We start from the raw sequence: 72,089 nt of genomic DNA on the forward strand, positions 1-72,089 counted from the left end.
TCTTCCTCTTTCCAACGATATGCTGATCTCTATGATCGGTTCAGAAATGTTGGAGTTAAGACAGTTTTGGTGAGTCAAGAATTGACAAAAATCGAGGGGTCCATTAAAATGATTTCGTGTATAACTAACGAGGGGCTCATCTTTCTGAAGAATTGAACTCGGATTCTTAATATACTCGCCGAAAGTTTTCGAAAGAATATAAATTTAGGCATTTTTAAGAACCTCGTGCAAATAGTGGCCCGGTTTCAGCGAGAATTACTCATTTGTGTGTGCACAACTTAAAACACCTAGTTACCGGATGAAGAAATAAAGAGATCGAGGCGCAAATTATGTATATTCTGATGTTGTCACTGGCGGAGCCAGCTATTGTTTTTTGGTGGGTGTGATTGCATCGCGTGCTGCCCCACCTCTGTCTCCGCCAGTGGATGTTGTACAGAATTTCACAAGAGTCTTAAGAGAAAAGTGTTGAAATTTGAAAGAAATAAACATGGTAAATCACAGGAAGGGTTATTATGTCATATCATTATGTCATCATCCGCAAAATTCGATTCGTTCAGCGTAACGTGAATCAGTCATATAAGTTTTGCTGGAAAACCATGTTATAGCATGATTTGCCATAATTCATTTCGTTCCACTGAATCTTACGCTGCTTTGGAACAAATGATTTGTCTACAAGTTATTCTCCCGGAATTTATCAAGGATTTGTCTCAGGGAAAACATTTTATCCGTCGTTGATCGGCCCACGCGAAAATCTGTCTGGTATTCATCGACGAAGGACTTTTCAAGAGATCTCAATCTGTTGAACAGAATACGGGGCATAACTTTGTACGCCGAATTAAGGAGCGTTTTTCCTCGGTATTTGTCGCACTCCAGTATTGCCCTTTCTTAAAGAGTTTGTATCACAACTGGCTAAATAGGCTTATCTGCGATAACCATAGCCTATTTATTCAATGATTGAATAACTCATCAAAAATACTATTTCCAATGTGAATCCCACTTAGCCATAGTGCTAAGTAAGTGGCCTAAACGAGGTGCTATTTATTCAAATCCTTCTAATTTAAGAATTATTGAACCAATTTACGAATGATACCTTCTTTAACATCGACACAAGACATTGAAGAAGAAAGAGAAATTATTGATTATTGTCCAACAATGGCCATAGCTAGTTGTATGGCTATAACCAGTACACCAACCCTACTCTTCAATCAAAAGAAGTCTTAAAGCTTTCAGATGCACTTTAAAAGGATTTTTATAATTTTTAACTCCTTTGACGATTGTAAGAACAATAAATGTTATGTCTTGTCTCGCGTCGCGTCTGTAAGTGACTTTCAGATGCAAAGGTACTGAAAGTATGCTTTTCAGTACATGTAATATAGACGATATTGTTGAGACTTGCTTGGTTTTTCAACTATTGGATTAACGAACCGACTTCTTTCAACCTTCAATTGTATGCTTGAATTGGATAATTACACTCTACGGTACTCTTCGTAGATCGTAAGACGGTCAATACAAATCTTTTATAATCCCAGCATATCCACATGTTCTAGCTATTGCTAGCCAACTACCAGTTTAATTATCAAACGCCTAATCTGTTATGACTTTTTCCAAATCTTAGTTTGCAATTAACGAATAGAAGCAATAAAACGCGTAACGAACTGTAGGGATTTTGTTGGTACACAACTGTAGAAATTTCGTTCAGATGAGATAAAACTCTGTTTTCAAAAATCAAACGCTGTTTTTATTTTCCATACTTAATATCCATGCTTCTTGTATCCATGTTGACCCTGGAAAAGCGTATTCTATCAATCTATAATTTCATAGATAATAACATCAACTTACATGTCCACCTTGTCCGAAACCACCCCCATGACCACCTCCTTGTCCACCGCCGAATCCACCTTGACCATGGCTGCCGCCCCCACCGAATCCTTGCTGTCCATGACCGCCACTTCCGAAGCCACCTCCATGACCACCTCCCTGACCACCTCCGAAGCCACCTCCTTGGCTGCCGCCTCCGCCAAATCCTTGCTGTCCGTGGCCTCCTTGTCCGAAGCCACCTCCTTGATCGAAGCCACCTCCGTGTCCACCGCCTCCTCCTGGTCCGAAGCCACCACCGCCTCCTTGATTAAAGCCACCTCCGTGACCTCCTCCTGAAGTGAAACATTTTTTTGTTTTTATTATCAAAGAAAATATTTTATCATAGTCAATTGTTGACAATTCCTATTGCCAATTCATCAACCTTTATGGTCGCAGTCCAATTATACCCATGGTACGCTCACTTGGTTTGGTTAACAGGTTTCTTTTTTGATGGAATAAATTTGTAATAAGCATATTTGTTATTCACAAACAGAGACAAAACAAATAAAAAAAAACCTTGACTACCAACCTTCACCATGTTTTGTGTAAGTATTTTTACCAGAACTACCTTGACCTCCGGATCCGTATCCTCCGGCGTGCGCCAGAGAAACCGTTAATACTGCGAAGACCGCCAAAACCTGAAATAGAATCAGAATAAGAGATAATGTAGATTAGGAATTACGTAAAACAATGTAGGGTGCTGTTGCGGTTTTGGCCACGCTGAAAGAAAATCTATTTTATCTAACATTATTGACTATTAAATGGTGGAAAATGGAAAAAAATAGTAGGGGAAGGGGAGGCAACACGCTCTAGCTAAACAAAGAATGCTTCAATGTCGTTGAACAACGCAATACGCGTCGGCTAATCAGCATTCTGTTGTGGACAGTGGAAACGCGGATACTTAGTAGGGTAAGACGGTATAATATGCCCCCCCTAAGGCAACTCCTTGATAACTTTTTACTTTTCAACGCATTTTATGCAAACTTTGTATTATTTGGTAGTCCAGGAAGTCGCAAATGCATTACACATGAGTAGTCATATTTATATTACAGCTAACACGTAATAAAGCTTTTTTGAAATAACGTTTAACCAAAGACGATTCATAGCCCTTCATTAGTATTTTATCAATCTCATACTAAAAAAGTTACAAATCCTTATGTGCTTGACATTAAAAAAAAAACAATATAAGTCCGCTTAAGCAGGTTTGAATTACATTTCAATAGTTTTCATATAATTTGGAAGCAACTGCTGTAAGCTTGCCGAGCTTGTGTGGAGTTGGTAAGGGCATATTGTCCTGCCTACACTTGGGCGTTTTGACCAGTGAAACATATTTTTAAAAAACGTTACATTTTTGAAGATGGAAGCAATATCATATCGTATTAACCACTGAGAAAAGTTATTTTGTTGCCCAACTGAGTGTTCCAGTGCAAATTTTGCGGACAGCATGCTAGCGTCACTTCAGAATGTTGAGCAAACAATCATTGAAAGTTACATCAAAACTGTATCTTTTTGTATTTTGCAAATATTTTCATCATGTAATAAAAAAATACTTCCACATTCACATAATATGATAGTTTTACAAATATTTATAGGAACCAACTGATTTTGACCATTAATTAGTTATAGTTTTCTAGAAATCAAAGGGGGGCGTTTTGGCCAGGTGGGACGCATTATACCGTCTTACCCTACATTGTAGTACATCTGGGCCCTTCTTATGGGCCAAACACAATTGATACGTTTGCGTGCGTTTTGACTGTTTCTCCATGGGAAAACTGTCAAAACGCACGCAAACGTATCCATTGTGTTTGGCCCATTAGCCTATGCTGAGGGTGGCTGGGTTCGATTCATGATATACGAATGCAAAAATTGTAACTTGGCCTCGTGCACCCAAAAAACAAATCTGTCAATTATCAGAGAAATCTGGGCATATACAATTCAGTAAGTTTTTATTCAAATATTGTATTAAAATAATGCAAATCTGTATTATTTAAATACAACAATTGAATTAAAATCTTCTGAAATTGTATATGCCCAATTATTATACAGTTTCTGTTAGGTTCTTATGTAGAACTGTATTAAAATCTGCCATCTACTGGTTGCGTGTGGTTAATAACTGTGGAAGCGCTGAATGAACACTAAGCAGCAAGGCGGCAATGTCCCAGTGGGGGATGTAATCCCAACAACAAGAAGAAGTAGTTCACTGTAGGTTAGTTCCGCTAGGGCGTTCTACCTCGCTAAAATGTTAGATGTTTCATCCAAATGTTGAATATTTTCCCCGAGATGAACTGCCCCCCCGCGAAATTTTCGGTAATATTTCATCGAAATGTTTCACCAAGCTTGATCGAAAGAACTCATGACTTCAGCTTATTTTAGTGTAGTTGCATCATAATAATGCAAGCTAATTTAATGCAACGAAGTAATTAAAAGTTAATCTGAGCTATCCAGTTAGATTTATTTGTAATTATTCTTCTCGGTACTGCATAATCAGATGTCCGAAATTTGAATCATGGTGCTCGAAATATGAATCCAATGCTAGCGCCGTCCCAAGTTTGAATTAACATGGACCCGAACAAAAATCTCATCATTCGAGTAACGAAAACTTGTGTCATATTTGAACGTGTCGATGCTGTTTTTAAAAATATTAGATATTAAACCGTAACCAAAACTAATTATTAAAATATGTCTTCAATAGAATATTCAAATGTAATTCGTAAATATAAACGGTATTTCATAAATCCGAAGAATTCATGGTTTAGGTTTCCGGTACTAGGGGTTCTTTCCCTAATTTTTATGAGCCAGGTGTTTCGTTCTATAAGCTGGTCTATAAATAACGCTGCGAGAGTCGTGTAGTTCAAACTTTCTCGAAGATTATCTTTGTTTACAATGTTTCAAACTTTGAAACCTACTGACTGCTTTTTATCAGAAAAAAAAACATTTAGATAGTAAATGCATGAGTAATACGAAGAAAGATTAGAATCAGTACAAAAACAATTTCTATTATTTGCTCTTCGTAAATTAGGTTGGACAACATTCCTCCATCATTTGAGGCACGCTGCAAGCTTATAAACATTCAATCTTTGAAAGAGCATCGTGAAACTGCAATGGTTTCATTTATTAACGATATAGTTTCGCAGCGTATTGATTCAACAAACATTTTATCGAAATTAAATTTCTACATACCATCTCGACAACTGCGTCATCGACATACATTTTTAATTAATCACTGCCGTACAAATTATGCAAAATTCGGACCTCTCAATCAGATGATGGCTATCTATAATCAACACTGCGAAACTATTGACTTTACAATGTCTCAGCAGAACCTAAAAAATATTTTGTCACAATTCAGAAACCTACACATCTAAATTTACATTAAATCGTAAAATTAAACACTACTTAACCAAACTATTTTTATTTTTATACACTATAATACCGTATTTATAGCATTAAGAAAATAAAGAAAAACATGTATATTGTATATGTACTAGTCTACGTCGGTTGACGAAATAAATAAATAAATAAATAAATAAATAAATAAATAAATAAATTAGATTGCTAATGGCGCTACAAATCATGTGATCATCAAGTTTTGTTCAAGACGGTACCGTGCAAATTCAAACTTCGGACGCTTAAGCACTTTTCGCTGTGAAATCAGTCTGTTAACAAACATTTTAAGTCTCACCGTTCTAATTACCATCACAATCATAGAGCATATCGCTTATATTTGTAACACGGGATTAACATGTACGAACTATTGTGTAGAATCCTTCCGTTTAATAGAAATATTCGGCTTCTGTTTCACTCAAACTTCGGACAGCAGCAACATTGGATTCATATTTCGGACACAATGTTTCAAACTTCGGACAACAAGTTACACAATATTGAAAAGAAATATTGCAAATGATTATCAGTACATAGCTCAGACTGACATTCAATTATTTCATCACATTGAATTAACATGGATTACTAGAATAAAACTATCCTAAATAAAGCTAAAACTATGAGCCCTTTCAATTCAGCTGGATGAAACATTTCAATGACATATTTCTGAAAAACTCCCATACAAATTGGAGTGTCCGAAGTTTGAGTATGTCCGAATTATGATTATCCATGGTACTCTTCATGCTGGCATTGTCGGTTTGTAACATCCTAGATTGTACAGTCAGTCGACTCTACATCTCGATGTTCTATATTTCGATATCTCTCCCTATGTCGATGGTTTCCTTGGTCCATTCAATCTACATACGAAATGTTCTTTACATACGAAATGTTCTAATCCGATTGATGACTCTGTTATGACTGATAACCAGCTGGTGGAAGATGTAAGCAGCAGTGACACTCTGGATTCTGATGGAAGTTATGTTTCAGAGCAGCACAGGAAAAACGAAAGAGCACAAAGCAAGAACAACGTAGAGCTGGAGCAGCAAAAAAGCGCAGAGTTTCTCGTCCATCGAAACTCGTACTAAAGGGTGTACGGAATCAAATTGCATCACTTTCAAAAGTCGATAACAGTTCGCCTTCTGGGCCGATTTTAACGAAATTTTGTGGAAGACGGCTTCAGCATATGTTATTCACACTGCGTGGGGCCCTCCTTAGCCGTGTGGTAAGACGCACGGCTACAAAGCAAGACCATGCTGAGGGTGGCTGGGTTCGATTCCCGGTGCCGGCCTAGGCAATTTTCGGATTGGAAATTGTCTCGACTTCCCTGGGCATAAAAGTATCATCGTGTTAGCCTCATGATATACGAATGCAAAAATGGTAACCTGGCTTAGAAACCTCGCAGGTAATAACTGTGGAAGTGCTTAATGAACACTAAGCTGCGAGGCGGCTCTGTCCCAGTGTGGGGACGTAATGCCAATAAGAAGAAGAAGAAGAAGAGTTTCATTACGAAATTTCCAATAGTTTATAAAATACAGCCAAAGGAACAGGGCGTGTGCAAATAAATCTTGCGCATTCACCTCCTTATAAAAAGATGTTAGTAATCCAATTTTGTGCCTATGATCCCAAAATCACCAGAATTGCGGCCGATCGAAAGATACTGATCGAGAATGAAAACACGAGCTTCGGAAGCCTTCAAAATTGATCATTACGGAACATAAAATGTTGATTTGGCCTTTATCATCAACATTTCGTATTGGTTTATAACTCCAACGTCAACATTTTCGATTATCCGACTAATACAGGTAAACTTTCCAACAAACTTTCTATTTAGTCGCCTCTATAGTAAAAAACTCAAAGGTGCAGCCCGATCGGGTTGTACGCAAAGGTGACGTTGAACTATGTACGTAGGTGTATGTAATATATAGGTTTTCGACTTTTCTGTTCGATGAGATCAAAGCAAGCGTTTTTCGAGCCCAGGGTGAATCTGTTTACGTTGTTTATCCTGTGCTCCTGATATTGAGTGAGCATTACGAACCCTGGTGATTTATATAATTTTTAGACCAACATTTGAAAATAAAATTTACAAATAATCGAGGATGGATAACACTCTCAAGCAATAACATATCAAAATTATCAAATTATAAAAAACTCGCTAGAGAGTTAGAATCGTTTGATAATTGTATCTCGATTCGAAGCGTTGGTAAATGCTACTTTTGAACTTATTTTCCTACATGGCATCAAAACATAATGCCAAACATCCGATTGAACTTCATTGTTGACATTATATTAAACTGATAATTTTGTGTTTATTATCAATCGATTCTAAAATTTGAAACTCGTCTACTTTTCACACCTGAGAAATTATCAAAGAGTTATCGTATGAGAATGATTCAGCACAACCCTGGCTGATTTGTGTCTACTCCGGCAGACACCTAGGAATCAGAAAAAACGAGCCGAAGAAAGTTTCCCTGAACGCATCGCATCCACTACAGCAGCGAAGAAGATTCCGAGCCTTTCTACTGGCATCAATAGAGTAAGCGGCTGAGATATTAACGATCAAAGTCTATCATATTTTCGTGACGTTTTTCAATTTTTCGCAATCGTAAAGTGTACCCCAATATAGAAAAGACAGACGTAGTTCTACGTCAAAATCAAAATCAGAAAAAATAGAAAAGCACTGAAATCCAATTTTGGACTGATATTTGCACATTTTGGGAGAGCATCAATCTTATTATTCAGGCCGGTTCACACTGCAGCACTTTTTTTGATTTTTTGTTTTCGATTTTTATAATAGTTAGAGCCGTCAAAAAATAAGTTTTTTTGGAAAAGTTGACTTTAATTAAGTTAAATAACCGACTGAGAGAATAAAATTAGTTATTTTTTTTGTTGGGATAGATTGCAGGATGGGAAATGTTAGTTAAAGACATGTACAAAATCTTATGAGTTCATTTAAGAAAAAAGATTCAGCATTTGGATGTATTTGAGAATTACAGTGAAACAATTATACGTAGTCAAAGCTTACATATTGTATTTCAGTCCCTGAAAATTTCATGACAATCGGTTGATAGACTAATTTTTGGCGAGTACACAGCAAAAATAATTGTAAAATGCATCGACGTAATTCACATGATGTAACGAAAAAACGATGTAAACATTGAAAAAAGATGTAATATAGCGTTTATTTTTATGTATTATTACATCGCTTATAAATTACACAAAAGAAAAATCGCCAGTCGAATTCACGTTGCATTTGTGTAATAATAACATATTTAGGCCGAGCATATTATGGAACGTACACACGGTCAAGCAGTTGGACCAACATTAACTCCACCTCTCATTTATTCAAACATCCATCAAGTTTTACCAACACTGGCACGAACAATCAATTTATTCGACCAACAATATTACACACGAACAACCGAAGCGCCAACTTGAGCACCAACCATCAAAAAATATATGGGGGTTTGTGCAACTTCACTACAAATGCTCAAACATCTTCGACGAACCTTGACTCCACCCCCGACAACTCAAACCAAAATCAAACCATTTGAATTTTTTCCAACCGAGCCGCCAACTGTCAAATGGTTGTTCGAACAACTTCATACACGTTCAAACAAAACAGCAACCGAAGCGTTTTCTTAGGGGCGGAGTTAATGTTCGTCAAACTGCTTGACTGGTGAGTACGTTGCATTACATACAAACAGATGCAACCAAGGAATTCTAATGAGATTGTAGTGCTGTCCAATGAGCAGCTCGAAGTAGCTCGAAGTTGTTCCCGTCCTGCTCGTTCTTTTTTGTCAACAAATGGGCATGAGCAGGACAGGGAGAAATTTCGAGCTACTTCAAGCTCTCATTGGACAGCACTTGTGTAGTATTACACAAGTTTGATGTATAATCACATTCGAAGATAAGGCAATTGAATATAGCAACACTGACTCAGACTTTGTTTTGTTCGGTCAGGTTGGCCGTTCGGTGTCATTTTTATCGTCTCAGATTTTTTTCAAAATGGTAGCAGTATATGTATTATTTTGTCTTTAATTTAAATTATTTACATAGCTTATGGTACGGCAAATTGTTTTTTTGTATACTTAACGCAATGTAACGAAAATCTTTTTCTTTTACAGCTGGAAATCTTTCCGACAACGCATCAGGAATCCTTTCGGAATCACGATTGGAATTCGTGGGGTCGCAACGAGAATCCTTTTGGGATCGCTACGAGAATTCTTCTGGGATCGCAGCGAGGAATCTTTCAGGATCGCAGCGAGAAATCTTCCAGGATCGCGACGAGAATTTTCTGGAATCACGACGGGAGTCCTTTCGGGCTCGCAACGGGACTCATCTCGGAATCGCGACTGGCATCCTTTTAAAATCGCGACGGGCATTGTCCCGAAATCGTCAAGCGATTTCTTCTGGAACGTGACACGATCGCGAACGCGACAGGAATCTGTTCGGGATCGCAACGGGAATCCGTTCGGATCGCGGCGAGAATTCTTTAGTGATCGTGACGGGAATCATTTCGGGAGCGCGTCGGAAACACTTAATATCGCGACGAAGTTCATTTTGAGATCGCAGCGGAAATCCTTTCGTGACGGAAATCTTATCGGAATCACGACGGGAATCTTTTCGGGAACACTACGAGAATCCTCTCGGGACTTTAATGGGAATCCTTTTAGGACCACGACAGGAATCTTTTCGGGATTACGTCTTGAATCCTTTCTGAATTACGACGGACGTTTTTCCGAAATCGCCGAGCGAATAGTTTCTGGAGCGCGACGGGAATCTGTTCGGGATGACGACGGGTACCATTTCGGGAGTGCGATGGAAATACTTTCAACATCGCTTTCGGATACGCTATACTAGAATCCTTTCGAAGTCGCGAAGGAAATCCTTCCGAGATCACAACGAGATTTTGATGGGAATCCTTTCAGGATCGCGACGGGAATCTTTTCGGGATTGCGACGGGATTATACTTTCTGTGCCGCGTCTGAAATCGTTTCGGAATCGCGACGGGCATTTTCCGGGATCGCTAAGCAAATTATTTCTGGAGCGCGACGGGAATCCTTTCGAGATCGCGACAGGAATTCTTTCGCGATCACGACGGGAATCCTTATGGGAGCGTGACGGGAACACTTCTAAGATCGCGGCAAAACTTTTTTTGAGATCGCGACGGAAATGCTTTCAGAATCGCGAATGGAATTCTTCCGGAGTCGAGACGGAAATCCTTTTGAGATTTTGATGGGAATACTTTCAAGATCACGACGGGAATCCTTTCGAGATCGCGACGGGCCTTTTTGCGGGATCGTGGCGAGAATCCTTTAGTGATTGCGACGGGAATCATTTCGGGAACGCGACGGAAAAACTTTCATTACCGCGACGAAGCTCCTTTTGAGATCGCAACGAAAATCCTTACGGAATCACAGCAGGATTCCCTTTGAAATCACGATTGGAATATTTTGGGAGTTGTGCAGGATTTTTTTTTCGGAATTGTGACGGGAATCCTTTCGGATACGCGATGGGAATCCTTTTGGGATTGCAACGGAAATCCTTTCGAAACCGTTAGAGGCTTTGTTTTCGGAATCGCGACAGGAATTCTCCCGGGTCGATATGGAAAGCTTTTCGGGATCGCTAAGTGAATCTTTTCTGGATCTCGACGGGAATGCTTTTAGGATCGCGACGGGATTTTATTCGGTATGGCGTTTTGAATTCTTCCGGGATCGCAACAAAACTCTTCCAGGATTGCTACAGGAATCCTTTCGGCAGCGGAAACACTTTCAATGTAGTGACGAAGCTCCTTTGGAATCACGACTGGAATAGTGACGGAAATCTTTTCGGAATCGCGACGGGAATTATTTCGGGATCGCGTCTGGAATCCTTTCTGAATCTTGACAGCATTTTTCCGGGATCAGCAAGCGAATTCTTCCTGGAGCGCAATGGGGATCTGTTCGGGAGCGCGACGAAAATACTTCCAAGATCGCGACGGAAATCCTTTCGGAATCGTTATTGGAATCCTGTCGGAGTTGCGACAGGAATCCTTTCAGGATCACAACGCTGAACCTTTCAAGATCGCAACACCGGGACGGAGATCGTTTCGGGATTATACTTTCTGGGCCGCGTCTGGAATCGTCTCGGAATCCCGACGAGCATTTTCCCGGGATCTCCAAACGAATTATTTGTGCAGCGCGATCGAATTCGCGAAGGAAATTCTTTCAAGATCGTGACGGGAGTCCTTTTGGGAGCGCGACAGAATTCTTTTGGAATCGCATCTGGAATCCTTTCCGGATTTTAATGGGATTCCTTTCATGATCGCTACGGGAATCTTTTCGAGATTGCGACGGGATTACTTTCTGAATCGCATCTGAAATCCTCTCGGAATAGGAATGGGCGTTGTTCCGGGATCACCAAGCGAATTATTTCTATAGCGCGACGGGAATCCTTTCGGGATTGCGATGGGAATTGTTTCTCGATCTCGATGGAAATCTTTTCTGAAGCTTGACGGAAACACTTTCAAGATGAAATTCCTTTTGAGATAGTGACGGAAATCCTTTCGGAAACGTGGAACCCTTTCGGAGTGGCGACTGGAATCCTTTCAGGATCACTACGGGAATCCTTTCAGAATCGCGACGGAAATCGTTTCGGGATTGCGACGAGATTACTTTCTGGAATCTTTTTTGAATCGCGACGGGCATTTTTTGGAATCGCCAAGCGAATTATTTCTGGAGTGCTACCGGAATCCTTTCGAGATCGCGATGGGATTTTTTTTTTGCGATCGTGGCGGAAATGTGTTTGGGTTCGTGACCGGAATCCTTCTGGGAGTGCGACGGAAATTTTCCAAGAACGCGACGAAACTCCATTTGAGATCGCGACGGAAATCCTTCCGGAATCGCAATTGGAATCCTTTCAGGATCGCGACGGGAATCTTTTCGGGATTGCGACGGGATTACTTTTTGGATCGCGTCTGGAATGCTTTCTGAATCGCGACGGGCATTATTCCGGGATCGTCAAGCCAATTATTTCTGTACCGCGACAGAAATCTTTTCGGGATTGCGATGGGATTTTTTTCGCGATCGAAACGGGAATCTTTTCGGGATCGCGACGTGAATCCTTTCGACGGAAACACTTTAAAGATCGCGACGAAAGTCCTTTTGAAATCACGACGGAAATCCTTTCGGAATCGCAACTGGAATCCTTTCGGGATTTTGATAGGAATCCTTTCAGGATCGCGACGGGAACCTTTTCGAGATCACATTCCTTTCGCGCTTCCGAAAGGGTTCCCTCCGCGACTGCAAAAGATTTTCCGTCGGGATCCCGAAAGGATTCCTGTCGTGAACCCAAAAGGATACCCGTTGAGATTTCAGAAGGATTCAAAAGATTTCCCGTCGAGATCCCAAAAGGATTCCCGTCGCGATCCCGAAAGGAATGCTGTCGTGATCCCAAAAGGATACCCGTCGATATTCCAAAAGGCTTCCTATTGCGATCCCGGAAGAGTTCCCGCCGCGACCTCGAAAGAATTTTCGTCGAGATCCCGAAAGAATTACCGTCGCGACCCCAAGAGGAAACCCGAGAGATTCCGAACCGATTCTCGTCGTTCTCCCGAAAAGATTGTCGTCGCGATCTCGAAAGGATTCCCATCGCGATCCCGAAAGGATTCCTGTCGTGATCCCAAAAGAATACCCGTTGAAATTCCGAAAAGAGTTCCCGTCGCGTTCTCGATCCTGGAAGTATTCCAATTGCGATAGCGAAAGGATTCCAGTCGCGATCCCGAAAGGATTCCTGTCGTGATTTCAAAAAGATTCCCGCCCAGATCCCGAAAGGATTCCAGTCGAAAGGATTCCAGTCGCGCTCCAAAAGGATTCCGAGAAGATTACCTTTGAGATCTTGAAAAGATGCCCGTAATGATCCCGAGAGGATTTCCGTTGCGGTTCCGAAAGAATTACCGTCACAATCCTGGAAGGATGCCAGTCACGACCCCGAAAGGATTCCCTTCGCGATTTAAAAAGGATTCCCGTAAAGAACCCGAAAGGAATACCGTTGCGATTCGAAAAGAATTTCAGTCGCGCTGCAAAAGAATTCCCATCACGATTTCGAAAGCATTCCTGCTGCGGTCTCGAAAGTATTCTCGCCGCTATCCCGAATGGATTCCCGAAAGTATCCCTGTCGCGATTTGTACAGAATTCTCGTAGCGATTCCTGAAGGAATTCCGTCGAGATTCCGTTAGGTATTCGGTAAGTGTTTCCTTTCGAATCCAGGAACTCTTTATTCGGAATCCGGTAATGATTTAAAGAGGATTTAAACCCCCATTTCGTACTAACGACATATTTGGTCAATCATTTTTTTCTGTAGGCTTGCGGTGTCAACATTCCGAGGCTGGCTACAATTGGTGCGCATGATACTCTACACGGCCAAATACAGTTCCTCCACCCGAACACTTAAACCACCAGTACAACGACCGGAGTTCGACCTGCTGATGAGCGATATGGTACACAATCTGCGTTGGTACAAGATGGCCACTGGTACTGAGGTACACATTTGCCCTGGAGAATATAAATATTTAAATACTCCCAAATACACTCTGCGGAACATTGTTTGTCCCTCGGTTTATTCAATAAAAACATATTTGCATATTCAATAAATAAAATATGATGTTCTAATCTGTTTTGTTTATTATTGAAAGAGCAAAATTTGAGGATTGTTTACATCTTAATTTTATTACATCGCTTTGTTTACGTTGCATTTTACTACATCGCAAATATTACATCGATTTTCTGGATTACACAGGAAGCTCGCGGGTACATCGTAGAATGTAATTTTACACAATCGATGCATTCAACGGGTTGCATCGATTTTGATGTAATATTCAACAACTTTTTTTGCTGTGTAGTTCAAAGTGATGCAATTTGATTCCGTACACCCTTTAAGCGATTGGAGAAAAGGTTGCCCGAATAATGTGTCGATGGAAAATCGCTTCGATCAAGCGTCCTGGAAGTCAGACACCGCGGGACAAGCAGCGTTTTTTCGCGAGAGAGTGAACCAAATCTAAAAGCGCCGATCGTCATGATATCAAGGAATCTCGCTATGTCTATCGACAAGCTCGGCCAGGAGTAATACGAAACGTGTGTTACTGCTGAAGAACATCAAAATTTAATGGGACACATGGAAAACATGTATGTTGTAATTTGGCGTATACGTCACTTTTTCAGAGTACGTCAGTACAGGCGAATCCTGACCCTGAATACATTCCACAATATCCAACACCGTGGTGCTTTTGAGGGTGTCGCTGAGTCGGGGCCTCTCTTTAAGTAAGCACTACATCAACACATTCCTTCCCCTTCCAAGTAAAGGTGAAGATGGGTGTGGCCAGGAATAGTAATTCTCACGCTTTTTGTGATTTTTGTCCTAGATTGAAATCAAGGATCACACACATCTTGATTTTTTATAACAATCTGGATAGAGATTTCAAACGATAAACATGAGTATCGCCACTGTCCAATCTATGAAGTACACCGTAACTATGCTATGATATGCTATTGAACGTATCGGATGACTCGAGAATGGTCGATTCCGACAATTTCGACGAGAGACGAGCTCGTATTTCAAATGGCGAAGAGTATCAAGAATTTTCAATTCGTGCGAAACGACGCACCTTAGATTAGACGTATAATAAGCAAAATTATGTCCCTAGTCATAACAAAAATACTCTATCACATACACACACTCTCAATAATTTAAAATATGTGAACACATTACATCTTCGATGTCAATAAGATGCGATGAAATCGCATTAGAAAAAAACATTTCCTACAAGTGCGATGTATGGGCTTATTGGGAACATAATAACCTATCTTGAGGCAAACCTTCATAACAATAAAAATTACAAGACTGGCTACATATCATATTGATCTTCTACTCAAAATAACTATCCCTGAAATCCTGTATTCCAAGTAGAGTTTGAGTATAAAGCTCTAATCGACTGAACCGAGACTGCTGCAACTGCAACAGGTGATAAATATCAACATTCCGATTAGCAACACATTATCTCAATTTACCATCTTTGTAAAATATCGGTTTTGGGAAATATCAGGTGAAATTATGCTAAGGGTCTGTTCACAAATTATGTAACGCTTTTGGGGGGAGGTCCAACTTGCGTTATACTTTGTTACACTAAAAGGTGGGGGAGGGGGTGGGTACTACCAAATGTTACCCATAACGTGAATAAAAATGTATTTGATTGTTTTTTTAAATCCCTGATTGGAGTATGACTGAAACTTGTATTTTTTTAAATTCTGAAAGACAGCCAGTTTTGTTTGAAAAATTGTTGCTAGATTTCGAGGCATTTTTGTCTCACGTAATTTATGGTTAGATGTAACAAACCATATCGTTTCGTTATCGTATATTAGTCATTATCAAAATCAAGCATATAGCGGGACTGATATGCGTTGAAACACCAAGCAAATATTGTATTTCTCGACAGTACAGTTCCGCTGAACTATTTAAATGGCCATGGTCGCAAATTCTATTTTCGTTTCTACAAGCTGCATTCTTGATATTCTTGGTTTTTTATAATGTGCCGTCCCTATTCTAACAGTGTTAAAAAATACCAAAACCCACATGCTTCATATGCTTCAGAGAAGAAAAAAAAATCTGCCTTTAAAATTTTCACAGTTACGCGTTATATGGGGGGGGAGGAAATTGCAAAAATGTTACTTTTTGTTACGAGGGGGAGGGAGGGGGTCAAAAACTCGGATATTTGCGTTACGTAATTTGTGAACAGACCCTAACCAGAAATCAAGCTGGTAATACTTTTCACGATTTAAAAGCTGGTTTACAGTTCGGAAAATTTGTCACGGGACGAGAAAAAAACTCAATACATTCAAATTACCCTATGTTCCGGGTATTAAGCCACCTGGAGTGGAAATTAATTACTATGTCTGAAATTCGATTACGAAATTCCTCGTAGCTTAGTAGGGAAAGCACCTTTCTAGCGTACTGGTTTCGTGGGATCAAACCCCACCGAAGGGAGCGGTTACCATCCAATACCTTTTCCGAACTAAATCTATCACATGTTGTGCAAACGCATAATCGAGTTTCAGACATAGTGAGAAAAAACTACCAATATTAACGAATATTAACGAATATTCACGACGGTGCAACACTGCCACAGACAAACAAACAACAACTTATTTTTTCGTAAATTCCATCGTGTAATACACAATCTAAAAGAAAATGTTATGACAAACTGCTTTGGTATAAAATAAAAAATATTTTACGTGAGATATTAAATATTTTATATTCTGATCAGTACATAAGGCAACTCTTATAGCTTATTCAGATTACGATCATTTACGAGGTATTTGATATGATAAAGAGTATTTTGATGTCGAAATTCGCTCATCTTTCCGAGCAGCACACATGTTGTACATAGATTACAGAAACTTATATGCAACCGGATTTAGCCACAATTAGGTTGCTGCAACCAGTTTCATTTGGCTTGGGCTGCTTGGGTTATTTTCATTTCATTTCTTATTGTCATTTATTACGTCAAACACCGCTCGTAATCTGAATAGGCTATTATGCTCGTAATTTCGTAATGGTTTGTGCATAGTTAGTTGTTCTAGTTCATAAATTGCGGCATAGCAGTCCTACGCTATTTTTTGCCACAAATAACACGTATTTTTTAAACCATCGACAGATCGTGGCTATTAATGTGTTATACATGTGGATCATTCATTTTAAAATAAATTGTACCTACACGCGAAACATTATTGTACTAAACGAAAACAACCAAATTTTTTAAATGCATTTTTCTCGATTCAGCATTTTAACGAATAGGACAAGTATGCCGCAAGCGGCAGTACAGCAGCACAGGCCGATTTCCATACAAAATAGCCAACTTTGCCAAGCTGTAGTGTTGTTCCCCGATGACCGATTGAGGTGCAATTTTAGCAGTGAACTACAAATATGTACAATTTACATACACGCAATATCAATTTTTTCGAATCATTATACTATCTAATGATTTTTTCGAGCATTTGTAGCATCAAGCACATCGGTCACCGTAAATTGTAATCACGGGAACCTGCTTCAAAACCTTCACTGATTTGGTACCATAACGATTATGATATTTTAAAATCATATGGCTGCTTCTTTATAAAGAAGCATTTTCAAGCTCCCTAAGACTTTTAATGGGAATTGTCAACTTTTTGAAGCACATCGAATTGATACTAAGCCATCCACTTTAACGATAACGATTGATACTTAGTCATTCACTTAACGTTCACTTCAACTGTTTCGATTAATTCAACTGTAATCCGTACCAGAAACTTATTCATCTTGTTGTCCGTTGCCTATCCTTGATTCCTGAATTGAGAAGAATATTCCTGCACAGATGAGGTATAACGTTCGATCACTACCCAAGACGGGTTCCAATTCTGCACTGAACTGATTGCCATGGATCGATAATCGCTTTTATAGGGATTTGCAATCCTGTTCATTCTGTTCTGATCATACCGGGCAAATTGAGTTCTGACCGGGGAGTTCCTCCACCAACACATTCGGATCTATTATACTTCTTCGTAGATTGGATCCCGTTGCCGGATCCAAACGAAGATGGAACGAATGTAATCGGCGGCAGGCAGTTGGAATTACAAGGCAAAAAATGGTACAAGCGTTTAATTATGTACACGTAATCTCCGGGCTGCACTGAGTGCATAAGAAGAATCAACTAAGAAAAGAACCGGCTGTAGAGCGTCTTCTACATCATCGCCTTTATTTGTGTCTTTGTAACTAATTTATTTGAACGAAAATAGATTCTAACTGGTGATTTTTAATCACCTGAACAGTTGAAGCCTATCATCCTCACTAATTAACGACAATAGCTAATTTGCTACATTATTAATAACATGAAATTGATGCTTTTGACAAACTCACGATTCCGGATCAAATTTTCCTTTTTACGTTCCTTTTGGTTTTATGTGCGAGAAAATATGTATCAAAAAAATAAAGAACAAAACAATTTGCACTTCAATTTTATGTTTGCGAGTATAATTAATATTCAATAGCTGAATTCAATCTCAGTAGCAAAGTTATAGCGCAGTCTTTCAGTGTCATAGGCGACGGTCTTACTAAGCTCCTGAAAACTTGTTTGGATGGCAGGAATTCATGCTGAATTTTGTGTTGATTCTTGACTGTCCGCATGCAATAAGCCATTGGCAGTTCTGGATCTTCGTATGGAATCTCTAAAGTATATTTTTCGAATAAAAAACCCAAATCAATCCACTTTGCATTATCATCTTTCTCGGTCAATGTAAAATGTATGAGTTTTTGAAATGCCACTTTAAGGGGATATGGTCAATTATTTCCATTCGATCACATTTATTTGCATACATTTAGAGTATTTGTTTCATAATTATTTTCCTATACCAATAACATTCGCAAAAATGAAGATTACGGCTTAATCTGTGAGGTTTTTCAATGTTATCTTGCGTCCTCACTACTGAAAAAATCACAAAAATGAGAACAGAAAAATTTGCTCTCCATTTCTGTTTTTTATATTGTTTTTGATATGGGTACATATTATGAGTTAAGGAGCAATAACCCCATGCATTACCGACTGGGATCGAAGCCAGGCTTGCTGTGAGAATCGAAGAAATTTTTGTTAAAATGTTATAAAAGCAGTAAAGATTTTATAAAATGGTTAATTTTGTAGGGTATTTCACTATTAAACCTTAATAAACCCTGGAAATGATGAAAATCAAGATCCTTTGATAGAAAAACTCACATCTGCAGCCCAATGGAGTTGTACGCAAAGGTGACGTAGGACTACGCGGCTGTATGTATCGCATTCTACTAGGGTAGTTCAAAAAATCGATTTTGCTCCACAGCGCTTATCTGATTCTGTATCATGTTCTGAGTGTTCTCTGAAAATTTGAGCTCATTTGGATTAAAACTGATTTAGCACAAGCCGTTTCAAGTTTGCATGCAAATTAGTATGGGGAAATTGAATTTTTCATTATACTGATTATAGCGCTGTCCTATCAAACGCAGGCTAAAAGAAATCCTACATAGCTTGAAGGAATACTCAAGAGCTTTCACTCAGCGAAAACCGCATCTTAATTGATTGTTCCAATAATTAGTAATCGAATTTAATCTATTCCGTGGTTTTCTGGAGCTAATTTTTTTTTGTCTTTATTAAGGAGACTTTCAGCCCTAGGCTGGCTCGTCTCCAACTTCTGGAGCTAATTGTGTAACTCATCAACAGGCAACATTGCTGCTCGTAGCGCAAAAGATAGCACACACAAATTCAGGCTACTATGTTGCACTGCACATTTCAGTGATGCCCTCAAAGAAGTTTGACTCATGACTTGAAGTCATGACTAAAGATTCGCATCCTGTCTTAAAATCGATTACTAATTATTGGGGCGATTAATCAACATGCGGTTTTCGTTGGGTGAAAGCTGCTGAGCATTTCTTCAAGCTATGTAAGTTTTCTTTTATCCTGCGCTTAATTGGGAAGCGTCATTAACAGTAAAATGAAAAAATAAATTTCCCCATACTAATTTGCATGCAAACTTGAAACGGCTTGTGCTAAATCAGTCTTAATCCAAATGAGCTCAAATTCTCAGGGGACACTCAGAAGATGATAAAGCGCTGTGGAGCAAAATCGATTTATTGAACCACCCTAGCATTCTATATTGCATTAAGTTCAATTGTTTTGAATTTCTACACAACCATATTTAATTTTCGGAATACGTATTTGTACCTTGAATTTCTTCAAAGAATCACAATTATGGAACATCACCTCGGATCATTACATTTTCTTTTATTTAATTACATTTTCGTTTATGAAATTATAGTGTTACTTTAGACGGTTGTAGTTTTTTTCTATAGAGCTTTTCATGTAGGAGACTGATGAGAGATTCAAGACAGCGGATTCTAGGATTACTATGCATTTTGCTTGGATGTTCTACATATTTTTCTTTTTTTTTATCATTGTATATATTCTATGTATAATCTATTGATGAAAAATTAAAATATCATTTCATTACTTGTTTTTCAATAGCAAAGCAAAAGTACTCGCATACTAGTTCTATTATTCACTTACTTTGATTTTCCAGCATGGTGACACATTATATTTTGAAAGCACAAGGATGGTATTGGGCTTTGTAACATCCTAGATTGTAATTCTTGCTGTTGACAGAAGGTGGATCTTTCTTTCAATAACTTGAAGCCAAAAAAAGACTCAAAGATTTTTGCGCCAGTTGGGAACTGTGTCAAATCCAACCCAGCAATAGCTTGCCTATGGAATACATCTGTTGCAGGCAGGTCAGTAAGTGACATTAATAGCTGCTTGCATCGTGTTATAGAACACCTTTGGAATACCGCAAACTAACGTTCCAGAATGCTATCAGATATCAAGGCGAGTAAAAATCCTTGATTTCAATCTTTATTCTTTATTCTTTATTGTTGTCTTTTATTATTAATTTAAAATGGCAGGAAAAACCGGCATATGGCCAGTAAAAAAAACCCGCATCTTTTAGGTAAACAATACAACAATTAACATTCAACGAACACTTAAGTCTAATTGAACGTATACTAAATATTCCTAATTCTATTTCTAAACATTGAGCTAGTATCTGCTAGGTTGAAGAACATTGAATAACTATTAAATCTCTCACAGATTCTGCGTATAGGATCACTTAACCCATAATTAGTTCTTCTATAAGGTAAATTAAAAAAAGACATCGAACGGAAATTGCGCGGAGGAACACGAAAATTCATACAATTCAGGATATTGGGTGAGTCTATTTCACCAAGTATAATTTTTGCAGCGAACGTTGCATCTACTTTTTGTCGACGAGATAATAAAGTTTCAAGATTTAGTAAGAGACAGCGATTCTCATATGGCGGAAGGCTCATAGGGTTGTTCCACGGTAGATGGGACAAAGCTCGGCGAATGAAACGGCGTTGTACGGATTCAATTCGAGAAATCCAGGTAGAATAGAACGGGAACCAAACAACAGACGAAAATTCAAGAATCGAACGGACTAAGGAACAATACAAAGAACGCAGACAGTAAGGGTTCCGAAAAGATTGACAAACTCTGGAAATGAATCCCAATTGTCGATTTGCCTTGCTGATAATAGAAGTCATATGTTCATTGAAGTTCAATTTAGGATCTAATATAACTCCGAGATCATTAACTCTATCTGCACGAGTGATAGATTGGCCAGATAACGAGTAGTCATGTAAGGGTCTGTTCAAATATTACGTAACGCGAAAAACGTTATTTTTGAGAACCCCCCACCCCCTGTAACATTCTGTAACATAACTTAGAACTACCCCCACCCCTATGCGTAACGCGTAACAAATACATTTTTTAAAAAACATCTTGTTTTTGGTGGAATTTGAAACACGATACAATAAATTATTATTCATTGTAGATTTTATGCTATTTTGAAGATAACAAATATTTTTTTTTAATTTTGAATATTTTTTCTCTATGCAATTAATTTGTTACGCGTAACAATATCTTGAAGGACCCCCACCCCCTATATTTTGTGTAACAAATCGTAACAAAAGTCAGACAACCCCCCACCCCCTACTGCGTTACGTAATATTTGAACAGACCCTAAGACGGTTAATTTTTTACGAGAAAATGAAATCACTATACAGGGTGGGTGTACCAATTGTCGCCATACATAAGAACAACTATTTTTAAAAAAATATGTAAAAGGCACGTGGGTAGACTTTATATATCAAGCGAAAGGTTTTGCTTACTGCTCCTTAGAACAGCTGTGAAAACCACAATAAAATTTGTTATTATCATCAAAATTGATTAATCCATAATAGGAACGCATGCACCAGTTGTGGCACTTTTCTTAATTTTGGTTCCTTATTTGGCAAATCCCATTGTTTTCTTATGGGACTGGCCAAATTGGGACCACTAGTGCGACAACTGGTGCAAAGGACGTCAAAAATTAAGCAAAATCAATTTTTATAATTACGCTTTGCTTGTTTGGGAGGAAATCAAATGTGTTATTGTTTAATATGAATATGCTTTATCGATATGAACTTGGTTTGCGGTGATTTGATTAGCCATTTGGCATATAAAGCACTAGTGCGACAACTGGTGCTATAGCCACAACTGGTACATCTAGCCCATTTGTTTAAGCTTAAACGCATCCTGTTTCTGTCACACTAGTTATGAAAACAATCAATTAAACATTGGAATTTTGCAGCATCTTGAGGTTTATTTACTGGAAAAAATATCTTCAAATCGTCTGCGTACAAAAGCCTACATCGATGAGGTAATCCCTTGACTGCATCATTGAAAAATATCAACAAAAAAAAAAGTAGAGGCCCAAGATTACTGCCTTGAGGAACACCGGAGGTACTACCAAAAGAGGAGGATGTAGAAGATCCTATCTTGACTTTTAGTGTCCTTCCACGTAAATAAGAATTAAACCAGCTTAAGAGATGACCGTGAATTCCAAGCTTTTCTAGTTTTGCCATAATAATGTCATGGTTTAGGCAATCAAAAGCGGCTTTTAGATCAGTGTACACAGTATCGATTTGAATACCTTTTTCCATATTCCGTAGGACATATGGGGTAAAATCTAAGAGGTTAGTGGAAACGGATCTGCCAGGGAAAAAACCATGCTGATCAGTGCTAATGTAGGATTTGAAGTTTTGCAGGATAAATTTACTTACAATCAGTTCAAGCAATTTTGAAGTAGAACACAGCGACGTTATTCCTCGATAATTGGAAACCTCAACTTTTTTTGCCTTTTTGTATGAACCGGAAACATGAGGGAGCCTTTCCATTGGTCTGGGAATTTACCGGGAATTTACAATGATAGATTGAAAATGTGTTGCAAGGGAACAATCAATTGGTTAATGCATCTTTTGAGAATACATGTTGGAATGCCGTCAGGGCCAGGAGAAGTGCTAGTTTTCATTTTTTTCGATGCCATCAGTATATCTTCAGAGGAGATTGATAGTGAATTTAAGCAGGAAATATCAATGGGAACATCACGAGTTGCTTCATTGATTTCCGATGGAGTGAGCTGATCATCGTTAAAGACACTTGCAAATCGAATAGCGAAGAGATTACAAGCCTCAAGTGAATTGCTAGATGATTGTTCTTCAAGAAACATTTGGGACGGAAGACCACTCTCCTTGCGTTTACTGTTCACGTAATTCCAAAAGCCTTTGGGGTTCCGTCGCAGATTTTCTTCAGAACGCAGTACATAGGCTTTGAAAAGACGATTGTTTTCTTGTCTATATTTATCACTTGCAACAAAGAAGCGTTTGCGAGTGACACAACTATTGACTTTGCGGTATGAACGAAAAGCACGATTTCTACGAGACTTTAAAGATTTCAATTTAGGGGTTGACCAGGGAGGAGACCTCTGGGGTTTGCATTTAGGAACTAATTCACGAATTATGGCCTTCAACTTATCCTCGAACATGGCTACTGATTCAGTAATATTATTCGATTCAATTGTGTTACTCCAATTTATTTCGGAAAGACGTTGCGCGAAAACTTTATAATTGACTTTATTAAAATTATAAGCAGAAGCGTCGAAAGGATCACATTGGTTAGAGGTAAAGTCAGTATCTATGAAGAGATCCAAAGATGCGTGATATTTATCCTCGGGAAGAGGAGGGTGAACCGCACGTTCCAGAGGCATTTCGATGTTAGTAAACACTAAATCAAGGGTTTTATTAATATCATTCAAGACGTTATTCATCTGAGAGAGCCCCATAGAGTCAAAATTATCTACAAGGTGAGTGATATAAGAAGGTAAGGTTTGATCAGAACTTAGAGGTCCAGCAGTCAACCCAGTGCTAGGGTCCAGCGTGTTAGAGTGCCAATTGATACATGATAAGTTGAAATCGCCACAAATGATTACAGCATCACGTTCACCGAGTTTAGATGAAACATTCTTTAGTATGTGTAAATTTGTTTTTTTTTATCAGGGGGGCAGATAGAAGGAACAAACAAAGATCTTGAAGCTTCGAACAGTAATTTGGACCCATATTTGTTCAAGTTCAAGCGAATCTTGGAGAATAATAAAGGCATTCAATCTTCGGTGGGTGGCTATCAAATACACCCCCACCGCGACGTTTGGAACTGTTGAATCGCGACCTATCGCAACGAAATACCGAATAATCTAATCCGAAAATCTGTTGATTGGTTATTGCATCATCAAGCCATGTTTCTGTAAACACAATAACATTATAGTTTGTGGAGGTAACGGCAACAGGTAATTTGTTTGTCTAATACTAAAGACACACTGGTGGTACAAGTACCACGGTTATATACCCTAGTACATATTGCACCATGGTTATCCACGTTGTACCAGCATGGTACAAGGTGACACACTAGTGGTACAACTTGTACCATGGTACGAATACCACCAGTGTCTTCTTCTTCTTCTTCTTATTGGCATTACATCCCCACACTGGGGGACAGAGCCGCCTCGCAGCTTAGTGTTCATTAAGCACTTCCACAGTTATTAACTGCAAGGTTTCTAAGCCAGGTTACCATTTTTGCATTCGTATATCATGAGGCTAACACGATGATACTTTTATGCCCAGGGAAGTCGAGACAATTTCCAATCCGAAAATTGCCTAAACCGGCACCGGGAATCGAACCCAGCCACCCTCAGCATGGTCTTGCTTTGTAGCCGCGCGTCTTACCGCACGGCTAAGGAGGGCCCCACCAGTGTGTCATTAGTATAAGACAAGAATGACAAAAGCATATTATTATACCTCGTTACCACGATAAATTCCCATAACATAACGACCTCACAATTTCTAATTTCCGAACTGTTACTTTTAAGTTTAATTCGAATTCAATTCAGAAATCTAGACGGGTCTAAAGAGCATGATTTGCAGATCATGGAATTGAAAAAATTGTTATGTCTAGCACGTGAGATAACAGCAAGAATGTTATGTCTAGCACGTGAAATAACACACAATTGAGCTCAAATCGTATGTTATCGAAGAATGCTAATAAAGGAGCTAGTGCTAAAAATGTCAGTTCTCAGTGAGTGAAATTTGTCGAATTTTGTTCAGCATCACTTCTATGCGAGAGAACTCAAAATGATGTCAAGCAACAGACAGGAGGTAAATTGTAACGAAAGTACTCTCTTCTCACCAATTGCAGCCCTAAAATATTTCTAATACGTGAGTATCTACTTCTGCCCGTTGTTGGTGAACAGTATTTTCGCGCTGCTTGCCCATTCCAGTTTTGCATTTCTGAAGAGTCAAATGTAGAAGAAATATACAAAACAAGTAAATCGCACTTACTGTACGATAAATTGCAGAAAAAAAAGTAGTCGGTTACATATTATTATACCCTCAAACACCGCTAAAATTTAACGACAGGTAAAAAAGCAGCTATTCATAAGGAACAAATGAACATTTGATATGTTCAATATATGATTTTCGATATTTGGATTAAATTTTACTAGCTAGCCCAGTTTGCATTAATCTTGATTTAGGTACATTTAAAATTACAAAATATTTTCATCTGTGAATGTAAAATTAATTCTTTCCCTTAGAAAAACTTGTTTTTTGACAACCCTAGGCCCGGTGCCGACGCAGGTGTGAATCGGGACAAAATGGTAACGCACCTCACCGCATCGATACATATATACTAGGGTGGTTCAAAAAATCGATTTTGCTCCACAGTGCTCATCTAATTCTTTACCATGTTCTGAGTGTCCTCTGAAAATTTGAGCTCATTTGGATTAAAACTGATTTAGCACAAGCCGTTTCAAGTTTGCATGCAAATTAGTATGGGGAAATTTATTTTTTCATTATACTGTTAATGACGTTCCCCCATTAAGCGCAGGTTAAAAGAAAACCTACATAGCTAAAAGGAATACTCAACAGCTTTCACCCAACGAAAATCGCATGTTGATTAATCACTCCAATAATTAGTAATCGATTTTAAGACAGGTTGCGAATCTTTAGTCATGATTATTAAACTTCTTTGAGGGCATCACTGAAATGTGCAGTGCAACATAGTAGCCTGAATTTGTGTGTGCTATCTTTCGCGCCACGAGCAGCAAGGTTGCCTGTTGATGAGTTATGCAATTAGCTCCAGAAAACCACGGTATAGATTATCGATTACTAATTATTGGGACGATTAATCATCATGCGATTTTCGTTGGGTGAAAGCTGTTGAGTATTCCTTTTAGCTGTGTAGGTTTTCTTTCAACCTGCGTTTAATGGGGAAGCGTCATTAACAGTATAATGAAAAAATAAATTTCCGCATACTAATTTGCATGCAAACTTGAAACGGCTTGTGCTAAATCAGTTTTAATCCAAATGAGCTCAAATTTTCAGAGGACACTCAGAACATGGTAAAGAATTAGATGAGCACTGTGGAGCAACATCGATTTTTTGAACCACCCTAATACATACGTGCACGTGGCGTTGAAATAACGTAACGTGGACATCGCCCCTTAAGTTCAGCAATCCTAAATATTATGATTTGTCGTCTGGGAACATTGACAATATTTTCTGATCTATCAATCTTATTTTCTGGCGATCGCAGGAGAAAAAATCGGTTTCAGGTTGCGGAGTTGTATTTGAAATAATGTTCAGGGACACAAATCGTCCTGATGCTGAACCACACATGCAGTCTCGTCTGCGTTGCGTCCAAGCAGCGTAGTTTTCCATTTGTAGTACACTTAACATGAATTAACCATTTCACGTTCTTTCACTGATGGGATAACACCGAATTTCCGGCGCATCAAGTTTCTTTGCATTAATTGCATATTATTCGGCGATTCGGCCTTACGAAAAATCACCCAGGAGGTTGTGGGTTCGAGTCCCAGTAAGACACATTCTGTCTCGCAAATTTAGTAACAATTTGTCCATTTCGGAAACATGTGCTGTGCATATGCCCAGCCGTTTCTTTGACTATTTACCGACTTACTCTTCCGAGATCGCATATTTGTTCTATATAAATAGAGAATAGGAAATCCAGCAAAGATGGGACTGATATGGGATCACAGGCAGTAAGATGTTGGTCTATCATAAAACAATGTTCCATACACGATGAATATCTGTGAGATTAGTGATGGGAAATGTAAAAAAAATGTCATGGGATTGCTATTACTAATTTGCTTTGCAAATTACTTATCGTGTTTGAGAACCTAAATTCATGTGAAAACATATTCGCGACAAAAGGCTCTTTGATTCAAAACCTATTAAAAGTACCTGGGAACCCCAAAAGAAAATCTTTTAGGGGATAACACAACCGGTAGCTAAAGCCGGAAGGGTACGATGGGCAGGACATGTTGCAAGAATGCCGGACAGCAACCCTGCAAAGATGGTGTTCGCTTCCGATCCGGCAGGTACGAGACGCAGGTACGTGGAGCGCAGCGAGCGAGATGGGCAGACCAGGTGCAGAACGACTTGGCGAGCGTGGGGCGTATCCGAGGATGGAGAGATGCGGCCTCGAACCGTGCATTGTGGCGTCAAACTGTTGATTCAGTGTTATCTGTTTAGATGTTAACTAAATAAATGAAATGAAAGGCAAAACCTTGATAACTTTTTACTTTTCATCGCAATTTATGCAAACTTTGTGTTATTTGGTAGTGCAAGAAGTCGCAAATGCATTGCCCGTGAGTAGTCATATAAAAATATTACAGATAACACGTAATAATGCTTTTTGGAAAAGTCGTGAAAAAATGGATTTCAAAAGGTGCCTGGGCAATACGCCCCACCTTAGCCAAAGACGTTCAATAGCCCTTCATTAGTATTTCATCAATCCCATAATAAAAAGATTACAAATCCTTATGTGCTCGACATTAAAAAACCAACATAAATCCATTTAATCAGGTTTTAATTACATTTCAATAGTTTCCATACAATTTGGAAGCAACTGCTGCAAGCTCGCCGCGCTTGTGTCCAGTTGGTAAGGGCATATCGTCCTGCCTACACTGGGGCGTTTTGGCCAGTAAAACATATTTTCGAAAATCGTTACGTCTTTGAAGATGGAAGCAGTTTTATATCATATTAACCACTGAGAAAAGTTATTTTGTTGCCCAACTGAGTGTTCCCGTGCAAGTTTTGCGGACAATATACTAGCGTCGCTCCAGAATGTTGAGCAAACAAACATGAAAAGTTACATCAAAACTGTCACTTTTTGTATTTTGCTATTATTTTCATTATGTAATACAAAAATACTTCCACATTCACATAGTACGATGGTTTTTCAAATATTTATAGGTACCAACTGATTTTGACCCTTAGTTAGTTATAGTTTTCTAGAAATCAAAGAGGGGCGTTTTGGCCAGGTGGGGCGCATTATACCGTCTTACCCTAACAGTAATAAATCCTTCATCCACCGTGGGCTTCGTAGCCGTGCGGTTAGCGACTTCAATCGTCTAGGCGCATGTACTAAGGAGTGTGGGTTCGAATCCCGCCAGGTAAAGAGATATTTTTTGGTGAGGCGAAAAATTCTCCCCTGGTCCACTGGGTCACTGGGTGTTGTGCAAATATCCTGTCCGTTGTCTCATGATAGATTTTAATGTCGAATTCGTTTTTAAAAAGTTCCAACCTAGGTTGGAACCAGTTCCAACCTAAGTGCTGTCAAAGTGTTTTTTTATTCGCTCAGGTTGGAACTAGGTTCGCACTAGTTCCAACCCCAAAGCTGTCGGGTTCGCACTGTGTTGTTTCACGGTTTCGCACCGGGTTCACCAATACAAATGTACTTCAACTGTCAAAACCACGTGGGTGGGTGGGACTTGGCGGAATAAACAAGCAGAAGGGAGAAACGAAACTGTCTGTTTATTAAAATAAAGTGCGCATTGAAAATCTTTTTTTTTTGGGAATTTTGTGATATTTGTAATTGTAGTTTTAAATGAAATTAATCCAGTACTGTTTAGATTCAGTTTTAAAAATAATTGTTAGGGAAGTTATGTATTCATAAGTTCATTCAGGTTTTCCTCGCATTTTGTGTCCTAAATTAGGTCGGTGGATGAAATTATGTAGTTTGGGAATTCCCTTTGAAACCCGTTCATAAAATCCGCTAGGAATTGTCAGAAAAATATAATTGAGGAATACCGAATAGAATTATTTCTTATGCAGAATTTCTTTTGAAATTCTTCCAAAAACTCTTTCGTGCGTTTCAGAATTTTCTTCGGGAATTCTGCCAGAAATTACTTCAGACATTCTTTCAGTAATTCTTTCTTGAATTTTCAGGCATTCCTCCATATGTTTTCCAAGGGATCCTTTCGAAATGAATTCCTTTGGAAATTCTTCTATAGGAATATCTTTGAATACTGTTCCAGGATTTTCTCTTTTCTCAGGAATTAATTTGGAAATTCCTACAATAATTCCTTCAGGGAATCCTCTGGAATACAGGAACTTACTCGAAGTTTCCTTCAGGAATTGCTCCGCAAGCTTCGTACATAAATTCCTCCGGGAGATTCTTGAAAATTGAAAATGCACGGGGCCCGAAATCCGGCGGAAAATTTACCCGAGGTGTGAGGCTACCTTTATCAGGAGAGATAGCAAGGAAAAAAAATTGCGAATCCTGGAGAATTTTTATTTCATGCTTCTGAGAATTCTCAAAAAAAAACTTTTGTAGAAATAACTGAATTTTTGTAAAATAGAAAATCTCTTTTTTTAAATGAATTCTATACGGAATTCTTGGTATAAAAATGTGCACGGGATTATTGAATATACCCAAGTAACCATGAAGCTATATATGCATGCAAATAATACAGCCATTAAAGTTGACTTAAAGTGGAAAAAGGCCCTTTTACGACCGAAATAATGCCTTATTACTTTGACATGTTGAAATAAAACATATGTAATGCATCGCTGCATTCGTAACGCTGAACTAGTGTATCGTTGCTTGACAGGCGATGAATAAATGCATCTTTACATCGGTAAAACTGATTTAATGCAATTAGCATTTAATATGCTGATCTGCGATTGATTACATGCATTAATTAATGCTTGATGGTTACTTGGGTAATTAAATAGGGGAACTTTTCCGATCTCCATCTCACTGAACATAAATATATTCATCTCATCGGGAAACAAAGAAATACAGCACCAATTTCGTCGCCTCTTTTTGTCAACATGCGTGCTCACTGCTAAAAAAAATCACAAAAATAATAAACAATCCAAATTCCTTTCCATTGCTTTGCTTTTGATGGGATGAATATCGGAGCCATGAGATGAATTCCAGGAGCAGTTTCCCTATTTATATCCGCCCAAAAGTAAATTCAACTATAAGAATCAGTTCACGCACTTGAACATATTTATTTATTTATCATAATCTGATTAGTCGAAGCCAACGCACTGCCAGTGCACTGGATGTCCGCGATCATCTGGATCATATGTTTCGAATCAAAACAAACACGATGCTACGCACACCAACATATCCAATGACAGATGGAACTGAAAATGTTTTTTTATTCAGGGTTCGGGTTGGCACTGACCCAGGTTTAAAAACGAATTCGACATAAGTGTTGTTCAGTATGTACGACCTATGGTCGAAGACGGTGGTTCTATATTTTACACATTTTTTTTTATTTCAATTTTATTTGGTTACATTTTGATTAACAATCTCTGTTCTTTTTACATTTCAATTGATTCACTTTCGTTTGCATCTTTGGTTCTTTGGCAGTTTGAATGTTGTTGTTTTTTACATTTTTACTGGTTTTGTTTTCCATTTTCAATGCTCTGTATTGCTGATTGTGTTTAAACTTAACCTAAACCTAATACTACTTATTCTAAAACTAGGGAAATAGACCTCGAATGACTCCATGTTCCGAGATTTGTATAAATTTGTTTTTTATGTCTGTTAATTGTTCTACAATAGTTTTGGTTTCTGCTATTTGGTGAATGGTTCTGATTCTTGTGAATCTGGACAAATTGTATATTAATCTTAAGAAATTGTTTTGGATTATTTGTAGTTGTTTCTTATACATTGTAGCGCAACTGTCCCAAATGGGAGAACCGTAGAGTATTACAGGAAGTACAATTTGTAGACTGTCGATTTGTTTATAATAAATAATTTAGATCTTCTATTGATAAGTGGGTATAAGCTTTTCAAACGTTTTGACGTAAACTACATCTAAGGGGAAGACTCTGATACAGGGTGTCAAATGAGAATTTCAAAACTGGAGACCGTCACGAAATCATGTAAGATTTGTAACATTAATAGGTCCTTTATCTTTCAATGGATTTTAATGATTTATATATCAATCGATTCGTAAACTTTCCACCAATTTGCCAGTAGTATTGAAACTATTGATTATCAACGCTAAACTATTGAAAATTTTAGTTCTTTCATGCATCGTGCATCCCCTATACAGCGCGTTCCAATCCTTGGTAATTGCCTACTTTTAGGGTATTATCTATTATTGAACTGGGTTGTATGAATGGGGTGGCCCAGCCGCTAGACAGTGGAGTCCCTACTCCTTCATAGAGTGGGAGATGCTGCTAAAGCTGGGTAGTATTGTCGTGGGATGGTTCCTTCTCTTCTATATAGAGCGGAATAGTTGGTTCAGTGTACTATATTTGGTTTTACGTAGTTTACGTCGAGCGGCCGTGTCTTGTATACAACCCCAATTTTTGGCATTTGATTTTAGTCTTTTGTATTTGAGAACGGAAAATTAGTTTTCGGTCCAGTACAAGCCCTAGATAGACCGCCTCGTTTAACCAATCGACTGGGGTACTTTCAACAGCTATTTTACAATCTTCAGGTGGGTTCAGTTTTGTGGAATTGTTGTATGGAAACAAAATGGCTTGTGCTTTGGAGTTATTTATCTTAATTTTCCAGCTTTGCATATACTCGGTTACAGAATTTACATAAGCTTGCAACTTTCTAATAGTGCATCTGGTATTTCTACCTTTAGCCATCAGCGATGTGTCGTCTGAGTAAAGTGCGAGATGACATCCCTCTGGTGGTTGCGGTATGTCAGATGTATAAACATTATACAGTATTGGACCTAGTGGACTACCTTGAGGTATCCCAGCTGGGATAGGGAAAGTGTCAGAGGTGGTATTGTTTACAACTACTTTAAAACTCCTATTCGATAGATAGTTTTGTATTAGTTTAATTAGATAAATTGGAAAATTATACCTATAGAGCTTGTACAGAAGACCTTCGTGCCAGACATTGTCAAAGGCCTTCTGTATGCCCAGCAGTACCATCTCCGTCGATTTAGCTACTGTCTTGTTTCTTTTAATGTACTTAGCAACCCTATGTAGTTGATGCGTGGTAGAATGGTTCTTCCTGAAGCCAAACTGTTCTTCTGGCAGAATTCTATTAATTTGAATGTGGTCTAGTAGTCGGGTAAGAATGAGCATTTCAAAAATTTTACTCAGCGATGAAAGGAGACTGATTGGTTCTATAACTGGAAGGTGCCGTAGGATCCTTTCCAGGCTTCTGTATTGGGACCACTTTGGCACTTTTCCAGCTAGTTGGAAAGTACTGTAAATCCATGCACTTGTTCAAGTGCGATTGCTTAAATTTTTGAGTAAAATGTTGAAAATTGAATCGAATCCTGTGGCCTTCATGTTCTTACAATTTTTCAAAGTTATCCTGACTTCATCTAATGTTATTGTTTTGCCATTTGGGACATAGCAAGGAGTGTTATTCAATGTGACAATGGTTTCATTTACAGCTGGTTCCATTGGGCTAACTATATTGCTACCTAGTGTGTGTGAATCCATAAAATGTTGTGCTATTGCATTTGATTTCTCTTCAGGAGAAATGAGAAGCGAATTATTAACTTTTAATGGTGGAACTTGTTGTGGTTTGGATTTCAGAATCTTTGCCAGTTTCCAGAATGGGCTTGAACGGGAGTCTAATTTGTACAAGTTATTTTGAAAATTTGAGTTTTTGAGATCATTGATTCTGTTTTTAATAAGGTTTGTAAGTTTGGATGCTAATATTTTCTCTCTGGGATTACCGAATCTTTGAAATTGTTTACATACTGTGTTTCGCCTAGTAATCAGGTTTTTAGTTACGGGATCAATTTGTATGGGGTTACTTACAGTTGACGGGACTCGTCGGACACAGTGTTGTTCAGCAGCTACAATGGAGTTTTGGAGATTCACCAATGCATGGTCGACATCCTCGGCGGTTGCCAAGGGGCTTAGCGTGTCTATGCGATGGTCGACCCTTCTCTGGAACTCAACCCAATTGACATGATGGTAGTCCTTTCGCTGTCCTTTGGGGCGAACAGACGGAATTGCATGTATCTGGAGTTGTACTGGGTAGTGATCCGAACTCAATTCGGATATGATAACCGGCACATGCTTGCTTGCACATGTTGATCAGCATTTGTCAAACAGATATCCAACGTTGACATAACGTCGGCTGGCGAGATAAAAGTTGGATTCAGTGGTGCACTGACGGTGTAGTATCCCAGTTGACTGTATTGGAAATGATGATCAGGTACTCACCGGTATCCGTCTTCACTTCGATCCCCAGAGCTTCGATGACAGTTGTATGCTAATGTGGTTGGATGGTGAACTTCACGCCACCACGCCATCAACACGCCACCCCCGCTTGAGCGCGTGCGATCCAGTCTGACAACGATGTACCCTGGTAGGATGAAATTGGTACCAGGCTCCAGATAAGTTTCGGTGACTACAAGAATGTCGATATTCTGACTTATCAACAAATCTAGCAGCTCAACACTTTTCCGCATCACAGAGCGGGCGTTCCACAGCAGCAGTTGTAGATCGTTAGTAGCCATAGATGAGCACAAGATTTCCTATCAGCCGCACTTGTTCCAGACGAGTGAAACACTGTTGGAGTTTGTCACACATCTCATTGAGAATGTGTTGAAGGTCAGCTGCTGTGTACAGGAGCGGGGGAGCAGCAGCTTGATCATTTTCGTACGACGACCGCATACGAGGTTGAGTTGGTTGCTGGAAACCAGGAGGAAGTCCAGGTGAAGTGGACCTCGGGGCTTGTGCACGTTGACTTGTTCTTCCGGCGTGCGGAATGTTCCAATTTGTCGACGGCAGCTGATGAGTGGCTTGGATTCCTGGAGAGAGAGCCGGGAAATCGGCCGGATCGAGAATGGGGGCTCGTTCTTCTATTTTCTGGCAGCTTCTTCCCTCTTCTGGCAGCTTCGATCAGTTGAACGGTGGGCCCCACCGCAATGAACACACTTGTATTCCACGGCGCCCTCGATGGGGCAGGACTCGGTGAGATGTTCTTGGGAGCACACGTTGCATCTAGCCTTCAGTCGGCAGTTTCGAGTGCCATGTCCAAAGTTCAGGCATCGCATGCACTGCGTCACATCCTTATTCGTTCCACGGTAACCTTCCACGAAACGATAATATCCTGGATTACTCGGGCTGCACTCAGTGCGCCAAGCGACACGGAACCTTTCCGGAAGTGCACCAGGTACAAGCAGTCACGATACTCCATGACTCTGCTGTGTCTTGACATGGGGAAAATGGCGAGTGGCTTCAGCTTGTACCGAAGCTCCAGGTCCAACTTTATTTCCTCTACGTCCATGATGGGCAATCCACGGATAACTGCCTTGAGGGGTTTCTCCGACGGAATGTCGAAGGTAAAATATTCGGCTTTGCATTTGTCGAGATACTGCTTCGTCTTTAAGTAGTCCCTCTTGGATGTGAGAACCACCTTGATACCGACGCGACATATATTGTAGGACGCGTTGATTTCAATCGGGGCCCTCCTTAGCCGTGCGGTAAGACGCGCGGTTACAAAGCAAGACCATGCTGAGGGTGGCTGGGTTCGGTTCCTGGTGCCAGTCTGGGCAACTTTCGGTTTGGAAATTGTCTCGACATCCCTGGGCATAAAAGTATCATCGTGTTAGCCTCATGATATACGAATGGTAACTTGGCTTAGAAACCTCGCAGTTAATAACTGTGAAAATGCTTAATGAATACAAAGCTGCGAGGCGGCTCTGTCCCAGTGTGGGGATGTAATGCCAAGAAGAAGAGGAAGTTGATTTCAATCGACTTGAGAGTCCGCTTGAGCTTATCCAGTCCCATGGATTTCACCATCAGTGGGGGAACCTTGCTTGAAGTTGGAGGACGCGACTGGGTGTCATCGTTTTGGATTTCACCGAAACTGTTGAGGTCGCTGACGTTGATTGCGTTGCCAACAGTGTTGGTTTCTCAAGTTTCGCTTGCTTTGTTGTGGGACGCAACCGAGACTTCTTCCACATGCCATTTCTTCTTTGCATTGTCAAGATCAGTGGTGCTGGCAGTAGTATTGGCAGAAGGTCTAGCATTCTTCTTACGACGAGGCGGCATTTACTGGCCGACTGAAAAACACGATTTAGAAATATACTTTAGTAGCCAACCGTCTGATTTATAACAGCCTAATAGCCAACAGGCCGCGAAATAATAGTTTGCCCGTGTGCGAGGCGAACCGGTGTCCACACCAGACTACCCCGCAAGGATCTGAATGTGGAGCGGAACGCTGGAGCAAGATCTAAAATCTCTCTGCTGGTACTAGGACACGTCCGAACTGCTCGGACGATCAGACTGGAATGTTGATGCTGATGATGATGATGATTTTATACATATGTACCCCTTGACGCTTTGAAAAAAGAGAAATATAAAATATCTATCTAGGGCACAGCAAATGCTGGGTAAAGCGTACCATTGGTACTTCGCGTACCTGAAGGAATAAAATAGACACCATCTCGCGGTCCTTAGCCTCTTACCCAGCAACTCCTATCCCTACCTCCCCGCGGTGCTGGCCGGGATACGAGCAACCTTAGGGAAGATCGGGTAACCAACCCCGGTGGGAACTATGGTCGTATGCTGACAGGGAAGGGGGGGTTTGCTTCTCTACGGAGATGCAAATCTTATTGAGCGTTTGTTCTCCATGTCAGGATCGGCTCACAACAGCGTCTGTTCTCCATGTTAGGGGCAGCTGATCATCGTCCGAGTGCCAGCGAGGGACTCTAAGTGAAACTGTGCACCATGGTCCACCGGAAATAAGGAGGAATGGACCTCCGGAAATTTAGGGGGTTTGGTGTCAGGCCAGCCTTTAAAAAATCATAAGCAACGAACAATCAACAAGAGAGTACGGACCGGAACCATCGGCGAAGACCACTGCGCCGAAAAGGGAATAGCGATTGGAAACTCGGTTCGTGGAACTGCAAATCTCTCAACTTCATCGGGAGCACACGAATACTCGCCGATGTGCTCAAGGACCGTGGATTCGGCATCGTAGCGCTGCAGGAGGTTTGTTGGAAGGGATCAATGGTGCGAACGTTTAGAGGTAATCATACCATCTACTAGAGCTGCGGCAACACACACGAGCTGGGAACAGCTTTCATAGTGATAGGCGATATGCAAAGGCGCGTGATCGGGTGGTGGCCGATCAATGAAAGAATGTGCAGGTTGAGGATCAAAAGCCGGTTCTTCAGCTTCAACATAATCAACGTCCATAGCCCACACTCCGGAAGCACTGATGATGATAAGGACGCATTCTACGCGCAGCTGGAACGTGAGTACGACAGCTGCCCAAGCCACGACGTCAAAATCATCATAGGAGATTTGAACGCTCAGGTTGGCCAAGAGGAGTTTAGACCGACTATTGGAAAGTTCAGCGCTCACCAGCTGACGAACGAAAACGGCCTACGACTAATTGATATCGCCGCCTCCAAGAATATGGCCATTCGCAGCACCTACTTCCAACACAGCCTCCCGTATCGGTACACCTGGAGATCACCACTGCAGACAGAATCACAAATCGACCACGTTCTGATTGATGGACGGCACTTATCCGACATTATCGACGTCAGGACATATCGTGGCGCTAACATCGACTCTGACCACTATCTGGTGATGGTTAAACTGCGCCCAAAACTATCCGTCATCAACAATGTTCGGTACCGACGACCGCCGCGGTACGACCTAGAGCGACTGAAGCAACCTGATGTCGCCACTGCATACGCGCAGCATCTCGAGGCAGCGTTGCCGGAAGAGGGTGAGATCGATAGGGGGCCCTCCTGAGGACTGCTGGAATACAGTCAAAGCAGCCATTAACGACGCAGCGGAGAACAACGTCGGGTATATGGGACGAAGTCGACGGAACGATTGGTTCGACGAAGAGTGCAGACAGATTCTAGAGGAGAAGGACGCAGCGCGGGCGGTCGCGCTGCAGCAAGGTACCCGGCAGAACGTGGAATGTTATAGACGGAAGCGGAGACAGCAGACCCGCCTTTTCCGGAGAAGAAACGCCGCCTGGAAGAAGCGGAGTGCGAGGAGATGGAACAGCTGTGCCGTTCTCAAGATACACGCAAGTTCTATCAGAAGCAGTACATGCTCTATCAGAACGCATCCCGCAAAGGCTTTGTGCCGCGAGCCGAAATGTGCCGGGATAAGGATGGGAGCATCCTGATAGACGAACGTGTGGTGATCGAAAGGTGGAAGCAGCACTACGAGGAACATCTGAATGGCGCTGAGAGTACAGGCAGTGAAAGTCAATGCAGCGGAGGAGATGACTACGTCAGTTCAGCGGACGATGGAAGCCAACCAGCTCCCACCTTGAGGGAAGTTAAGGATGCCATTCAACAGCTAAAGACCAATAAAGCAGCTGGTAAGGATGGTATCGGAGCTGAGCTCATCAAGATGGCCCCGGAAAAGCTGGCCACTTGCCTACACAAACTGATAGTCAGAATCTAGGAAACCGAACAGCTACCGGAGGAGTGGAAGGAAGGGGTTATATGCCCCATCTACAAGAAAGGCGACAAACTGGAGTGTGAGAACTTTCGAGCGATCACCATCCTTAATGCCGCCTAAAGTGATATCCCAGATCATCTTCCGTCGTCTGTCACCATTAGTGAACGAGTTCGTGGGAAGTTATCAAGCCGGCTTCGTTGACGGCCGCGGACCAGATCTTTACTGTACGGCAAATCCTTCAAAAAATGCCGTGAATACCAGGTCGCAACGCACCATCTGTTCGTTGATTTCAAGGCGGCATACGACAGTATAGACCGCGTAGAGCTATGGAAAATTATGGACGAGAACAGCTTCCCTGGGAAGCTTACCAGACTGATCAAAGCAACGGTGGATGGTGTGCAAAACTGTGTGAAGATTTCGGGCGAACACTCCAGTTCGTTCGAATCGCGCCGGGGACTAAGACAAGGTGATGGACTTTCGTGCCTGTTGTTCAACATTGCGCTAGAAGGTGTCATGCGGAGAGCCGGGTGTAACAGCCGGGGTACGATTTTCAACAGATCCAGTCAATTTATTTGCTTCGCGGATGACATGGACATTGTCGGCCGAACATTTGCAAAGGTGGAAGAACTATACACCCGCCTGAAACGTGAAGCAACAAAAGTTGGACTGGTGGTGAATGCGTCAAAGACAAAGTACATGCTTGTGGGCGGAACCGAGCGCGACAGGGCCCGCCTGGGAAGCAGTGTTACGATAGACGGGGATACCTTCGAGGTGGTCGAGGAATTCGTCTACCTTGGATCCTTGCTAACGGCTGACAACAACGTTAGTCGTGAAATACGAAGGCGCTCATCTGTGGAAGTCGGGCCTACTACGGGCTCCAAAAGAAACTGCGGTCGAAAAAGATTCGCCACCGCACCAAATGTAGCATGTACGAGACGCTTATAAGACCGGTTGTCCTCTACGGACATGAAACATGGACAATGCTCGAGGAGGACTTGCAAGCACTCGGAGCAGGGTGGCCACTGGAATTCGATTTTCAAATTCCCGGTTTTTTCCCGCTTTTCCCGGTAATTTTTGTCAAATTTTCCCGGTTTTAAATTAACTTGATGAGAAAAAAATAAATTGTGCGCTTCGTTGCCATGTAGTTAGTGTTAACCGGCATTTCATCAATGTCGAATCGTAATTCTACATTGGCTTAATTACAATGATTTAATTTTTTTCTTAGTTGCAAAACATTCGTATTTTTTTCTAGGATCATCCTAGTAGGATGCACAACTTTCGTTAGTTTCTGATAGTGCCAATGGAAATTGTATGCCAGTCTAGTGTGGTTCTTCCTTGTTAGAGCATAATGTTCACAGAAAGCAATAAAGTTATAGTTATAGTATAGCCGACATCTTTTTAATGTTCAGCTCTCGGTTTGATCTTAAAGCTATGTCCATTTAGAATCCGGAATAATAAAATCATCTGTATCTCGGTAACGGATTGACGTACAAATAAGGTTAATACATCAAAACAAGGGTAATTCACTGTACTTTAAAGAAAAAATATTGATACAAATCATTTCTTCTTGTTTCTAGTGAAAATTCGCACCTTCTTCTTTATTCCTCTCATCAAAAGTTGCACACCTCCGGAGTCAACTTCCTTGGCACATTTGTTCCACATTTTGGTCATCTGAGTCGCGTCCCGAGCTGTTTTTCCACTTTTCTTAAGCTTCCGCTTCATTACTGCCCAAAATGTCTCGATGGGCCGGAGCTGTGGGCAGTTGCGTGGATTTATGTTTTTATCGATGAAATCTTCGTTATTATCGCGGTACCACTGGATGACTTCCCGGCTATAGTGGCAACTCGCCAAATCTGGCCAAAACTTCACGGGACCTTTATGGGCTTTATGGAAGGTAGACCGCGGTTTTTGAGATATTCCTCCTTGTACAGCTTCGAGTCCATCGTCTTATTCGTCACAAACACTTAGGTCTTTGCTCCACAGCTGCATATCCCTTGCCAAAATCATCTGTCTTTTTTGTAAGTTTGTCCAAAAAGCAAACTTAAATTTCGCAGGAACTACTCCTAGTGCCGTTGTTATGTAGAATTTTTGGCTAGGAAGCTGTCCGAAATCCATTTTGACGTAGGTTCCATCGTCGATAAGCAGGATTATCAACGTGGGTGTGCAGATTTTTTCTCTCATTTCGGCTTTCATCTGGAATAATTTTTGACCTGCTGCACGAAACATCGTGAAATTTTTACCACAGCAAGTGGGCGCCTAGGTTGACAAACCGCTGTAAAAGAATTCTTGCAGCGGTCACTTTCCGTGCCGCTGTAATAAAATAAATGATTCCGGATTCTAAATGGACATAGCTTTAATCAGACTATTTCAAAGAATACCTCCCTGAGTAACTGATGGAGCTTTTTTTAAATTATCGCGAAATTAAGTGAGGAAAGACACAATTCTTTCTTATAAAGTAAATTAAAATCAATTACATTTTTAAACTTAGGAACTTAGCAATGAAATATGTAAAGCACTGTATAACCTCATTATGGTGATTGGTTTCACTTTTCTAAAAATCTAAAAAAATATTAAACAACAAATTTGAACACAGATTTAACCAGAAGACAATCTTCGTTTCCGATCAAAATAATTATTCAGTTTTCTAAAAACGATTTAAACACATTTTAAGGCAATCAAAACATATTCGATTCGTAATTAATTAAACTTTACTTTCTTAATTTCTAGAATTATGTCTAGAAAGTAAATCTTGGATTTTGTATTGAAAACTTTGAACGTCCTCATTCAATATTAGTATATTGAGATGTTCTTAGCTTGGAAATCTATTTATTATTCCGTGTTATAAATAAGAAAACTATCTTAGAGTAGCTTTTTCACCATCATAACCTTTTATTTTATTAGGTTAGTTGTGAAAAAATAGTAAACTAAATATATTTTACTCTTTAGAATGTTACAGACATATTCACGAAGTATTAAAAAATGACCATTTTCAATGATTTGTAGAATTTTGAAATATAATTTCAAACAACTCTTGAACATGTGTTAAAATATATATTATTTATCACATTTATTTTTTTTAAATTGTGTGCAATTAGAAATTACATACAGATAACATAAGTACAAAGGCAAACTTGGATGAAAACATTCATTCGGAAGAATGAATATTTCAATATTCGATTCTATGCTTTTATGCCTTATAACATATTATTTATGATATATGGCCGGGGTTCTATCAAATCACACGTAGCGCCAAAAAAATTACTCATATTTTTTTTTAACTGATTTAATTGATCATAAATCGTATAGATCCTATACTATAGGATATCTTACAACAAAAGTACGCATGAATTGATTTGAAATGATTTCCCTTTTCCTTTTACGTACAAAATATCATAAATCAGTCAAAAAGCCGCTTACTCGAAATTGGAATCGAAATGATCTAGAGACAATTGGATCTAGAAAAAACGACTTATTTTTTATACCTTACACATTATGTACTAAAATCAAATAACTCAATTAGAATGCGATTGAAGAATGAACATCAAAGAGAAAATCTTTCCTTTTTATATCAACTTCATTGAAAACTTTGAAGAATTTTGAATGTAAGTTATCAAAATTATATTTTTTCCCGGTTCATGTTCTGAATTCCCGGTTTTTCCCGCTTTTTTTCCCGGTGACTTCAATTTCCCGTCTTTTTTCCGCTTTTCCCGTTTTTCCCGGTTCGGTGGCCACCCTGTCGGAGTATTCGAGAGACGGGTGCTTAGGACCATCTTTGGCGGTGTGCAAGAAGACGGTGTGTGGCGGCGAAGAATGAACCATGAGCTCGCCCAACTCTACGGCGAACCCAGTATCCAGAAGCTACATAAAGCCGGAAGGGTACGATGGGCAGGACATGTTGCAAGAATGCCGGACAGCAACCCTGCAAAGATGGTGTTCGCTTCCGATCCGGCAGGTACGAGACGGCGTGGAGCGCAGCGAGCGAGATGGGCAGACCAGGTGCAAAACGACTTGGCGAGTGTGGGGCGTATCCGAGGATGGAGAGATGCGGCCTCGAACCGTGCATTGTGGCGTCAAATTGTTGATTCAGTGTTTTCCGGCAAAAAAAATAGTTCGGGTCCAGCTCGGGTTTAAATAGTTCAATTAATTCGGGTTCGGGTCGGGTACGGGTTTGATAAGATTTTTTATTTCGTGTTCGGGTCAGGTCCGGGTTTGAAAGTAATTTATGAATCGGCTTCGGGTCGGGTTCGGGTTTGCAAAATGTGAAACCCGACCATCTCTATGTTCCATCTATCATACTAAGTACAAAATCAAAATCAACAAGAATGATCTTTTTATTCAATATAGTTCAACCACAGACAAACAGACGAAACACTTGAAAAATTACCATCGACCATGACTTCAACGATCAATTTGAATTTGATTAATTGCGCGCTTCACAACTAGAGCCGCTACACGCAAAAAAAAGCGTTCCCGAATTCGTGAACCAGCAAAAATAGACCGTGATTTAATTCATGGATTCGGGAACACCAGTCACGTTTTCCAGAACGTTCCAGAAAACGTGACTGTGTTCCCGAATCCGTTGCTGTTGTTCACGAAAAAATACACCGTGAACTTGTTAGTTCACGAATTCATGAACGTTTTTTTTTTGCGTGTAGCGTCGTATTCCTTCGAGTTTGACATTTCACTCTAGCGCCTTCTGGTGAAAATGTCATACAAAACATTGTTTCGTGTAACATGCTCGCAAGATGGTGGTACAGGAGTTGAACGATGGATTTTTGAGAAAAATGTTCAAGCTATTACGTATGTTTGTCTGTGGTTCAACTTTCACCAGTATTAATTCATTTATTTCGTTTTCTATGTCTGCTTTAGTTGCTAGAATTATAACTTTTCTCTCTTTTATGAATTTAAGATTTATAGCTTTACAAAACCTAAGGTCTAACCTCCTTAGCCTAGCGGTAAGATGCGCAGCTATCCAGCTTTCCACGATCGCCATAATGGCGGATGCTATAATTTTTTTGACATTAACTGCTTCCCGACACTGAACTGAATTTTGGTCTAAGTAAACATTGATGTTTGCCGTTACCATTAGAAGCCAATGCGTTGTTTGTTTACCGTCAACAAGGAAAATTTGGCGATGAATGTTTTTCGACAAATACTGTTTATATTACTAACTTTTGTTTCGTTCTAGTTAGTGAGATACCCTACTTATGAGGCCAACACATTTATAGAATGGGCATCCAAATGGTTCCCGCTAGCTCGTATTTTTGGACATGATATTTACCTCCAGGACAGTACTCTATTGATAGAGATTACAAATAGTTATTAAAAACAACATGCCGGTCATGCAGGAATTGGAGAGATTCTTTGATGTCAATGTTACTTCAAAATTACGCTGAACAGAATTGAAATGGACCGCTGAACAAAATGGAAATGGAAATAGGTTTTGCCTCTCACGAGTGCTGTATATGATTAAGGTATCAAAGATATGCTCGAAACCAGATTTATTCTTTAGCAATGAAATGTTTCAACAATCCAGGCCAGGTATTTCTACTCAGACAGCGAAACAGTTTTGTAAAATTAGGTGAAAAAAAAAAATTTATTGTTTTAAAAATTGTTAGAGCTTTATCTACGGAACTCCGGTTATTGCCCAAGTCACGAAGAGTAAATGATTTTCGACGTGGATCAAATAAATTTATGATGAGCGTGAGAGGCTCCGAAAAATGGGTCTTTTGGAGACTCACTGCAAATTGCTTGTTTCTTGCTTCATATTAAAAGATACAATCTTCATTCAAATTCTACGGTAGTGGTTGTATTTATCTTTTTGGAATTTGAATAGCGTCCACTTTACACTGGAAATGTACTGATTTATCAATTGCCGTTCCTGAGGGTATGCTATTTCGTTCAAGCAATAAATGTGTAGGCCTCATAATATTGCGTTAATTATATAGGTTATCTATATATCTAGAATAAAAGAAAAAATAACGTTAGTAGTATTAGAAATAAAAAGAGTATTTTTCGAAAGATATTGATCACCAAATTTTTCCTTGTTGACGGTAAACAAACAACGCATTGGTTGTTAGTGGTAACGGCAAACATCAATGTTTGCTTAGATTAAAATTTTAGTTCAGTGTCGGGAAGCAGTTAATGTCAAAAAAATTATAGCATCCGCCATTATGGCGAACGTGGAAAGCTGGATAAAGAAAAAAACAATACTGAGGGTGGGTGGGTTCGATTCCCGGTGCCGGTCTAGGCAATTTCAGGTTTGGAAATTGTCTCGACTTCCCTAGGCATAAAAGTATCATCGTGTTAGCCTCATGATATACGAATGCAAAAATGGTAACTTGCCTTAGAAACCTCGCAGTTAATAACTGTGGAAGTGCTGAATGAACACTAAGCATCGAGACGGCAATGTCCCAGTGAGGGATACAATGCCAATAATAATAATAAGAAGAAGAATAGTTCCGATAGTCGTGGCAGTTCCTATAGGAATATTATATAATTACGGTAGTGTTATTTTGACCCAATCTACGTATTAAACGCAGCAACCCATACATTCTATCAATTTGTTGACCTGTCATTACACGAAATAGAAGAAAACAGGTTGAGAATTGCATCAAAATCGGTAAAGTATCACTAAAATACCTCATTTTTCTCTCTGCTTTGCACCAATAGTTGCGGTAGTGTTTCTATAGTTGCGAGTCCTATTGGAAAACAATCAGATTCGTAACTATAGGAACACGAATTAAAAAATACCGCATCTATTGCAACACTATACCAATAATTGGAAATATCATTTTAGGTAAGAATGATAGATTCTGCAGCGATTGGATAACTCTTCGTTTAAAATATAATTGATGAGCTTTCGAATGCACACTTAAGGTAAGCGAAATGAAGTATAGACGTGGTGTAAGCAAACAAATAGTGGTGGATCGTACTTAGTTCCCCCACTTTTCGACAATGAGTTTTCCTCCAGCTAGTGTCAAACAGTACAGTGACCAATCGATTTTTACACACCGATACGTCGCCATTACCGAGCGTGGAAAGCTGGATTGGGTCTTTTATCCTATGAATTCGCTGATCGACAGAATCGCCTTATGGCCAGCATTACCTTGCAACGGGCGAATGAAACAAACAATAATTCAAACCTTCTTGCTACTGAGATCGTTTACTTTCTCGTTTGGTCATAAAGCACACAAAGACCACCAGCTGATAGTTGTTGTCCTCTGCTGTACTTGAAGATATGCTAATATGGCTGGACGAGCACTGTCGAAGATTTCGTAATAGATCTAAGAGTTTGGTTGAACTTTGGAAGAACTGGACAGACTTTCCGGTGACGATTTTCCCTGGTTCTGGTTCCTTTACAACCATAAAGATGTGCCAAATATAGCTTTTGTTTCAAACAATTCAATGAAGGTTTGAAGGTGCAAAGTGTGATCCTGCTCTGGGCAGGAAAGGATTAATGGTCTACAGTAATTGGTCAATCTTTTCTAATGGTCAATACCAATGTTGGACAAGTTCCTTCAGTATCCAACTTTCCACGCTCGATAATGGCGGCTTGTTGGTGTGAAAAAATCAATCGGTCACTGTAGAATTTGACACTAGCTGGAGGAAAACTCACCGGCGAAAAGGCCTTTTTTCCCATCCCCTCTCCCAGGAACGCCAATGAGCTTTCCTCCAGCTAGTGTCAAATGCTACAGTGACCGATTGATTTTTTCACACCAACAAGCCGCCATTACCGAGCGTGGAAAGCTGGATAGAAAAAATATTACTAAGTCGCCTTAATAATCACAAGAAGGAATATAAGTAATACATATTCTATTGAACATTCCCAACCTATAGTTGACTAAGGCATCAGAATCGTAGTTATTGGTAAAATAACTCAAATGTAAAATTCCGTTGAAATAAACATCACGATCTATTTCGCTTTTATTATTTTCAATTTACATTTAAAAATATTTCATCTGTGGCAGTAATAAGGTGGTTGGACGGAGACTTTGACCTTGAATCCAAAAAAATCAAAATGGATGAATTCTACGATCCACGGAGTGCAATGAAAAACATAGTTAAGGATAAACTTCAAAATTTTAGCCTGGTCGATCATGTTCTATCTCGCATTCTCTTAAAGTGCATGGTGATGACTATTAGTTTGGATTTAAAACGGTTCCCCAGTAAACGTTTGAAAATTACTTAAAATGGATAGCTGTTTTCATATAGCAATTTCAATGGAACGTCCCGAGAAAATTGAAACCTAAATGCTTATTTCTGCTCAAATTTACAGCCCTCTACATTTAACTCTATCAACGTGAAAAAAAAATCGTAAAAATTCACCTTAATAAAAAGTGAAGACGTAGAGTCAAGTGTAGAGAGAAATCAATCCAGAACAGAAAAGGCAATCACAACAACCCAGAAAGTGTTCTACGACTAATATGATAAATAAATGGATACCCGAACAAAGTTTGAAATCAAAATTTACTGTCATGATGTCAATTATTTGATTACTCCAGTTGAGCCCGTTTTGTATAGATTAACGGTTAACACAGCAAAAATGAGAGCATATTTTTACTGTCAATAAAGTCAATATGATTACTACACCCAACCGGTGATTGTTAGATTTTCTAACAATTCTGTAAAAATCCTACAACAACCTGTATAAGAACTGAGCATATGCGAAAATACTAGATTCATATACACATAGGGGAACTGTACCGGTTTTGGCCATGTTCCTAATTTGGCCAATTTTGCGAATAACTCCTAAAATAAAGCAATTCGGGAGGGTTTTATTAGTTCCAACAAGAGATATATCCCTCACGATTCAACGCTGCTTTTAACTGATCGATTATTTGGGAAAAATATGTATTTTTTAGGGTTGGCCAAAATAGGCACTAAGTTGGCCAAAACCGGTGCACTTCCCCTATCGTACACCCAACCAGCGGATGGCAGTTTTTAATACAGTTCTGCATAAGAACCTTGCAGAAACTGTATAATAATTTGGCATATACAATTTCGGAAGATTTTAATACAATTGTTGTATTGAAATCTTACAGATTTGTATTATTTTAATACAATATCTGTATAAAAAGCTTACAGAATTGTATATGCCAAGATTTTATACAATATTTGTCAGATTTGTTATTTGGGTGTATGAGACCTTAAAACTTTGCAAGTTTTTCTTACAATATTTGTTTGTGAGCTTACATTTTTTCTATAGGAATCTAACAATCCCGCATATACCCAGTTCTAGCTATAATTGGTTCTTATAACTGAAGAATGCATTTTGAAAACATGTTTCGATATCAATTACATCCGATTTTTTTTTTACACGGAACGCATCCCATGTAAAAAAAGTTTTCAGTTCAAAATTCGAAAATCCGTGTAAAAAAAGTTTTATGATTTCTCGACAAATCATGCAAAATGGAGCCAATTTGCAAAAATTTTGTATAGGATTTTTTTTACAAGGCCTTGTAAAAAAATCCGTGTAAAAACAGAGTCGGGTGTATTCTCAATTTTCAATTTGTTCTCATTTTGTTAACCGACTTTACTCGGGTAAGAATCCAAGAACATCGATTCATAGATACTGGACCGTAACATCAATGACTGTTCTTTTTTGGTCTGCAATCGTTCCATTTTTCAATCCTCTCTCTCTATTTTTTGCGCACCACTTTTATATTGAGTTTATTCTTCCATTTCTACCACTACGACGTACAGGGTACAGGTCAGTGGTGCTCTCCTCATTGAACATTACCACACTGAAAATATTCCACACGATTAAATAATATTCTTTTCCACGTGAATCTAACGTGTTTTACCAGTCCTAATTTTCATCACTGAACCACGTTGGTTTCACAAGAAATAAACTAGAATCAATACTACTTGAAAAAACTGTTTATTACAACGTGTTTTGAACATGATTTTATGTAGCTGTCAATGAAGGTGGAAGTAACATGGCGGCTATCAAATGCTTCTGCTGGAAGTTAATATGGAATTGATCACTACCGTATTAAGTTTTTTTGTGATAGTCATTTTTTATTGGTTAAATTCAAGATTATAGTTCATTGGTTCATATTAAAAATGGTAAGTTCATACTATAAGTCAGTTCTAAAATCGAATAATGTATAAATGCTTTTTAGATGAACTTCAAAATAAAAAATGATCGTCCTTGTTTGGAAACAGAAAGACATCCTTCGCCCACTTCTACTATCATCATTATCTATCATCAGGCAGAACGTATTCATGCACGAAAAAATCAGCAATGGTTGGAAACCTTCATCCCGGATCCATCCACCACCAGAGTTAGCTCATTATATATATATACATTTTATATCATGTACTATAAATTATGTATAAAAAAAATATTAATAAAAAATCTGTTATGTTATGTCAATTATGTTTCTTTATGATTATTTTGCAAGCTATGAATAAAACGGCACCATTAGGCATTTCGACGTTATGCCGCGACAGCATTCCCTTGGAATCTAACGTGTTTTTCATATGAATTTTTGATGTTGATCAATTGAATCAAACGACTCATGATTTGACACATGGAACTGGATTTACACGTTATTCTGCCATGCTTTTCAATTAGTGAAAATTCACATGTGAAACCTTTAGCATGAACGTGTAGAATATTTTCAGTGCAAGCCCAGCATGAGTGGGCTCTTTGTGTGTTTTTTGTTGTGGATAAACGAATGCTAGAATACGGAGAAATACAAGAACATTCAATTTGTATGGGGAATCCCTACATTCTGCCTGTCAATTATACACAGCGGAGTCAAAAACATCTTGCAATGCAGTAACAATCAATATTGCATGACTGAATGTTATTTGTTTTATTGTTATTGGTATTTCAAAGCTTGGGCCTCAGTTCCAGTAAAATCGTATCGATTATTTCCAACAATTTCTAATCGCCTAAAAAAGTTTCGCCTGTTTTGCCATTTCTATTTGAAGTCTTGATTTTCAGTATGTTACACCCAAAAAACAAATCTGAAAATTATTGTATAAAATTTTAACATATACAATTTAAGAAATGTAAACTGTTTATGCAGATACTGTTTTAAAATAAATACAAAATTGTTAGATTTCAATACAATGGTTGTATTGAAATCTTTCGAAATTGTATATGCCAAAATTGTATACAATTTCTGTGAGGTTCTCTTCGAGCACTGTATTAAAATATGCCATCTGCTGGTTGGGTGCATCCCTTGATAAAATCTTCAAAATGTTTCTGTCTCTAAATCACTGTGTCCAAAAAAGATAGAATCACCATCATCGCTAAGGCTAACAATTAACACATGGGGACCTAGGCGCTAGAGAAAACAGACAGAAAATTACACAACACCCACGCAGAGCATTACGCAATAACGAAAAGTCTCCTTCTACTAGGGCGAGAATCGAATATACATTTTGCAGAAAATGCATCCGCACGACTGCCGCCACACCGCCACGACTGTTGCACTATACCACACATCCCACAAATTTCGTACGTGTTTGGGTCGTTTCAATGTGAGATATTTTCGCACATTCCAACGTTTTAACAAAATTTTACCAAAAAAGCTTAATTATCATACGGGAAGAAAAATACATACATTTATATGAGGATTTAGTAGTAAGGACGTCGCTACTCACAAATATCTTCAATATACTTGCCCATAATACCAGTACGATACGTCGAGATGCCTAATTACACAACTAGTTTTCGAAGAATTACTCAAAAGTCAAAAGGCATTATGTACAGCAACATGATTAATGCTATGTCGAATGTTCCGTAGAATCGGCTTTGCTGGAGTATTCACTGTAAAGCAGACCGGTATTCTGGGTAGAAGATGAATACAATTCGCAAAAGACGGAGCCGGTTTATCAGTTACGCTTTGATCCAATCTCACTGACCGGATCACAAATTCGTGTTTACGATTCGCACTTGACCGTTTGGCTTCTACTTCTTATGAAATGGTGTTGAAAAAACAAATAGCCGCAAACCTACCCGCCCAATTGTAAATTATGACGAAAACCTATATGTAAACAGGTTTGTAAACAAACTGTCCCAACCCAGAATTTAGTTCGCTCATCATTAGAACTCGTTCGTCTATCAGCTGTCGAGCTGATAAACTAGTCTGGGTCAAGGAAGGCACTGTATTGATTTGAAGAATATCATCAATTAATGGGCAGATGATTGTGCAATCAGATGACCGAATGAACTGTTGGGTTTTCGGTTAGTCTTGCGTGTAAGAGCATCGAATTACTAATCAGAAGAAGACGAGTTCGATTCTATATTTGATTTGGAAATTTTCTGGTGGTCTTGTCACCTTGCAACGAAAGTCTTGCCTATAGTAATAAAGAAGATCAGAAATGACAAGTTGACAGAACAAGGAAATTTCTAGTGGGAACGTGAAGTCATGAAATAAAAAGAAACTCGTCAGTAGTAACATGACTTTTAAAAACAGCGATGTTGAGTTTTACACATTACACGTTTCAAAAGTAGTACTAATAGGAACGACGTTTTAGATTTTGAAGGAGTCTCCAGTTAGACTTGCGAGGAAAGGGGTACGAATAAAGAGGAAAAGGAGGCGAATTCGATTCTCGGCTCAGTCAAGGATATTTGGATTTTGGTTTTAAATATAAGAATCTTTCTTGACTTCCTGGGCAGGTGTATGACTAACAGTAAGTATGCCAAGCTTCGGCTGAAATGTGGATTATAAATCTAACAAAACTTTTGTCATCGCATGAAGTGATTTAGAGAATAATATGAGTTTCAGGGGTCCTCCTTAGCAGTGCGGTAAAACGCGCAGCTACAAAGCAAGACCATGCTGAGGGTGGCTGGGTTCGATTCCCGGTGCCGGTCTAGGCAATTTTCGGATTGGAAATTGTCTCGACTTCCCTGGGCATAAAAAGTATCATCGTGCTAGCCTCATAATATACGAATGCAGAAATGGTAACCTGGCTTAGAAACCTCGCAGTAATAACTGTGGAAGTGCTTAATGAACACTAAGCTGCGAGGCGGCTCTGTCCCAGTGTGGGGATGTAATGCCAATAAGAAGAAGAAGAAGAAGATGAGTTTCAGTATCCTTAGCTGATTGTTATGGTTCTAAGCAGTCGTACAATAAACGCTTTTTATTAATATTTGAGAAGCAATTTTATTCTGACTTTGATTTTTGCAACGGCGATTGTGCACATCATTCGAAATATTTTAGTGAACTTATGTGCCCTACAGAGAGTATAGATTCTAATCTACCTGGCAGATGCGTCAGATGCATGATATATGCTAAATTAAGAGAATATTAGCCGTTTCAAATTTCAAGGTCGAATCCCAGTCAACACAAAATCGTATATGATGCAATATAAGATGCTAAAGTGGAGGCGATATAGACGAATTTCGCGCCAACCCTTCTATGGGGCTGGCAGCACCATACACACTTAACTCATTTTACAGTATTCGGTAAATTTTACCGAAATCTCAACAGCAGAACTGTTCGGTAATTATTTTACAGATTTTTCTTGTATTTTTTCCCATTGCTCAACTGTCAAAATAACCGAGAATCTGTAAAATTATTTACCGAACAGTTCTGCTGTTGAGATTATGTCGGTAAAATTTTACCGAATTCGGCGATTTATGTTAAGTGTGTACCAGAATCGAATGAAACTTGGTGGGCATAATGATATGGTATTTCTAAGCCACTCTGCATAGGTACTTAGTTTTTTTCAAAAATTGCCAAGAGTAACATTTGATGAGTGCCTATCACTGATTTTTTTTAATCGATGTAACTCTAAAATGACAAGACCTAAAAAAAGTGTTGCATGGCGGACTGTCGTGAAATTTACATAAGTTTTTTGGAAAAATATTCAAAAAATAAAAAACCGGTGGCTAGGGTCCACTGGCATGGAGCGAGGAGCTGGTACTCCTCCACAGCCAACATAAATAGCTCCATTGCGTGGAGCTTCAAAAGAGGGGACAACACGGAAACTCTTCGAAGATCGGTCGCCGAGTTGCTACACACTGAGTTTAGGGACCATGAACCTCGATACACTGACGTTTCCTTTTCGAGAAAAGGGGTGAGCTTAGGCGTTACCGGGAGCAACCTAACGGTCTCGGAAACCTCCTCCGACAAACCAGTCCTAGTTCTGACTGATTCCGCTAGTGCCATCGTAACGCTACAAAGTGACCACCCGAAACATCTGTGGATCCAGGTCATTCTCGCTGGTGAACAACAATCGACAACCTTCACCTGGATTCCCGGGCACTGCGGTAACATCACTGCGGACATTCAGGCTGGAGCCAGCCACCAAGGCTGGCGTTTCACAACATCGGTTCCCTTGGATGGCGTTAAATCCTGGATCAAAAAGATCGTCAGCCAGGATTAGAAAAACTAATGGGCTGTTTCCAGAACCACGCAGTTTCGAAAAGTAAAGGGATCCACGGCTCCCTGGAACGCCATGCCCAGTCTCAAGGACCAGCAAGTAATCTCCCGCCTTCGCACCGGCCACACCCGATTCTCACATAATTTCGGCGGAAGGTCCTTTCGGACCGTTTGTGACAGCGGCGGAGTACAAAAATCAGTGGATCATGTGATCTGCCGATGTTTGACATTCCTCGCTCCAGCTACGGAATACCGACAAACATAAGAGATGCCCTAGCTGACGATACCGCCAGCCTATCTGTCCTCATCTGCTTCCTCAAAGATAGAGGACGGTACCACCAGATCTAGATCCAGATTGACTTTCCGGGCACCCCAACCCGGAAATAAGTCCCACCCATGGAGGTTTGCGAGCCTCCCTGGTCTTCCCAGGGCTGTAAGTTCCCCACTCCCACAGTCCCCATGGCTGTGCTTCCTCCCCAACTTCGCTAACATCGTATTCTCATCTTTATATGAACCGACCATAGGGGCCCTCCTTAGCCGTGCGGTAAGAAACGCGGCTACAAAGCAAGACCATGCTGAGGGTGGCTGGGTTCGATTCCCGGTGCCGGTCTAGGCAATTTTCGGATTGGAAATTGTCTCGACTTCCCTGGGCATAAAAGTATCATCGTGCTAGCCTCATGATATACGAATGCAGAAATGGTAACCTGGCTTAGAAACCTCGCAGTTAATAACTGTGGAAGTGATTAATGACCACTAAGCTGCGAGGCGGCTCTGTCCCAGTGTGGGGATGTAATGCCAATAAGAAGAAGAAGAAGATATGAACCGACCAAGTCCTGTGCAGCAAGAGTACGAAAGCTGTCGGTCTCAGAGTGAGCCACGCTTGCTCCGAAGCTTTTTGTTTTATTTTCAAATTCGATCTGAATTTGGCATCATTTAACTGACGTTCTGATCAGTTTATTGCGGAAATCCTCCGCATCGATTTTTTTTTACGAAAGTTCTTTCCTCTGAAAAATTTTCCCTTCTTCGGTCAGTTTTATGGATCGATGTTATGCGCTAAGATTGGGTTTCCTATCTGGCTGCAGCGATTGAATTCCGGAGAACAACGCGATTCAACAATTGGATTCTTGGACATCCGTACAGCCACAGTTGGCCATCTGGCCAAAGTTTATCGATGGAGACTCCCACCGCAGAAGGCCGTGATTGATGTCCGTTTTTGACGACCAGCTTAATTTTATGAACCAACCAAATTTTTAATGTTTTTTTTAAGTGTAGAGTTATAATTTTCATTGTTAATAATTATTATGTACTGAACTATCTGCTTGCGGAAGGTCCCTAGGTTGGACCTGAGGGTCGCTGCTTTCCGCGCCCACCCTTGCCAGATACTCCTCTAGCGCTGGAAAAATCATGCCAAGTCAATAAGTCAATAACTGAAAATTCACAGAAATAAAGAAAAAAACAGATAGTTTCTTCTTTTTTGATACTTTTATGCCTAAGGAAGTCGATAATATTTCCAATCCGAAAATTTCCTAGACCGGACCGAAAATCGAACCTAACCACATTCAGCATGGTCTTGCTTTGTTGCCGTGCATCTTACCTCACAGTTAAGGAAGGCCCCGGACATACATCACATCGGGAAGGTACACAGACGTACATCACCTCTATTCGCAGAGCTAAGTTGATTGGTATATAACATTGAAATACCTTCTTCTTCTTATTGGCATTAAATCCTCACACTGGGACAGAGCCGCCTCGCAGCTTAGTGTTCATTAATTAACTAACAGTTATTAACTGCAAGGTTTCTAGGCCAAGTTACCATTTTTGCATTCGTATATCATGAGGCTAACACAATGATACTTTTATGCCCAGGGAAGTCGAGACAATTTCCAATCCGAAAATTGTCTAGACCGGCACTGGGAATCGAACCCAGCCGCCCTCAGCATGGTCTTGCTTTGTAGCCGCGCGTCTTACCGCACGGCTAAGGAGGGCCCCAACATTTGTATATACAATTGACTAATTATCGATATGTGGCCATCATTGGATCTTCCAATGTTTTTATAATCTAAAAAGCGTATGCTACACTTTTCCAGAATAAATCACATTTTATGAGGACGATTCTCAGTGTCCAACAACTTCGACGACAACTTATTTTTTTTTTATCGAGAACTCCCTAACATGAATTCTCGCTTAACTTTTCAAAAGGACCTAAGTAACATTTTTTTCATGAATTAATTTGAATACAGCAAATAATAGCTTTCATGTTGTTCTGTTGATTGCGCTATTCAAATTAATTCATGAAAAAAATGTTACTTAGGTCCTTTTGAAAAGTTAAGCAAGAATTATCCATGGAAAATGTTAATTTTTAACTAAACACTACCGGTAGGTTTTCTAACAATTATGTATAAGAATCTACCAAAACCTGTATAAGAACTGAGCATATCCGAAAATGCTAGATCCTTATACACATATTGTATAATAATTGTTAGAACATCTAATAGCCCCGGGTTGGGTGTAGACTTATTTTTCTTCTGGCGAATAAATGTCGCCAATTTTAATCCGTTCATCATGTCCACTGCTGTTTAAACCATAGCTACCAAACATATATCCATGAACTATCATATTACTTACATGTTTGATTCCATCAACAAAAACAAACAGTTCTCAAATGGGATGTCATACCGAATACGAGAAAATCATCAAACTCTTCACAGCAGTAAATTACACTTAGTAGTGATGTTGAACATCCCGACTAAAACAACTAAGCCAAAAATCAACGGTCTGTTCGAGTGACAACACAATATTTGCGCGCGCAATCGTCCAATGAGCGTCGACAAACAAGTTGACCTAGGGTGACTCGGGGTGCCATCACACGGGTGCCAGAGGCTATCATAAAATCGTTGGGTTTATTTGTAAACAAGACCGGAATCGCATGGAAAAGCACCGATCGCGGTTCCGGTAAGCCATTTACATGATGACGAACTCCTAAAAAGACAATAACAAGTTCATGTATCCCAAAGATAAGTGGATGTACCACTTGAGAGACGTTTTTATGTCAAGTTTTTGGTTGGAAAAATCGTACGTTCTATTCGCTATTTTGAAATCGACAAAAATAAAAATAAATACTGAATATATTTTATATAACCGCATCGGAGGATGGACAGATGTAGCCTCAAATCGTGTAATTAAAAATCGTCAAATTAAAAAAATATACGAGACACATTTTTTAACTATTAATAAATAGTTGAAGTAACATTATAGACTCATAAAGTACACACACTAATATTTCGTAATTTTGAAATTATGTTCATGCGCATCTTTTTCTTATATGGCTCTACATTCCAACTGGAACTTAGCCTGGTTTTCAACTATTCGATTCCATTGCATGAGTATGTATCTTGTGTGGCAAGTACAATGGAAACAATATGCCTAGGGAGTCGAGAATGTTTTCTATCCGAAAACATCCTAGACCGCGAGAATCAAACTCGCCATCTCCGGATTGGCAATCTGACCCCATGCGTATATTTGAAGCGAAAAAAATATTCAAATATTCAATGATATAAAGTGAATTTGATCTGATTGCAACTACCAGGGATTGCAGAAATCGCTCTCAATAGATAACGAACAATGATAAAAGAGAGGCAAAAATCTCTTCGAAGCATAACAAGCCATGAAAACAAAACTATCGCACTTGTATAAACTGATTCGGATTGGCGAATCAGTTCATTATCGTAACAGCTACCGAAAAACGTCTCTCACGGTATGCTACTTATCGAGATATACGAGTTATACAGTCATGATAAGTGAGAGATTTGCTCATTCTCCTTTGGATTCAAACGCTGACAACTACATTACAATCCTTAAACTTACTCAGTTGAATTCCCAATGTACATTTTCTGGTGTCTGCAATACTTTTAATCCTAGAGATGAATGACCACGCAGGGTAAAATCAACTTGACCACAAAAACTTTAAATATTACAATCCCAACGCACTTAATTGAAGACCACTGCATAAAACCGCAAAGTAGCGTTCCCGGACGTAAAAAACGCGTCGAATCGAATAGCGATGGTTTCTTGTAGGTCAGATTTCGGCAAGTGGTACATTTCACCCGTTTATCCTTTATTTTTTTTTGTAAAATATCGTTTATTTGTAAATTTGCACAGGAATTATTAGAAAACTATTAAGTAATCATACTACCATATCGTGCAGATTTGCATCATACTAATATTGTAATGTCCCTATGCAAAATTGAGCTCAATCGGACTTCGTTAAATGTTTGACTGAAGCGGTCAAAGTTTGACTGTTTTGAAACACGAAAAATTTCCCAAAATAGGGGGATTACGGGCAAAATTTCGAATTTTTTGTTCGATGTAACACCAGATCTACAGCTGGCCTTTGCGCACAAGGAGCAATTGGCTTCAGTATTCTTGGATATTAAGGGCGCTTTTGATTCAGTTTCCATAGAAGTACTGTCAGACAATCTGCACAGTAGTGGATTACCCGTTATTTTGAACAATTTCTTGTACAATTTGTTGTCAGAAAAACAAATGAACTTCACACTCAGCACTCTGCCAACTTCCAGAAATAGCTACATGGGCCTTCCCCAAAGATCATGTTTAAGTCCCTTGCTTTATAATTTCTATGTTAAAGATATTGACAATTGTTTGGAAGGACAATGCACGCTCAGACAACTTGCAGATGATGTCGTGGTCTCTCTAAGAGCAAATATACTATATTAACAATATGATTCACTCTCACGAAATTTAGGCGACACCACATGTGGTGCCAACTAGGGATCCTATAATGAGAGATATGCAAATACTTTTCCAGACGATTTAGCAACGCTGTTACTTTTGTTAGCAAACGCTTCCAACACTTGCCGCAGCGTAAAATGTTGAAGCTTGTATATGACTTTGCATTTGATAACAATTTGGAATATGTTTGTCTGTCCACTAACAATGTTTAAGTAAGCATTATCACTAAAATAAAAGTGCAATACAAATAGGCGAAACACGATACATAAACTAGATTACTTCTACTCGCGAAAGTAAAACAATTTGTTTATTCGATGAAATTTTTCTTAAAATCTATCTCAATACCTTTCAACCTCGTCTCAATCTGCAACAATAACAATGTTCATTTGGCTCACGTTTTGACAGTTCTCAATGCTCGATTGGCTTACAATGGCCGCTTTCGCATATCTCTCATTATAGGATCCCTAGTGCCAACTTGCGTCCGAAAGGATCGATACACACGTAAATCGAACTACCCAAAATATGACGATCGTTTTACACACACTTCAAAATGTCATCATGAAAAAATAGGGATGCTTGATGTTTTTTTTTGCAAACTTAATCGATTATGTTTAATCGAATGCAAATGGAAAATCAAATGTTGTAGCAGAAGTGTGGTAGGCATATTTTTGTGGAAATGTATAATAAATTTGATATAGCTCGTTGAACTGTATCCGGCGGGACCATGCCGGTGCACCTACTCGCTCTCTGTTTCGCACATCATGTTGCTGTTTGCTCATTTGACTGCAACACTTTTATCAAATGTACTATTGTCGCGCTAATCTTTTTCTAGAATGCTGCGGCGGTCTTACACTCACACAGACTCGACTGTGAAGGTAAACGTCAAGATAGCCGCCGTGTTAAAAGATAGGCAGAATTTTCCTACTCAAAACAAAACCACGTGCTTTTCGCGAAATGACAACAGTGTTCGATTGTATTAGTGAGAGGCAACCGGAGTCAATGAGTACATGGAGAGTGTTTATCATGGCAAGTGCATACAGTGGGTGAGATTTTCATTGACACTGTTGTGTTTAGTAACCGTTTACCTGAGAAGCAACCAGCAGGAAGCCGCAGTATTCTATTTTATCTCGAGATGCATAATATATTAACAAGGAAATCAGGAAATTCTGGCGACCCCACATGTGGCGCCACGATACACGATACACGTTATAATTAAACTACCCAACATATGACGATCGTTATAAACACACACTTACGGAGCCGAATTTATTGAATTCAACATTTGGCTAGCAAACATTACCGCTAGGCAATGATTAAACTCACTGATATTTTTAACAGCAAGGAAGTGACCCTGATCAATTTACTTATATTTTGTTACACTTTTTGAATTTAAATGTAAATTAACAAAATTCGCAGAGATTTATAGATTTATGATTTATAGATATATAGATGCATAAGAGTTTACAAAATGATTGTTTGAACTCGAAAAACGATGGAATTCCGACATTCAAGACTTAAGGATTTTTGAAAACGTAACTATTTTTATCACATTTTCAAGGATGATAATATGATCAAAATATTTTACCTACTTGTGAGATGAGCATTAGGGTGGTTCAAAAAATTGATTTTGATCTACAGTGCTCATCTGATTCTTTACCATGTTCTGAGTTTCCCCTGAAAATTTGAGCTCATTTGGATTAAAACTGATTTAGCACAAGCCGTTTCAAGTTTGCATGCAAATTAGTATGGGGAATATTATTTTTTCGTTGTACTGTTAATGACGTTTCCCCATCAAGCGCAGGTTAAAAGAAAACCTACATATCTAAAAGGAATACTCAACAGCTTTCACTCAGTGTAAACCGCATCTCAATTAATCGTTCCAATAATTCATGATTAGACAATGTTTTCACCACGTAAAACACATGTTTGGTAGTTGATTTGCATTATAAATATATTAGGGAGAAATATCAATATATTCAAGGGAGATCAGGGATATTGCTGTTACAATTATTTTAAATTGATATTTGAAAACCATCCCTAGAACGGAATAAAACTTGTAACACACTTAAAATAAATCGCCGAATTCGGTCAAATTTTACCGAAATCTCAACAGCAGAACTGTTCGGTAAATAATTTTACTGATTTTCGGTAATTTTGACAGTTGAACAATGGAAAAAATTACAAAAAATCTGTAAAATAATTATCGAACAGATCTGCTGTTGAGATTTCGGTAAAATTTACCGAATACTGTGAAATGAGTTAAGTGTGAATGTTGCTTGGGATATCACCGCATGGCTAAGGAAGGCTTTTATATTACTATGGTAGATTATTGTTTAGCATGATCAATCGTTTTGAATAATTTTATGACACCAGTTAAACTAATTCATTCGCATAACAAGTTTCAATTTTGGCAGGTGTTGAGAAAGAATTGGGTATATATGTAAAAAAGATATCGAACCAGTGCATAATCTCCATCCAAGCGTTTCTCAGCTATTTTCAAAGGATTACATACATTTATCGAGTTTGGCTTCGTTATGCTCTTCGACGCTTGAGCTTCAATAAACAAGTTATTTAGATAAGAAAATTATTTTGAGCTTTTGAGTCGAGTCAAGTACGAGACACTGAAGACGGCCTTACTGTTGAGGTCGAAATACGTATCTGTCAAGATACAATTAAGTGGTGGGATTCAATGGGATTGTATAAGCTCGTCTTATGACAAGTTATTTAGACTATAACTTGGTAATAATCGATTCCTCCTTAATTTTTTATATGATGATTGGAAGAAAAAATCGAGGAAACTCATTTAGTAGTGACGTGGTAAATAATTGACTGTTTTACAACTAAAAGGTTCCGTTTAAGGGAGAAAAAAAAGTTGTTTGGGACCCCTCGGTAGATTTTTTTCAAATAGTCACGAAATGAAAGCTTAAAGGGTCAAACACAATGGACACGTTTGCGTCCGTTTTGACAGTTTTCCCATGTGTTTGGCCCATAAGAGCTATATTTTCACGTAGTGAAAGTATTAGCGATGCTCATTTTTTTTGTCACACACCTCGTTGAATTATCTTGATTTTATAAAATCAATGATGATTTCTTTTCAAATTAACTCGCATGCATAATCCCATTTTAAGAATTCCCAAATTGTTATCAATTTGTGAATATGATTAGACAGAGAAACGTACTTTTGTGAACAATCTCTCTATATAAAAATGAGTTTGCATTTCCTTTGTGACAATATAACTCAGGAACAGGCTAACCGATTTGTACGGGTTTCTCATTAATCGATTCGTCTTGAGGACTGCTGTGTTATAAAATATCACTAAATTTTGAGGAGCAAGTTGAGAAATTGTGAAAATACAATTTTGATGCGAGTTGAAAGCAAACCCAATACGATCGCGCTAAAAATGATCTAGAGTGCGGCGCTGAATGAACAATTGACAGTAAGAATGCAAAATATAGTTGACTCTGTAAATCTCGATGTTCTATATCTCGATATCTCTCCCTATATCGATGGTTTCCTCGGCCCCTTAAATCTACATACATTTTGGCTTTCTACATCTCGATAACTTCCCTATCTTGAAATCTTTCTATCCCGATGTGCTGTAATCGTATTTTGTTCTGGATTCACTCTCCTTATGTCGATATGTTCAAATTTTTAGGCTACTAGACCATATTTGGACGTTAACAATACAGATCAACAATAAACAATGATATTTGTTTTGTTGTCGTTTTTCATAGCAACAAGCTGTTTTGGATCTAATACCCATTTAAATTGTCCTTCCATTCCTCGATCTCTCCCTATCTCGATGGTCCCTTCAATATCGAGATGTGGAGAGCGACTGTAGTATAATCCCGAGCAAGGTCGGGTACATTCAACTAGTTTTTCTTGCGAAAGTATCGAAAAATAATCTATTAAATCCCAAAAAATATCTGATATTGGATACGAAATCGAGAAAGCCGAGAAATAAAATAGGCTTAATTAAGTTTAGCCGAAATATCTCACCGTAATGCTACGTTTTGAAAGGGCAAGTGAATTGAACAGCTTAGTTTAATGCAATTTACTTGCCAAGAGTTGAACATGTTCAACTTACTGTCCGTTCAAGTGAGTTGAGCGAAGGTGTTTGGACGCGTTTAATCCAAGCGACTTGCTCAATTCACTTTCCATGTCTAAATGTAACAAAATAATCATACCCATTATGATAAGCGCAACATAACAAAACGCAATCGGATGAGTGTCATCTTCATGGCTTTCCACTCAAGATACATATTCATTCAATCAATGGTGGGCAGCAAAAAGTTTTTAATTCATAATAAGTTGCAACGCAGGTGTTAAGTTCCAGTAGGAATTTAGGACACCGAAGAGGGAGAAGAATAATGCTTTGGAATAATATCGATAATATTCAGAAAGAATTCAAATTTATTGCTGAAGAAAATGATAGAAATGTTTACAGTGGAACAATCATTTTAATGTTTGCGGAACGGCTTTCACAGTTTGAACGATTGAAGCAAAGGTGTAGTTTGTCTGCTTTGCACTGCTTCATCGAAATATTTACAGTAGTGTTTGCATTTAACAAAGTCGATATTCCGGTAATCGATTTATTGAAAAATGTATGGACATCCCCACACTGTAAAATGTCATCGAACAACTGTATGACTACTCACCGGAAGATGGCAGGAGGGTTTTCCAGCACAAGCTAGAAAAAAACATGTTTAGATTCCTCTTTGCTCGCTAGATGATGTTGTTATCACCGGCAAATTGTTCGCCATTTCGTTGCATGGAAAAACTCGAAGTGAACCATATTGTTAATACAATATATTTGCTAAGAGGTCCATGTGCAGCTGTCTTGCAAGGACCATTGCAAAGTACCCTAGATAATCTGACTGTTTGGGCCAGACATTTAGGGATCGAGTTTTCACCGCAAAAAACTCAGTTGGTTGTGTTTACTAGGAAGCGGTACCCAGCTCAACTGAAACTAAAACTGTTGAATGATGACATCAACCAATCTTTATCTTCTAAATACCTTGGGGTCGTGTTTGATTCTAAATGTACTTGGAAACTCCATTTTGAGTATTTGATAAAGAAATGCCGAAAAAGGATTCATTTTCTACGTTCTATCTCCGGAACCTGGTGGGGTGCTCACCCGGAAGACCTCATCAAACTCTATAGAACGACTATTCTCTCTGTTTTAGAGTATGGCTCTTTCTGCTTCCTCTCAGCAGCTGATTGCCACCTGATCAAATTGGAACGAATTCAGTATCGTTGTTTGCGTATTGCCCTTGGCTGTATGCATTCATCGCATAACATGAGCCTGGAGGTGCTTGCTGGAGTCACTCCTTTAAAGCACCGTTACTGTGAGCTCTCACTTAGAATACTCGTCAAATGTGGAACAAGTAACACACTTGTCTTAGATAACTTCGATAAAATGCTTGAACTGACTTGTCGTTCAAGATTCCTTAGAGTCTATCTCAACTACATTTCTTCAGATCTTTGTCTTCCGTGTTATAATCCACCTTGAGTTCACTTCACCAACGACAGTTCCTCAATTGAATACGATCTGTCCATGAAATACGCTGTTCAAGGAATACCAGATCATCTTCGAAATCTTTCTATTCCCTTTCTATTCTGAAAAATATGAACATGTCAATTGCAACAACAGATATTTCACTGATGGTTCTCGCATTAACGGATCCACTGGCTTCGGTGTTTTCAATGTAACTTCAACCACCTTCCGAAAACTTCAGGAACCGTGTTCGGTTTATGTTGCTGAGCTGGCAGCAATTAACTTCGCTTTGAGGATAATTTCCAATCAGCCCGTAGACCATTATTTCATCTTCTCGGATAGTCTTAGTTCTATTGAGGCACTCCGGTCGATGAAACCTGTTAAGCACGCATCTTACTTTCTTACAAACATAAGAGAGCAGATGCGTGTTTTGGTCGAAAGATCATTCAAGATTACCTTTGTTTGGGTCCCATCTCACTGCTCAATCTACGGCAATGAGAAGGCAGACTCGCTGGCAAAGGTGGGCGCACAGGAAGGTGAAGTTTATGATAGACAATACTCGAGCAACGAGTTTTTCCCATTAGTCCGTCAGAGTACTCTTCAAAGTTGGCAAAGAAATTGGACACACAACGAACTTGGACGGTGGCTATTTTCTATAGTTCCAAAAGTTTCTGGGCGAGCGTGGTTCAGAGGTGAGGACTTAAGTCGAGGCTTCATTCGCGTGATGTCGAGACTTATGTCTAATCACTATTCACTAAACGCTCGTCTGTACAGAATAAACCTGGTCGATAGCAACTTATGTAGGTGCGGAGCCGGTTATGATGACATCGATCACGTAGTTTGGTTCTGCTCGAAAAATGACGCCTCCAGAGAGCAATAATTGGATACCCTTGTGGCCCGAGGTAAACAACCCTTCAGGGAAGTTCGAGGTGTTTTAGGAGATCTGATGTTGTCTATATGCAGGCCATTCATGGATTTCTTTGTTCTTATGACATCAAAATCTAATATTTTGTGATTTTTGTTTTCTCTCTGCCTTTTTGTTCCGTAGAGCTCCATAGCTCTTGCCATCCGGAAGATGCTCCCAGTCGAACCATTCCTCGAGCACGACGACACGCCACATCGTCACTGACGCCAAATGCCCGGATGAGAAGCTGAAATTTCCTGATCCCAAATCCTAAGCCCCGTCCATCCTTAAACATTGTAAACTAACCTCGAGTCACCACGAGTACGCTGGCTTCTACCCCCCTCTTACTAACCGTATAATAAAATGATATTGATTGTATATATCACAAAGAACAATGGCTCTGTAAAGTGTTATACACGCCTGAGCCTACCAAATAAACGAAATTGAAAAAAAAAATACCAGATCTCGACGTTGTATGCATCTAAGACAAACAAATAATTCAATTTCGAAAAAAATTAAGTCCCAAAAAATCATTTTCCCTCCAAAAAATTTTTTTTCATGCATTTCTAAGACATTTGACATAAAAAAAATATTTCGAAATTTTCCCGTTTGAAGGTCAAATTTTTCCCATTGGCACCCTAATGTATATTTTTGAAAAATCTTCATAGTGAAATAAGTACTTTTCCTTTCTCAAACCATGTATCTCAAGAACAAAGTACCTCGGGGTTTCAAGCGTTTCAAAGCCAAAGAATGCATAATGTTGATGTTATTTTTTAAATAAATATAGGGAAGTGCACCGGTTTTGGCCAATTTGGCTAATTTGGCCAACCCTGAAAAATACATATTTTTTTCCAAAATAATCGATCAGTTAAAAACAGCGTTGAAGCGTGAGGGATAATTCTCTTCTTAGAACTAATAAAACCCTTGAGAATTGCTTTATTTTTGGAGTTATTCGCAAAATTGACCAAATTAGGAACATGGCCAAAACCGGTACAGTTCCCCTATACTTATTGGGTAAAAAATGCAGTTTTGCACAAAAACTTTAAAATTGCTGATTTTGCAACACTGCATCTCATTTTTTTAATTCCTAGAAAAATCTTCATTCGAATGGGTACCTCAGATTCATTCTAGTTTCAGAGATATCAACAAAACAATATATAAGGTACACTGGGGGAAGTGGAAAAAGGGGGTAAGTGTAAAAATCGACTCGAAAAATTGGAATTGTACATTCTTTACAGTTTTTACCACATCATAACATTAGCAAAAAGAATATACTTTGATGCTCACACTAATACTATAATAAAATTTGTATAATACATACACTAACACGGTTAACGCTTGAACTGTAATTTAAGGTTTCGCGAAAAGTTGATTTTTGCATTCATAAAATCAATTCTCATTTGCACCAATTGTCCCTTTTTCAAGTGAATTTATATCACAGGTTACTATTACAATACAATTAAACTAATCCCATTCAATTTGTAGTGGTTAGTACCATGAAAGCAAATAATTCAAAGATTTTACACTTACCCCTGGTATCAAACACTACGGGGGAAGTGGAAAATGCTCTAATTACGCAATTTTTTTCTTCCCTTCAGGATTTTTTTCGATAGCTGTGAATCTTAATATGTTCCTTCTTTGTTATCATTGTGGTTCCAGTGGTGATTGGACTAATATAAATGAGAAAATGCCTGATTAATCCACCTATCGGTATTAATGCCTTTCACATGTTTTACATATGAAAAAAAATGTATAAAAAAGTAAAAAATAGCACTGTTAGGTAAATATATTCTATAATTCACATTAATTTTTATTCATAACAAGTATCGCCGTTGAATGCATTTTTTTTTTGCGAACAAATTGGTTAAGGACAAGTGCTTAAGAATAGCTGATAATTTTGAACGTGCTTTGCGCACACACATACAGACATCATCTCAATTCGCTAAACTACGTTGATTAGTTTATAACCCTGTAAGTCCCATTTTTCCTTTAAAAAGTTCATCTTTGGGGCAAACATATAGATTTTACGTTCACTTAGTGTTCGAGAAGGCAAAACCAGCCCTCCCTAGCTATTACGAGAATTCCTTTAGGATCTATTCCGTTAAGGTAAAGAAATCATTCCACAAAAGATACTCAGAGCAATTAGAGTAGAGTGTGGCAAGAGTGCGCGTGGGGTAAGAGTACGTTTTCGATTTTTTGAAGTAATAACAAAAGATAAACTAGCAGCACTGCATCAGTTTGACAGGTATTCTGGTCAACTATTATCATGTGTAATTGTAAACGATTTGAATTATCAACAAGGGAGATATGGAGTTAGATAACTTTTTAGTCATTTTGCTAAAAATAATTGGATTTCCGCAACTAGTATTTCATTACCATATATACGTTCAATCAGGTGAACATTATACCATTTCGATAACCTATTGTATAGAGTACTTTATGGTACAGAACACCAATCCGGTTGGTTCTCCAAGAAGTCAAAACCATTACTTGAATAATTTTTGGGACTGTGGGGTAAAAGTACGCAGGAACCGGTGGGGCAAGAGTACGCATATGAATTTTTAAATTATGAGGTCAAACCCGTATCTCCGGTCGAAATAAGACTTCTTCCAAAGCGTAAAGATCCACAACTAAGAAAAAAGGGACAGAATTCGAAATTATCACAAGATTTTACGATAAGTTGAAGTAATTCGGTGTTAGAAAGGACTTAGCGAACAAAGCACTGAAGCGAAATAATGAAATTGTATTAGGAATTGTTGTACACCTAAACATAGTACGAAAACACAATTTCATCTAAATGATAATTTCATTTAATCAAAAGAAACATTCATAAGTTATGCAACGTTTAGCTGGGAGGGGTTGCAAGATGTGTGACGATCCATATAATTTTTAGAGGATTCATACAAATAGTGTAAGATAGGGGGGAGGGGTGATGAAATAGCCAAATTTTACGTTACGTGATTGGTAGACTTTCTTTAAGGAAAATACCTTTGTATACGCCACGCGAATCCTGATATATATTTTTACCTCTGCAGTTTTTTGTATATATAAAAAAACAATGGTTTTTCGTATGAAAGTGCACATTTTTAGGACCCCCTCCCCCTTTAAGAGTTACGTAATCTTTAAACATTCCCTAATATATGCTCAATAAACATCAATTAAATATTATTAACTCTTATTTGTGTAAATATATACTTAAAGCACATGATTGGATAAATGCGTACTCTTACCCCACCCGATGCGCACTTTTACCCCACCGGTGGGGTAAGAGTGCGTTTTTCACTTGTCTTGCAATAAGGGTTCTATTAAAACGAATCTCAATAATCTCAATATTTTTTCCACTGGGTAACATAAAGGAAGAGTATATAAATCATCGACACAGATTTGATATGCAGAAGCTTGCTTCATAAGGGCCACATGGTCGATTGAAAACTAAGTGCGTACTCTTGCCCCACTCTACTCTATTGTATTGATTTTAGTTATATGTAGCTACTCATCACAATTGAAGATCAAGGTAAAATGGGTTTTCCACTTACCCCATCCCACTGGGTTAAGTGGCAAAACAACTCCTTATTTTCAAATCTCTTTCCACAAATTTCAAGCGACCAAAATGGTATGAATTACCGCACAGTTGGTGCAAAATTGATTGTTTTTGATAGCCCATTTTGGTTGAACCCATTTAGATCATTTAAACTAGTTTTACACTAATTCAAACATGCACTATCGATTTTTCCCTTTCCACTTCCCCCAGTGTACCTTATGTCCGAGAAGGAGGACGGACGGATTGATTGTGGAGAGGTCCAAACATCACGAAATTTTAGATTTTAGGGTATAACCCAAACATAAACAACTGATTTAATCAAATGCTTATTTTCCTGGTATTGAACCACCCGACTTGGACTTAATTTACAATGTTCTAAAAACTCAGATGTGAATACGTACATTATGTGGAAGATTATGATTTCAAAAATGTATTGGATGTACGTACTTTCCTTCGATGGAACTTGAACCCACGACACTCAGTACGGTAGACTGGTGCTTTAACCAACTAAGTTACGAAGGACCTCCGTCGGCCTTCGCAACTTAGCGGATACTGAATGAGCCCGAGATTCCCAAATTGGACGCTTAGTCGAATCACTCACAATCTATTTTTTAAGCCAACACGGAGGTCCTTCGTAGCTTAGTTGGTTAAAAGCACCAGTCTAGCGTACTGAGAGTCGTGGGTTCCAGTCCTATCGAAAAAAACAGTTAGCTTCAATACATTTTTCAAATCATAATCTTCCACATAATGTACTTATTCACATCTGAGTTTTCAGAACATAAACAACTGATCAAAATTTAGTGCAATTTCAAGAAAGTCGATTACAAGTTTTTCCTCGGTCACAAAAATAGTTATTTTTGGGTCTTTTCAAGTTTTAAAATTACTATTTTGATCATAATTTTTGATCACATAGTCCGATCAGCTCAATTTCCAATAGGAAACAATAAGACAGGGTTCTCCGTCAAATGCAACTTGTTGCGAGCAAATCGGTTCAAGGTAAGCAAGCGCTTGAAAACGGGCGAAACTTTTTTACATCTCTTTTTTGTGACTTCTGATTCCATGATCTGATCAGCGAAATATTCAATAGGAAACAACGAGACAGAATTCCGCGTCGAATGCAACTTGATGCGAGACAATCGGTTAAGAGTATGGCAAAAAAATAGGCAAGATTTGCGCACAGACATTACATTAATTCGCCGAACTAAGTCGATTGGTACACCCAACCGGCGGATGTTAGATTTTCAACAATTCTGTATTAGAATCTACCAAAACCTGTATAAGAACTGGGCATATGCGAAATTGTTAGATTTTTATACAGGTATTGTATAAGATTCTAACAATTTTGTAAGCTTTTCTAACAATTTTTGTTTGTGAGCTTACATTTTTTGTATAAGTATAAGATTCTCATACAGAATTGTTAGAAAATCTAACAACCCCCGGTTGGGTGATAACACTATGGATCTCAGGCGCTCCTATAAAAAGCTTGTTTTTGAAGCAAATGTATACTCTTTACGTATACTTAGTATGCGAGAAACGCAAAGCTGTGTGATCGATTCATGCTTTAATTTAATTGATATTTGGTTTCATGTATGTATTTATGTAGTAAGCCACCAACCTGGCTAGAGTCTTGCTCTGCATGCGGTTCCAATTGACAGTAATCACAGTAATCAAATTTCATTATGATTCTGAATTCAACATATTGCTGTAAAGGGCCAAAAATTGGGGTGGTGGACCTGTAAACAGACACACTTACACGAAACCCACGGAAAAATGAGACTCTCCTTCCAGCAGAATGATCCAAGAAAAAGAATAAGAAAATTATTTTGAGCTTTTTAGTGGAATGTTTTCACCTGTCATAAGACGAGTTTATACAATCCCATTGAATTCAACCACTTAATTGTATCTTGACAGATACGTATTTCGACCTCAACAGTAAGGCCGTCTTCAGTTTCTCGTACTTGACTCGACTTAACAACTTAACAACTGTTGGAGATAAAAGTAATAGACGCGAACGACTAACACTTTCCTTCTTTGACTCCGATTGGCTACCACTTCATTGTCCAGTTGTAACTACATTGATGCCCTGATGCACCCTCCCAACCCCTGTATATTTATATTCAAATCAGTGAACGCATAGGTAGGAAGGGAGGAAATGTATAGACCGGTCATCGGAGCGGATAGTCTGCACACCGTATCGAACGACAACGGCCAACGATGCATAAACTTCGCAGCCTCCCGCGGAATGGTAGTCCGAAGCACCTTCTTTCCCCGCAAAAATATCCACAAGTCCACATAGAGATCACCTAACCAAGAAACGGAAAACCAAATCGACCACGTTCTAATCGACGGTAAATTCTTCTCCGACATCACGAACTTCCGCACGTACCGCAGTGCGAATATTGAACCCGACCACTACCTCGTTGCAGTATGCCTGCACTCAAAACTCTCGACGGTGTACAACACGCGTCGAAGTCGGACGCCGCGGCTTAACATTGAGCGGATACAAGACGGTAGACTAGCCCAAGAATACGCGCAGCAGCTGGAAGTGGCTTTCCCAACGGAAGAGCAGCTAGGCGCAGCGTCTCTCGACGATGGCTGGAGAGATATTCGATCCGCCATTGGAAGCACCGCAACCGCTGCACTTGGCACGGTGCCCCCGGATCAGAGAAACGACTGGTATGACGGCGAATGTGAGCAGTTAGTTGAGGAGAAGAATGCAGCATGGACTAGATTGCTGCAACACCGCACGAGGGCGAACGAGGCACGATATAAACAGGCGCGGAACAGACAAAACTCGATTTTCCGGAGTAAAAAGCGTCAGCATGAAGATCGAGACCGTGAAGAGATGGAGCAATTGTACCACGCGAATAACACATGAAAATTATATGAGAAGTTGAACCGTTCACGTAAGGGTCACGTGCCACAGTCTGATATGTGTAATGACATAAACTGGAAACTTCTTACGAACGAGCGTGAGGTGATCCAAAGGTGGTGGCAGCACTACGAAGAGTACCTGAATGGCGATGTGGCAGACGAAAATGACGGTATGGTGATGGACCTGGGGGAACGCGCGCAGGACATAATTCTACCGGCTCCGGATCTCCAGGAAATCCAGGAGGAGATTGGACGGCTGAAGAACAACAAAGCCCCTTGGGTTGACCAACTACCCGGAGAGCTATTTAAACACGGTGGTGAGGCACTGGCTAGAGCGCTGCACTGGGTCATTACCAAGATTTGGGAGGAGGAAGTTTTGCCGCAGGAGTGGATGGAAGGTGTCGTGTGTCCCATCTACAAATGGAATATAGCAACTACCGCGCAATCACATTGCTAAACGCCGCCTACAAGGTACTCTCCCAAATTTTATGCCGTCGACTAGCACCAATTGCAAAGGAGTTCGTGGGGCAGTACCAGATGGGTTTTATGGGTGAACGCTCCACCACGGACCAGGTGTTCGCCATTCGCCAAGTACTGCAGAAATGCCGCGAATACAACGTGCCCACACATCATCTATTCATCGACTTCAAAGCCGCATATGATACAATCAACCGGGATCAGCTATGGCAACTAATGCAAGAACACGGTTTTCCGGATAAACTGACACGGTTGATCAAAGCGACGATGGATCGGGTGATGTGCGTAGTTCGAGTTTCAGGAGCGTTCTCGAGTCCCTTCAAAACCCGCAGAGGGTTACGGCAAGGTGATGGTCTTTCGTGTCTGCTATTCAACATCGCATTGGAAGGGGTAATACGAAGAGCAGGGATTAAGGTGATTATAGAATGAAGCCCGTGGTGAATTTCAAATTCACCACACGTTTATCTACATACATTTCCAAAAGCCCAAATCTGGCGTAATAGTTTTCGTACAGAGCTGAAACTCAGATTATGATTGTTCAGCATAACTAAGCAAACGATCTACAATTATTCCAGCCCCATACGCGTTATGGATCTTTCATCTCGTGATCTTGAAAAAAATATTGGAAAAGCACGTGGTTTACAAATTGGCCGATTTCTGGCTTCATTCTATAATCACCTTAACACGAGTGGTACAATTTTCAATAAGTCCGTCCAGCTATTTGGCTTCGCCGACGACATAGATATTATGGCACGTAACTTTGAGAAGATGGAGAAAGCCTACATCAGACTGAAGAGGGAAGCCAATCGGATCGGACTAGTCATCAACACGTCGAAGACGAAGTACATACAGAGGTTCAAGAGAAGACAATGTGAGCCACCCACCGCGAGTTTGCATCGGTGGTAACGAAATTAAGGTGGTAGAAGAATTTGTGTACTTGGGCTCACTGGTACCTGCCGAAAATGATACCAGCAGAGAAATTCGGAGACGCATAGTGGCTGGAAATCGTACATACTTTGGACTCCGCAAGACGCTCCGATCGAATAGAGTTCGCCACCGTACCAAACTGACAATCTACAGAACGCTCATTAGACCGGTAGTCCTCTACGGACACGAGACCTGGACGATGCTCGTGGAGGACCAACGCGCACTTGGAGTTTTCGAAAGGAAAGTGCTGCGTACCATCTATGGTGGGGTGCAGATGGCGGACGGTACGTAGAGGAGGCGAATGAACCACGAGTTGCATCAGCTGTTGGGAGAACCATCCATTCATACCGCAAAAATCAGACGACTGCGGTGGGCCGGGCACGTAGCCAGAATGTCGGACAGTAACCCGGTGAAAATGGTTCTCGACAACGATCTGACGGGCACAAGAAGGCGAGGTGCGCAGCGGGCAAGGTGGAAGATGACTTGCGGACCCTCCGTAGACTGCGTGGTTGGCGACGTGTAGCCATGGACCGAGCCGAATGGAGAAGACTCTTATATACCGCACAGGCCACTTCGGCCTTAGTCTGAATAAATAAAAATATATCTAAATTTTTACATTGTGTATAATAGCATCCTTACTTTAGCCGTTCTAGCAAAAAATAAGCATCGCTAAAAACTTAACGACTTAGCAAATAACAGGAATCTAGATAATTTGGATAAGACAACCGTGAAAGAATTATGACAGTCGTTCAGTAGATACCAGCATTTTGAGATTGTGATTCTTATTAGTTCATCAATGATATCTTCAATATTTGTTTCTACTTATTTCTGTGGCTTTCTGATAAGTAAGCAAATAAAAC

General features: G+C 39.4%; 1 protein-coding gene and 1 long non-coding RNA gene across 5 annotated transcripts; one reads left to right on the forward strand and one right to left on the reverse strand.

Moving 5' to 3' along the window:
• Positions 1 to 1,715: 1,715 nt before the first annotated feature.
• LOC134211536 (uncharacterized) lies at positions 1,716 to 54,949 on the reverse strand. Of its 4 annotated transcripts, none has more exons than XM_062688477.1 (4): positions 54,885 to 54,949; positions 2,387 to 2,495; positions 1,840 to 2,150; positions 1,716 to 1,784 (listed from the first exon to the last, which is right to left on the reverse strand). In XM_062688477.1, the coding sequence occupies exons 2-4, from the start codon at positions 2,393 to 2,395 to the stop codon at positions 1,739 to 1,741; spliced, it is 366 nt and encodes a 121-aa protein (XP_062544461.1). In that variant the 5' UTR covers positions 2,396 to 2,495; positions 54,885 to 54,949; the 3' UTR covers positions 1,716 to 1,738. The 4 variants fall into 4 exon arrangements, with proteins under 4 accessions (XP_062544461.1, XP_062544460.1, XP_062544459.1 ...); XM_062688476.1 differs by lacking the exon at positions 54,885 to 54,949 and adding an exon at positions 17,550 to 17,706 and having other exon boundaries at positions 2,426 to 2,495; XM_062688475.1 differs by lacking the exon at positions 54,885 to 54,949 and adding an exon at positions 17,550 to 17,706 and having other exon boundaries at positions 2,417 to 2,495.
• Positions 5,276 to 15,937, forward strand: LOC134211539 (uncharacterized). The gene is made up of 3 exons (XR_009979038.1): positions 5,276 to 9,418; positions 13,236 to 13,460; positions 13,579 to 15,937. It is a non-coding gene; the product is annotated as an uncharacterized LOC134211539 (long non-coding RNA).
• Positions 54,950 to 72,089: the final 17,140 nt, after the last annotated feature.

This window comes from Armigeres subalbatus, chromosome 2 (genome assembly GCF_024139115.2).
Source record: "Armigeres subalbatus isolate Guangzhou_Male chromosome 2, GZ_Asu_2, whole genome shotgun sequence".
Lineage (NCBI taxonomy): Eukaryota > Metazoa > Arthropoda > Insecta > Diptera > Culicidae > Armigeres > Armigeres subalbatus.

Bases quoted from the DNA above. Each gene is read 5' to 3' on its own strand.
- LOC134211536 (XM_062688474.1), bottom strand. The intron at 2,151-2,386 runs GTTGGTAGTCAA...GTTTCACTTCAG, and splicing joins TTACACAAAACATGGTGAAG to GAGGAGGTCACGGAGGTGGC. The intron at 1,785-1,839 runs GTAAGTTGATGT...ACGCTTTTCCAG, and splicing joins GTTTCGGACAAGGTGGACAT to GGTCAACATGGATACAAGAA.